This window comes from Passer domesticus, chromosome 11 (assembly GCF_036417665.1).
Source record: "Passer domesticus isolate bPasDom1 chromosome 11, bPasDom1.hap1, whole genome shotgun sequence".
NCBI classification, from domain to species: domain Eukaryota; kingdom Metazoa; phylum Chordata; class Aves; order Passeriformes; family Passeridae; genus Passer; species Passer domesticus.
The window spans coordinates 25,677,064-25,747,775 of record NC_087484.1 but is presented as its reverse complement, the minus strand read 5'-3'; the positions used below and the strand labels follow the sequence as shown (position 1 = coordinate 25,747,775).

At 45.0% G+C, this 70,712-nt stretch overlaps 3 protein-coding genes across 3 annotated transcripts; 2 read left to right on the top strand and 1 right to left on the bottom strand.

Moving 5' to 3' along the window:
* The first annotated feature begins 44,266 nt into the window (after nt 1-44,266).
* Nucleotides 44,267-50,790, top strand: LOC135278253 (serine/threonine-protein kinase PAK 2-like). Its single transcript, XM_064384810.1, has 4 exons — nt 44,267-44,799; nt 45,427-45,623; nt 46,297-46,434; nt 47,308-50,790. Exons 1-4 carry the CDS (start codon nt 44,754-44,756, stop codon nt 47,392-47,394), a joined length of 468 nt encoding a protein of 155 aa, XP_064240880.1. The 5' UTR covers nt 44,267-44,753; the 3' UTR covers nt 47,395-50,790.
* Nucleotides 50,791-54,689: 3,899 nt separating this feature from the next.
* LOC135278252 (aquaporin-12-like) lies at nt 54,690-58,245 on the top strand. Its single transcript, XM_064384809.1, has 3 exons — nt 54,690-55,500; nt 56,299-56,415; nt 57,274-58,245. The coding sequence occupies exons 1-3, from the start codon at nt 54,894-54,896 to the stop codon at nt 57,453-57,455; spliced, it is 906 nt and encodes a 301-aa protein (XP_064240879.1). The 5' UTR covers nt 54,690-54,893; the 3' UTR covers nt 57,456-58,245.
* A 1,939-nt stretch (nt 58,246-60,184) lies between these two features.
* On the bottom strand, nt 60,185-64,613 carry LOC135278280 (galactose-3-O-sulfotransferase 2-like). Its single transcript, XM_064384835.1, has 4 exons — nt 64,585-64,613; nt 63,263-63,373; nt 61,687-62,605; nt 60,185-61,033 (listed from the first exon to the last, which is right to left on the bottom strand). Exons 1-4 carry the CDS (start codon nt 64,611-64,613, stop codon nt 60,185-60,187), a joined length of 1,908 nt encoding a protein of 635 aa, XP_064240905.1.
* Between the last annotated feature and the right edge of the window lie 6,099 nt (nt 64,614-70,712).

Genomic DNA, 70,712 nt, shown 5'->3' with positions numbered 1-70,712 from the left:
ACCGGTTCGGGAGAAAATATCTCCTTAGAGAAAAAGTGGAAAGAAACTTGTTTATTAAACAAGAGAACTCAAACAATATTAAACAATAAAACTTCTCACTGCTCCAAAAAAAGCAAACTCAGAACAGTCCCCTCCCCGGGTTGCAGCTCGGCTCACTCAGTCTCTGATCAGTCTCTCTGGTGCTGGAAACGCCGCGGCCCAGGCCCGGCCAGGGGGCCACAGGTGGAGCTGCCGGTGCTCTTCTGGGTGTTCAGTCCAGAGCAGGCTTGAACAGGTCCAAGAAAAAGGAAAAATCACAGTCCAGGGAACTTCTTTGCCTCAGCCAGCTAAAGCTAACTAAAAGCAAAAAAAAAAAAAAAAAAAGGGAAAAAAGGAGCTCTGTCCTGCTGTCTGTCCATCTGCAGACGACACAGTGCAGGAGCAGGAATGTGGAGGAGTGAGAGCAGTCTGAAAAAAAACTGCGCTCTTCTTCCCTCCCCTCTTTACTGTCTGGGAGAGAGTCTTAAAGGTGTAAAACTTATTATTCGGTATAAACAGAACAAGACGATTGGGCATAAAAGCATCATATAGTCAACCCAGGACACCGTCCTTTACTGTATCAAGAAAGATAATAAGTTGTTTCAGATGTAAGTTGCAGATAACTCTTAGAAAGTGGATTTCCCTTTTTTTTCCCTATCAGGTAGGGCATTTAGATCAGAATGAAATAGGGTGACTACTACCTCTTTTAAACTGGATGTCTGTGTCTTACCTTCAGTACAGCACAAATCCATTTGGGGAAAATCATATAATATGAATACTGTCCATGAAATCATGGACCTCCTACTATCTTCCTTAAGGCAAACAATAACACTTAGGCATATTTATTAATAATATATGATTTTTCTATTGCAACTTTCCTATCTGAAGCTCTGCTTTAACTTTGCTGCAAGGTAGTGATATTCTACTCGCTTTGTGGATGGCAAACGTGGCAAAACAGTCCAAACCAAAGGGCAGCAAAGCTGAAATCTGAACTCTGAGAGTGCCAAGCTCTTTATCTTGTGCTAGTTAACAAGGTATTAGCGATGCTTCAGTTAATGTTCAGTTCATGCCAAGACGTCTGTGCAACCTTTCCTTGACAACATACTTTTGTTTCAACCAAGTCTCTAGATAGGAGTAAAGGTTTTAAAAGAAGCTTGAATTTTCAAACCTACTTGTTACAAGTAAAAATAAAAATGGACCCAATTGTAACAAAAATAAAAACAAAACAAAAAAAAATTATTTGCTACTGTATTACACTCCCGACAGCCACCAATAAAAAAAAAAAAATGACAGCGCAGACCCCGGGATACAGGCTGGGTGGACACAGGTCTGGCCTCTATCACATCGAACCCCCCTCCATCCACACTTGCTGCTTCACAGGATCAGTTTTTATACTCTTTTTCTTGCCCGTGGCAGAGTCCCTTTTTCTCCTTTCAAAGTTCATCATATTCATTTTGGTTTCTTTCTTCACTCAAAGCTGCACAAAACCTCGTCCGGGAAGATACAAATGTTCCTCCTCCGATTCCTGGAATCCTGTATTCAGGCGGAAGGTGTTGATGGCCCTGGTTATCTCAGATGTGTATCTTCATGGGCCATCATCACTGGGCATCCTCGGGTACATGCCACTGTGAACGACCATCTCCTGTACAGCTCAGTTTTCCTTCGTATGTTAATACCGTGTTCCACCCTTGTCAGCCAGCCGAGGTATCATCACTCTGGGATTAAACCCTCTCCCCCCTTTAATAGCGTGTTTGATACATATATTTATAATCTATTGGCACAAATTTCTATCATATCCCTAACACTACTAAACAACTACAGTGTTGTCTGATTTTGAGAAGCTTATTTTGAAATATTTAGAGGGACCTGATCATCACACCTGCATTCTAAAACTTTTGCTAGATTTTTACAGAAATCTAAATGTCAGCTCTTCATATAGTAAAGCCCAATTATTCCTCCAATACTCATAATTTTAAAAAACCCTTCCCCAGACAGCAACGTTTTCCACTTTTATCAAGGACTTGTGAGTTTTTGTTGGTGTAGCTCCCCAGATATTCACCCATCTGGTGTCCCTTTTAGTTTATTTCTCCGTAGATGGGTAAGACTGCAATTTGGATCAGGTGGATAAAACCCCTATGCAGCATCCATGGGAATGGCAGCCTTCTATACCCAGCAGTGCCCAAGGGATGCCATTTGTATGCACAGCTCTGTGCAACAGCCAAACTGAGCTCCCAATTCCCACTTCACTTCACAGTGACTAGGATCACTGAGACAATTTTATCAGTATCACTGAGAGATCAGAATCAGTCCAAAGTCATAAGCTTTAGGATTTTTGTTAATTATTGTAGGGCTGCTGGAAGCCCACATTTCTTTCTGAACAAATTGCATTTCAAACATCTCTATCTCAGCTCTTTGTTTGTCTTCTCCGGAGTTGCCTCTTTATTTTTGTGGAAGAAAAAAATCTCTTTTTTAACATCTCGTGTTAAGTTCTTGGCATGCACCAGGCAGGCACTTAACTTAGCACAGTTCAATCCCCCGGTGACTGGATGTCTACAGTTGAATTTACTGCATTCTTCCTTTCAATAAGCAGGTAAAGCATAGAATGGAACAATTTCCCTTTTCTACTGCTTGCTGCTCAGTTCTAGCAATGGGTGGGGAGGCATCACCATCTCTCATTCCAAGCAGACTTGTCTCAGCTCCATGCCCAGAAATTGAAATTTTGAGATGTTTATAAATAAGTGAAAACCTGCCTGTATTTAATACAATGTGATATTTGCATAATTACATTTCAAGGTAATGAGTAAAACAGAAGCCAAACCACAGAAGGTTGAATATTTTTAGAGCAGCCTGTAGCAGCAAATAAACACAGAACTCATATCAAATTGCAGAGAAGTTTAGAACCAACATAATTTATTTAGGGAACAATAAGTATCTATTTGTGCTGGGCAGGTGGCCCAGGTGAACAAATGAAAGATATATATGCAATTGAATATTAGATGAGCCACTGTTTCATTTCCCACCATTTGTCTCTTGGAATATCTGTAATGAACCCTGCTGAACAAAACATTACAGAATAAAGGTGGCTGTCAGACTACCTCCTCCAAAGCCAAGAAAACAGTTGGGCTGAAGCAAATAATAAAAATTTGAAAGAAAATATTCTGAGATGGTGGTTTCTGTCTTTATTAAGTGATGAAATCAAGACCAACTAGAAGCATTTTATTAAGTCACAGCATTTTAAGAAAATAAAGCAGAGCAATAAATACATAAAACCAGCCTGTTGAAACTGTTCTGTTTTGGAGTGTAATGTTATGGTCTAAAAACCATATTCTGGTTTTTAGAATATATTCTAAATATATTTAGAATATATTCTAAAAATTTATTCTAAAACCTAGGAGGTTCTGCAAACATAATTAGAAGAGAGAACAAAAATTAAAAAAGAACTAATAAAGTGTTTTGAAAAATGACAACTTTTAGCCCCCCAATGTGTCTTAAGTCAAAAGCATCTGGATAATGTAGTTTGAAAATACAAGCAGAACTCAAATAAATAGAAAAGGACTAGATATAATCAAATAAACATTTTTTGAAAATACATTAAATGTCCATAAATGTAAGGTTTTGGCTACTTGCTCCTGCCATAGAAAACAGAATCAGAAGGGGAACTGGAACAAAATTCAGAATGGTAAAGTCTAGATAGTAAAAGACAACAAAATTACTGGAGATCAGAGAGCATTAATTTACAAAGAAAAATTAAACATGAACTTCTCTGTTGGGTAATTTAAGACCTCCAGCTCTCACTAACATTTACAGGGAAGTTAATGTATATAAGTGAATGAAGTTCCCAATATCCATCCAAGTGACAGCACAGCAAGGATAAAGTAACAGCCTGCCTGAAAGGTATTAACATCTGAGAGTATGGAGGAAACTTCCCAGGTACCATGACAGAATACTGTTCAGGAATTACTGCTTTCACTTAAGCAGCTGGTGTTATAGACAATTTAAATCAACATTGAATATGTTACATATTGCAAATTCTTTTCATGGGAAAAACTGATTCCAATGTTGTCCAATATTAGCAAGTGCACAGGACAACAATCGCCCATCTCATCCTGTAAAGAACATTTCAGCTTCAGGAAGAGAAGGAGAACTTGATCTTTAAAATAACATTTACTCAGATGTGCATGTCACAGGAAGGTCACCTACCAGCTTGCGAGCTCCAGTGACTCAACAAGAGAAATGACCACAATAGTTTGACCAGCCCAGCTACCACACTGATATAGACCACCTGTAGCTCAAATATTCAGGAAGTCATTTTGCTTCTGTTTCCTGGCACAAGTTCTTGCTTCGTAAAATGGGAATGTTTTGCTTTCTTGGCAGCACAGAATTTGTATTTTAATAATTTCATTATTTTGCTAGATAAAAAGTGCTTCAAAAATTATAGGAAAATTTGGTTCCTTCCCCTGCATTTCTTTTGCCATACATAGGTTAAATAACACTTTAGAGAGAAATCTCAATTGTCAAGAGCTCTTACAGTCATGCATCAATATTTTTAATAGAGTTCATTGCATTTTTTTCCCTCTTCTTCACAATAATAACTAAGACAGACTCTATACATTCTAGAATTTTGTTCTGCAAATAAAAACCTCCTGGACATGCCCTTGCATTTATTAATGTGTTAGTTACTGTGAGATTTTTGCATTACTTCCTTTTAGCAGCTCATGGCAGGAAACAAATCATAGTAAATCTAAGATCAAGCAATTAATTCTACTGTAACTCAATGGCAATACAAACATCTCACAAGACTCATAAGCTGAAGGGGAAAAGGTTGGTTTTTTTTTAATTATTAAAAAAAGACCCTCAAAGCTTGCATTCTCAAAAACATTTAGACACGTCAGTGACTTCCCTAGGATTATCTTACCCCAGCAAATACTCTGAGCAGAAATGGCATTGTATTTTCTGACAATTTCACCTTTTGAAATGCTCAGCTTTTTGTTAGAAAGCATGCACAGAAAGTATTTCTTAATTTTTACATTACTAAATATATACCTGATGTTATAAATAAAAAATGCGAATTAGCCAATTTTAATAAAAATATGAAAAATAAAATTTATTTCGCGACCATAAAAACAGTCTCGACAGCCACCACCGAAACGGCCAGCGTATCACCCCCGGGAAGTGATACGGGTGAACCTGAGGGAAGGACCAACTGGTACCTAGACCTCCCCATCCACACCTACTGCTTGCAAGGTAGCAGTTTTTATACAGTTTATTTGGCCTGCGGCAGAAAGTCTTTGTTTCCTTCTGAGTTCTTCATATTCAAGGTGGTTTCTTTCTCTGGACAAAGCCTCGTCCGGGGGTGGAATGGTCCATTTCCCTGGTTCCCGGAATCTGGCATTCAGATTCGAGGTGTTGATGGTTCTGGTCCCCACAGATAGGCATCTTGTCTGGGCCACCAGCACTTGGTGTCTTTGGGTGTAGGTGCTGATGAATGCTCATCTCTGGTGCAGCTGGAGTTCCCTTTGGATGCAAATACTGAGATGTCCATCTGCTGCGGTTTCGAGGTCTTGTGATCTCGTCATCCTGTTGGATTTCTCAACCTAAAGGGAACGAAGGGATTTCCCCCCCCCTTTTTCTCTCCCCAGTTTACTCTGTTCACATATATATTTTTATACACTATTTATCTCCACGAATTACTACTTATATTCCTAACAATTCCCTCCCCTTCTTTATAAACTAATTAATTCGTGGAGCTTTCTAAGAATAAAACTACGTGCTTTATTATTAGTTAGACCCTCTTGACTCCCAGTACACTTTTAATTGATCTTTGTCTTACTTTAGTCATCCAGTGGTATTCTCTGGTATTCCTTGATATCTGACCTATTATTTTCAATCTGCTCTTCAAATTGTGTTAATACCTTTGCTGCCCTTTTACGTGAGGAGTCCTCCTCCAGTTTCATGATTTTTGAAACCGGGTTGCCTTTTACTGCCAATTCGGGATCCATGGGCATAGCCGCAATCTGCATCCCCTGTACAACTGAGTGTATTAGCCGGATGAAGCAGGGAATTAAACAGGGCAGGAAGATAACTCCAGGTACTGAATACAGAATGAAAAATATTAGTTTCTTCCACCAAGCCCCGTCAAACAGATTGTTCCACCAGGAAGTGTTCAATATTGAATTCCACTTCTGGACGGGAACATGTGCAACCCTCTTTATTTCAGCAGCGAGACCCCGGATTGTTTCCCCATAATCGTCAATTTCAATGCAGCATTCTGACTCATTGAACTTTCCACATACACCCCCTTCTTCGGCTAATAGGTAAGCCAGTGCTATCCTGTTTTGGTAGACAAATGCTCTCATTTGGGAGTACTGCCGAGATAGTAACTCCAGGGCATCCGAGGTGTGGTTAGACACAATCTCCACCACTGCTTGGAGTCTGATCAGTCTGTTTAAAAGGTAAATTGGGGTGCGGTAACCCCAGCTACCATCCTGGGCCCAGGTAGCGGGTCCGTAATACTCAATTATATGTTCGGCAGGCCATTCTTCCTCCCCCCACTTTTGACTACCTTCGAAGATAGGGAATTTCTTTCTTATTTGTCTCTTTTGACGACCCAGGGTTTCATATAGGGGAGCTCCCAGCGAGCTGCTTTCTGATCGTGGCAAGGTAAAGAAAGCAGGTCTGATTATTCCCAGGGTGCAAGATCCTTTCCATTTTTCAGACAACTCGCTATATGCCTTTTTTCTACAAATCCAGTAGATCCCGTTTGGGGCTTTCTAAGTTTTCACCTCACCTGGTTTGTCCCAAAATTCCTTTATAACCCCTAGGGATTGGAAAGGATTGGCCCCAGGCTTCTTGTTCCAACACAACTTCAACCTTTCACTCCACTCGCACTGGCTGTGTTTTTCTAGGCTCCAGTAACCTGAGGGAGGCTCGGGTTGCCACTTGAGACCTTTATTTTCGGTATCTATAGTTAAAGTGGCAAAACACGGTGTGTAGCCGACAGTCTCTGTGTATTTTTTTCCTTCCCTGCTTATGCAAATTGTTCCAATTACTCGTTTTTCCAGTACCCACCCCTCAGGCCGTTGCAATATTTTAGAAATTTTGGTATGATTCCATCTTAGTAACTGCTCTGGGGTCAATCCTTCTCCTTTCCAAGGCCATTTCTTGGCCAATTTTAATCCCCCACATATCCAACAGTTTGATAGACCCAATTCTGTGGCAATCTCTTGCATGAGATCAATGAATAGATTTTTATCTGATGCAGGCAGACCGAACTCACTATATTGTTTTTCCAGTTGGTCGTACTGCTCACTCAAAGTCCTCAGCCTCTCTTGCTCAATCCGATGTTTTCTCATCTCAGATTCCTGCCTCTTTAGTTCTTGGGTGACCTGTTGAATTTTACTTTCTGGGTCCACCCCCTCTTTATTCCGGGAAAAGCAAAAGGTTTTATCATATTGGAGGCAGGTTCGGTCATCATTCATCTCAAGCATGCCAATGACCACTGGATCCCTTCCCAAGGGGATCTTATTTTCATACTTTTGGTTCTTACCGACCCAATATGTTTTTCCCCCCATTTTACACATTCCTAGTTGTTTGTCCTCATAACACAACTGATTCACCTGGTAATATCCCACAAAGATCGATTCCATTTTCCCCCCAGTCCATACAGTACGATTGCATTTGTCACACACCGAGATTTTAACAGGTTCTATACCCCGCTTGTGCCTTAGATGGGCTAACTTACCCACCCTGGACGCTCCTCCTTGCGAGAATGCAGATTTCCTCCCCCCTTTTTATACAAGCCCCGTATTGAATGCCTTTGAGCCAGCAGTACCTGCTTACTGTGTCTCCTGCGCAGTTGTCAGAGGTGTGGCTAGGTGAAGCTTCCGCTTCGGCCCGACCATCCTCAGCGCAAGCCTCACAAGTCCGGTTAGGATTCCATTGAACCAAGTGGTTTTGTATGTCAGTGTAGGTACTAGTCCTGAGGCACATGACTAGACTCAGGCTTATCAGGATTGCTCCGGCTAACATTCCTCTGCCCCCACTCACGCCCACTGGGTTGCCACCAGCGGCGGGGAAGATCATCTTCTTGGCAGCAGGCGTTAGGCTCGCGGAGATCATTCTTAGCTCAAGCTGTGTACCTTCACTTATATGTTTCCCTCCGGCTGCGTCTTACTGGCCGAGCACTGCAGGGTACTTTACACTCTCTCCGGCATTCAACGACTAGAATTTGGGCTCGATATCGGAGCTTTCCCCCTTAGCTGGTTTTGGGAGATTTCAAATCACAATATGGAATCTGTCTCGATTACTCGTAGTTCTGTGAGGAGCGTCAAGAATAGGTTAGCTGCCCGCATTTCGTTATTATAGCAATCTTCACACAAACCCTTGGGCCTCCCCCCCTCGGTCACAGTGAGTCACCCACAGTATTTTACAATAGGAACACTTAAAAGTTACAAAAGGGCGAGAAGGGCAATTTAAGCTTTTAACACCCTCTCCTGTCGATGTTTGTCATTGGCGGGGTCTTCTTAAGGTCAGTTTCAGGTCTCCGGGAGGAGAGACGACCTCCCACTCCGGTGTGTCCTTTTGAGGTTTTACTCGTTTAACCCTGGATGCGTGGGTCCATCCCGTTTCTGCGGTCCGTACTGCTGTATCTGTGGTCAAAAGAACAAGAAAGGGTCCTTCCCAATGGGGGGATAATGGGGTGTCCTTCCAGGTCCTAATCAAGACCCGATCTCCAGGACGGACAGGATGAATAGAGAAACCTACAGGGGTCCCTTGCATTATGATCCCCTGCTTCCTTAGTTCTTGGAGGTTTTTGTTAATCACTATCAGATATGGTCTTATTTGTCCATCCTCAATCTTGGGGTGTCCTACTGGCATCCCATGTTCATAGGGCATCCCATAAAGCATTTCAAAGGGTGATATCCCCGTATCTGCATTCGGCCAAGTCCTGATGTTAAGCAGGGCTACGGGAAGACACTTAATCCAGGACATTTTGGTTTCCAATATTAATTTTGTCAACTGTGTTTTAAGGGTCTGATTCATTCGTTCAACCTGTCCTGAACTTTGTGGATGCCAAGGGGTATGATATTCCCAGCGGATCCCCAATGCTTCTGCTATTTGTTTTATCACCCTTGAGGTAAAATGGGTACCTTGATCTGAGTCAATGAATTTCACCAACCCATATCTTGGTATAATCTCTTCCAATAGTATTCTAGATACCACCTGGGCGGTCGCTCGGGAGCTTGGAAATGCCTCCACCCAATGAGTTAATTTGTCTACTATTACTAAGAGACACCGGTATCTTCCGACCTTTGGTAGGTCGGTGAAGTTGACCTGGACCCTTTCAAAGGGTCGGTATGCCACCGGACGGCTTCCCATTGCAATCTGTTTCATTTGTGCTTTATTTATTCGTTGACATATCAAGCACCCTTGTACCTCCTGCTTTGCTAATTCATATATGCCTTTGCACCCAAAGAATTTCAGGAACTGATCGGCTGAAGCCTGAGTTCCCCAATGGGTCTGTGCATGTAGTCTCCCTAAAATTTTCCGAGTGTAGTCCTTAGAAACTAATTCCCTGCTGTCTGGCAGTCTCCACTTACCTTCCTTGAACACCCCACCCAACCTCTTAAATTCATCAATTTCTTTTTCTGAAGGGCGGGGAGGGAATTCCTGAGTTTCCCTTTCACAAACTGCGGGAGCACTTACTTGTAACAATGCTGCGTGCTTTGCCTCTTGGTCTGCTAGATTGTTACCCCGAGTTTTAAATTGAGTCCCAGTTTGATGCCCTTTTACATGTACTACCGCAATTGCCTCTGGTTCCCTGATAGCTGCCAGAATTTGTTTTATTAGCTCTTCATGGATGAGCCCCTTTCCCTTGGTGCTAATTAACCCCCTTTCTTCCCAAATTTTTCCAAAAGTGTGCACCACGCCGTAGGCGTATTTAATCAGTGTAAATTGTTCCCTTCTTACCTTTTAAGTTCAGGAGTGCCCTTAATACCGCATATAGTTCACAAGCCTGGGCTGACCATCCCGTGTTTAAGGGTCCTGATTCCACAGTCTTTCCAGTTACTCCGTCTATTATAGCATATCCCGTCTTTCGTTTCCCTTCTATGACCCTTGCCGACCCATCTACAAACCATTTTTCCCCTGTATCCAATTCTTCCTCCTCTAAATCGGGTTGGATCTTAGTCTGAAGCTGAACTATCTCGACACAGTCATGGGCGGGGATGCTCGAGGCTTCTCCATATAGGAACTGGGCAGGGTTTTGGGCTGTTGTGGTCTTAAGTTCTAAATCATGAGAGTTAATTAGAATAGCTTTGTATTTCAGAAGCCATGCATCAGTGAGCCATTTCTCTGCTTTTTGCTGCAAAATGTTTCTCACACTATGTGGAGAATAAACCCCTAGAGGGGCCCCGAATGTTACCTTTTTGGCTTCCTCTACTAGTACGGCCGTGGCCACCACGGCTTGGAGGCAGGTGGGACATCCCCTGCTGACAGGGTCCAATAGTTTTGACACGTAACCCACTGGCTTCTTTGATCCCGCCCAGTTTTGGGTCATTACCCCATATGCAGTGTGGTTGCTTACATTTACGAATAGTTGAAAGGGTTTTCTTACATCTGGTAGGCTTAAAACTGGAGCCATTGTAAGTGCCTCCTTTAATTCCCTTAGGCTCCGTTCATCTTGCTCACCCCACTTGGGTTTTTCAATAGTTAACTTCTCATACAAAAACTTAACCTTCTCGCTGTATCCCTCTATCCATTGTCTGCAAAAGCCCAGAAGCCCCAATATTTGTCTAATTTCCCGCTTAGTTTGGGGTGAAGGCAGGGAGATAATCCCTGCGATTCTCTCTGGGTCGAGCTTTTTCTTCCCCTTTACCAACCAGTGACCCAGATATTTCACTTCGGGCTCCGTGAACTGGAGCTTGGTCCTTGATACCTTTAAACCTCTATCCCCCAAGAAATTCAGCAGGGCAATGGTGGTCGCCCTCACCCCCTCCTCCTCAGGTCCTGTTACCAAAAGATCATCCACATATTGCAACAACTTAGTCCCTTGTTCTGGGGCAAAATCGCTTAAAAGCTGTTCAAGAGCCTGGCCGAACAGGTTTGGCGAGTCTACAAATCCTTGGGGGAGGGAGGTCCATCGGAGTTGCTGTTTACGATTAGTCTCCGGATCCTCCCACTGGAAGGCAAAGTAGTTGCGGCTTTCCTCAGCTAGAAGGCAAGTCCAAAAAGCATCTTTCAAATCAATCACACTATACCAGACGTCCTCTGGTGAAACATTATTCAGCAGGGTGTATGGGTTGGGGACGGTGGGGAATAGGGTTTTAGTCCTTTGGTTTACAGCCCTGAGGTCCTGTACGAGGCGATAACTCCCATCCGGCTTCCGGACTGCCAGGATGGGGGTGTTGTGCCTCGACATACATGGCTCCAAAGTACCCTTTTTAATAAGATCCTCTATTATTGGTTTTAAACCCCACCGACCTTCGAGAGGAATTGGGTACTGCTTTACCCTGATGGGGTCCTCGGGTTTCTCCACCTCTATATGAATAGGTTCTATTTCTAATTTCCCCGCTTCTCCCCCCGTATGCCATACCTGAGGGTTAATTTTTCCCTCATCTTCTGCTGTAAGTTTGTACAAGCTTACCGTAAGCTGTGATTCTTGTGCAATTAAACTTATTCCTAAGAGTACCATCAGATCCCTCCCTAGCAGGTTGTAGTCTGCTTCTTCTACCAGTAACAAGTTCCCCAAGCATATTTTATTTTCTGATTCTATTTCAACATCCTCTATCACAGGCACCTTGAAGGGTTCCCCTTTTGCCCCAATTACCATCATAGAGTCTTTGCTCCTTGAGCATCCCGGTGGAAGGTGCTGTACCGTAGTCCTCTTGGCACCTGAGTCTACTAAAAATGTTACTTCTTGTTTCTGGGGTCTGATCTTAAGTTTTATCAAGGGCTCTCTTGGTGTTACAGACCACAAATGGAAGAGCCCCTGACACCTCTAATCCTCCTGAAACATTTTTTCGTCTCTCATCCTTTTCTTACAATCCTTCCGAAAGTGTCCCTTCTGTTTGCAGTAAAAACAATCCGGTGCCTCCCTCTGTCTAGGTGCTGGACTCTTTATCAGACGCGCCAAATTCTTTAAGGTTTTTCGAGTCCTTTCCCCCCCCCCCCCCCTTTGGCAGGTTCTTTTTCCTGTCTTTGTGCTTCCCTGACTGCAGCCACCAGGACCTTAGCTTGCACTTTTTGCTTCTTGTCCTCTCTCCGCATGTATACCTTCTGAGCCTCCCATAATAGCTCTCGCAGGGACCTTTCCTGCCAATCCTCCAATTTCTCCAATTTCTTTTGTATATCCTCCCATGATTTTGCCACGAATTGAGTTTTTAATAATAAGCTCCTACCGGGGAGTCAGGGTCAGTACCCGAATATATTTGGAGACTTCTTCTGAGTCTCTCTAGCCACTCGGTAGGAGTCTCATCTTTTCCCTGACATTCCCCCAGTGCTTTTCCCAGGTTCTGCCCCTTCGGTACCGCCCCCCGGATACCTTGGATTGCCATATTTCTTAGATCTATAATTTTCAGCCTGTCCTCCTCTACCTGGGCATTCCAGGGCGGCCTTTGGTTAGGCCATTTGGCTTCCCCGCTCCCCCCTTGTGGGTTTCTATGCTCCCAGTCTTTGATCGCAGCCGCCCGTATCATATCCCGCTCCTCAGCATTAAACAGCGACTTCATAATAGCACACATATCATCATACGAATAAATGCTATTTCCCAGAAATTTGTCTAGTCGCTCCGCCACCCCCAAGGGATCGTCCATCATCTTTCCCATTTCCTTCTTAAAGGCCCGCACATCCCCCGAGTTTATTGGTATGTTTACATAACCAATGACCCCCGGAGCGGTTGGGACTTCTCTGAGTGGGTAAAGCCCCTGCTGCCCCTGCTGCCCCTGCTGCCCCCCCTCATCCCCGCTATCGTCCGTGTGTGTTTTCCGGGTCTTTCATCTCGTGCGGCTTGCGGGCGGGGACTCCTCCCCTGCCGATGGCGGTGCGTGTACTGTGTGTCCCTTGAGTGGCGCAGGAGGGGGGACAGGGGGCGGGGTGGGCTCCAACAGGGAAGGAGCGGTGGGTTCGGACTCCCCTGGATCCTCTGGCAGAGGCGCCGGTGACGCCACCAGGTGGTGTCCGGGGTTTTCGGGTTCGGGGAGGGAACCGGATGCCCGATGATTGGGGTATGGGGGAGGTAAATTTTCCAGGGGCTCCCAAGTCTTGTCCATACCTTTGAGTTGTTTATATGTTCTGACAGGATATAACGAGACGCTCGCGCATCCCCATACCCCAGCATATTCTAATTCTTCCAGCGTTGCCCCTTCCTCAAACACAAACTCCCCCAAAGCCCGACAAAGTTCTTTATTGAAAGACCCGAATATGGGCCAAATCATATGTTTCTTAATTTCTACGTGTGCCCATTTTTCCATACAGAAAAAGATTACTCTTTCTTTGGATTTCTGCCTTCTCATAGGACACTCCTCCCAATGTTCCAACATCCACCCCAAAGGGCTATATCTTGGGATGTCGGGGAGATTAGGTTTTCCATCCCCCCCCAATTTTTCTTTATTCTCTTTTGAATTTTACTCTGTTTCCCTCCCATGGTTTGTTTTTATTCCTTGATGTAAAATTATAGTTGCAGAACTGCCTCTTTTTTTTTTCCTTCTTCTACTTAACCAGTATAAAAATAAAGCAAAACAAAAAAAAAAAAAACTTTTTGCCAACCTATTAATCACGCAGAGAACCGAACCATGGATTTTTCAGTTAGCAACTTTATGAGCTCTCGTACCTTTTCCCTGGATCCAGCGAGGTTCTTCGTTCCTCCTGATCCAGCCAGTGGTCCAAGAGACCCCCAACGTGGGGCTCTTGTATGTGTGTGTTTCCGAAGAAACCCCCCTCACCTCCCTTTTTCTCCCGGGGCTTCAAGTGTGTGTGTTGCTCGGATTTTCACTCGCTTCCCCTTCGACCGACCGTTTCCCTCGCGGGAGGACGGAACTGCGATCTCAGGGTCCACACTCGCCTCGTGAAAATTTCATGTCTCATACACACACACATACACACACACTGGACCACTCTCCCACCCAACCCCGCGATACTTACGGCTCCTTTTCTCGCGTGGAGTCTTCGTGCACGTAGATTTTACGGGTAAAAATAGCCAGCTTCCACGGAGAGCTGTCTCCGCTTTCGAGAGCTCTAGGCCCGTTCCACCGTTTGGTTGTGGCTAACTTTCTGGCTACAAAAAGTTTTTATCTGGTTGGTTCCGATGGGTTTTCCCAATCTTGTCCAGCTGCTGAAAATCAGCGGGGCGCCGCCCGGCTTTTGAAAGGGGAACCCTGGAATGCTTACCAGATCACGTTGGGGTCACCAAATTGTTATAAATAAAAAATGCGAATTAGCCAATTTTAATAAAAATATGAAAAATAAAATTTATTTCGCGACCATAAAAACAGTCTCGACAGCCACCACCGAAACGGCCAGCGTATCACCCCCGGGAAGTGATACGGGTGAACCTGAGGGAAGGACCAACTGGTACCTAGACCTCCCCATCCACACCTACTGCTTGCAAGGTAGCAGTTTTTATACAGTTTATTTGGCCTGCGGCAGAAAGTCTTTGTTTCCTTCTGAGTTCTTCATATTCAAGGTGGTTTCTTTCTCTGGACAAAGCCTCGTCCGGGGGTAGAATGGTCCATTTCCCTGGTTCCCGGAATCTGGCATTCAGATTCCATGTGTTGATGGTTCTGATCCCCACAGATAGGCATCTTGTCTGGGCCATCAGCACCTGGTGTCTTTGGGCGTAGGTGCTGATGAATGCTCATCTCTGGTGCAGCTGGAGTTCCCTTTGGATGCAAATACTGAGATGTCCATCTGCTGCGGTTTCGAGGTCTTGTGATCTCGTCATCCTGTTGGATTTCTCAACCTAAAGGGAACGAAGGGATTTCCCCCCCCCTTTTTCTCTCCCCAGTTTACTCTGTTCACATATATATTTTTATACACTATTTATCTCCACGAATTACTACTTATATTCCTAACACCTGATTTGCACAGACATCTCTGAGTGGGTTAACTCTTGTTCTCCCAAAAGTTTATCTGAAGGTGAGAAGACACAGTTAGAAAACCCAACCATACAGAAACCAACTTTTCAAAGCAGGTTTTGAATGTCATGAGACAATACAAACTAACGATGCAGAGCCCAGAGCTCCAAGAACTCCTCTTAGGCTAAAGAAGCAGTGGGATTTTGTCATGGATTCTCAGTATTTTGGATGAAGTGCAAAACAGGTGAGCTGGATAATCACATTTAGGCAGTGTTACAGCTCCCAGTGACCTGAATGACTCGAGAATGTAAAACAGTGAGGTGGGATGAAAGCTTTCCAACAGGGATGAAAAGTTTCCAACAGGGACCAGCAGCAGAGCGTCCAAATGGGGATATTTTCCAAGCTATCAGATGGTGTGGCTTAAGGGTTTTGTCAGCCACAGAGACCCTCTTGGTGTCCAACACATCACAAGTATTTTCTTTGAATTTTTGTGCTGCCCTTTTGAGATCCTAACAACTTTTTCCCTGTATTATAACCCCTGTGACAGGAGTTTCACCCTCAGCAGTAAAATCAAACTTGAGTTTAAAAGTTCATTATACCCATCTCATATTTAAAATTTCTTTCTACCAGACAAAGCCTCTCTTATTGCCTAACTTCTTTATGAATGTCTGCAATCATGGAAAAAAATTCCAATAAGTCACTCAAATGGAACTAAAATAAGACATCTGCAAAGGGACTTTCTATCAAAAGTGCCAAATAAATGTAAGTGAATCTTGTTAAAAACTAATCAGGGTGCTTTTTGGAAATTTGAAATGCAAAAGGTAATAATCAAAGGTTTTTTATTAATAAGATCTAAGTTTTTCCCTTATTCCCCACTGTTGGTATATATCTATATATGCTTGGGTGATCTTCTTTTAAAATAATAGCTTTTGCATAACTTTCTTTTGGGCAGTTATACCTTCCCAATTTTTCCAAAATTTATTCAGAAGTAGACAACTGGTCGGGAAAATGCTTTATATAATTCTTTTGAAAACTCTGCAGTACAAGTTGTCTCTACCTGCTATGTTTAAAAAAATTCATTTTAGGGAATGATATTTATAATTCTTGTTGTCACTGGTGGAAATCTATCTGGAGAATAAATCATGGAGCAACATTTCTGAGTCAAGCAGAATCAAGCTCTGCATTTCCTGCACATCCATGAACTGACCCTAATGGTGACTACGGTAGGAGTTTAGAAATGGATAAGGTCGTCACAGTGTGCAGAAATTTGGTAAAAATGCTGGTGATTTTATCTTGTGCGGATCTTTTCTCATCAAATAGTTAGCCAGTTAATTACTCACTGAAAAATAAATTTCAAGTCCCAGTCTTGCTACAAAACTAGAAATCAAATCATCACAAGCTTATCCAGCCAAAAATCCATGTGACTCAGTTAAACACATTAAAAGTAGATAAAACAATAAAAAAGCCCTCTCAGCTGAGTTTATTCTTAATTAAACGCAACACACCAACTATGCTATGCACCTCAGGAAACTTCAGGGGCTACAGAAAGCTCTGGATTAGATTACTGTGTATCATCCACAAACTCAACAGGAATTTTTTTCCACTACAAGCATGTTTTATGTTCCCCATGCATTTTCTTTAGAGGGTTAATCAGAAAATTCTGCTCACAGTTTTGTTATTTGTTTGTCCTCTCTAAATCTAAAAGCACTTCTTCTCCCTACAGAAATGTACTTGACAAGCAGAGGCACCTGTGGTATTTAACATGGCACCTGAAAAATCTCTTCAGAGGACAACATTACGGGGCTTTGGTGTACCAAGCACCACAGGATTCAGGGCCTTTGAGACACACAGCCCTTAGAGACACCCCATTAATATAGCACTGGAAGTGGGCTAATAAAACAGCCTAGTCCATCTGATATTCTAAACTCAGTGTGGTTTTAATGCAATAATTAACATTTTGTTAACCTCAGAAGTGACAGTTTGCTTGTGTCTGCTCAGGCCAGTACCCTCTGAAATCTCTTGGAACCTGTTGGAGGATAGAGACAACCAGCACATAAACACTGAAAAACCATGAGCTCATCTACTCAGCCAAGGTAAAGGTTACTCAATTCTTATTTCCCAGACACAGACAGGGAGGAGGGGGCAGAAAAGCAAGGAAAAACAGAATACTGCTACTACAGTTGGATTTCAGGGTGCTTTAACCTCCACAGTGCTGCGGTGTCCTTTTCACAGTGCGGAAGGAGGGCAGGGTCATGGCCTTTCTTTCTTTCACACATCCCAGAAAGTCTCACAATTCATTATCTCAGTGCTGCAGAAGGAAGAAATTTTGCTAAGCTTTATAGTGCAATTACAGACAAATAAGAAGGTTTCTGTGTCCTTCATTGTCTCTATCTGCACATGGACCAGTGCTACCTTGAACCTTTAAAATTTGGAAAAGATACGCTGCCTCTGGCAAGTCCATACAACTTGTAAATTCAACATGAGTGAAACGTTGGATTTACAAGTTGTATGGATGAAGGAGTGTAGGAGGATGCCCCCAATGAGAGAGGGGCAAACTAGCCTTTGTCCCCCCAAAAAAAGGAAGTAAGCCCAGAAGTTTCTCCCAACGATCAGGTGAAAAGACACCTTATAGGACCCCAGAAACATCACTAAAACTTTGGGGTCACCTAACTGGATAGAAGCCAAAAGGTCCCGCCTGGGCCATAAGGTAGAAAAAGGAGAGAACAAAGGCACCACGAGGCTTTTGTGAAGGTGTTTCTACCAGGAACAGACCTCTGTACCTGACTCGGATTTTCTGTTTATTGTTTTTCCTTTTATTAAACCTTTCTGTTTCTAACACTGCAGCAGAAGCCATCCTGCTCATTATTTGTCTCCAAAGGTAATAGCTAAGCTATCCTTGGGTGTATTAGGTTCCCTTTTAAGGGCTCATAAAACCCTGGCCTGACAAAACAGAACCTAATACGTGGCGCCTTGGACAGAATTTCTCATATTGAGGAAGATGGTCTAGGGACTTCTTGATTACCTCAATCAAAATAGGACAATTTTCCTTGGTATTTGCGTTTTTGGGGAAGCAGGCCTGCACCTGAGTTTTCTGTCACGTTAAAAAAGAAAACTCAGAAGAAGAGATTTGAGATTTAGAGAGAATCTCAAATCAAAGTCTCATACCAGTGAAGAAGAGGCTATAATTCAGACGGGACTGGAGCATGCAACACGCAACCTCAGAGAGCTCTGCAGACCAGCAAAGCTGAAACTTTGTTGCACCCAGGACCCGGGGGAAAGTCTATACCAAGAAGGACGGCCCGAAGACTCGGTGAGTTTCACCATGGGGAATCGGTTGCCAGTAGCTGAGCAGGAACTTTTTCGTATTTTAATTATAAATTAGAGATCCAAGACATTCAGTTTGACAAAAACCAGCTTAAAAAGCTTGTAAAATGGGTCTTAACGGAGTTCCCAAACTCAGATAAGTCTCAGAAACTCGATCCAGACTTCTGGGATTCAGTTGGACTGAAATTATATAACATGGAAAAGAATAAGAAGTCCAACTTAAAGCTGCGTCCAATATTCAGGACGGTGTTAAAATTTGTAACAATGGAAAATGAAAAGCAAGCAAAGAATGCACAAAAGCAAGCAAAGATCAGGGAGAGGGCAGAATGCAGGCAGCAGGACAGAGAAGACAGGAGAAAGCGAAGTTCTGAGGGAACCCCAAAACCTTCCTTTATGCCAGCCGAGAAACCCCGGTGGAGGGGCCGGGAGGCAGCCAGGCCAGCTGCCCCCCCGCCTGCCTTACTTCCCCCATCCCGAGACAGGGGGGAGCAGGCGAGCCCTGGCCAGGCTTGCCTGCAAAACCCGTCTTCCAGAAATCCTACCAGAGCAAAGTCCTCTATATCTCCTCTCAAAACCTTGCTTTGGCGTTCGAAATCGGTGAATTTTGACAGTAAAATCGAAAAAAGCCAAGCTGATAGTACCCAGTCTGAGAACAAAAGACCACATGGCAGACTCCATCATGGCCCCAAGCCCAGCACCACCCTTTGTGGGTGTGGCTCGCCATCCGCCTCCAGCTCCCAGGAGTCCCTGGGTGGCTCCTCCCTGAGCTCCTGCCCATCAGAGCAGGGACATGCCCCTTTTGTGGGCCAAGCCCGGTCGGTGTCCCTGCCCCTGCTCCCCGCCCACAGCCCGGGAGGGCACGCCCCCTCCCTGCTGAGCGTGGGAACCAGACGTGATACCCTGGAACTGACCCTGTCAACAATGACGGCGCCCAGCTCCGAGGGCTTGCCGGAACAAAAAACAAATTATTCCTATGCTCCACAATGTAATTTCAAACAATCTAAGGAAGAGTTTAACACACAAGGAGTCACAGAAACCTGGCAGAGGATAAGAAAGGATGCAGTTCAGGAAGGAGAGTGGGAAATTGCATCGAAATTGAAGGTTTTTCCTGTGAGGTACACAGCAGGTCCAGCCCCAAGAGGGACCTGGCAACAAATTAACTTTGCTGAGTTAAAAGAAATTTGCAAAGCCTCTCGTTTGTATGGTAGAGATTCTGCTATTTCAGAAGCCTATTACAGGCCACCTTCACAGCAAATATATTCACCCCACATGATCTAAACCAGCTTTGCACATCCCTGCTGTCCCCAACAGAATTTTCTCTGTGGGAACTAGCATGGAAACATTTGTTAAACGACCTTTTAAGAGGTTATGCAGGAACTCCAGCCACTGCAAATTTGACTATAGATCAGCTCTCAGGTGAAGGAGCTAATACAGATCCTCAAATACAAGCCCGAACTCTTAGTAAACAGGTATTACAGGATATCAAAGAAGCAGCAAAAACAGCTTTGTTACAGGTTCCTGATGGCAACAAACCAGAATTAGATTTCACAGAAATAAAACAGAAAATAGATGAGCCTTATATTAAGTTTTTGGACCGTTTGAAAATGGCATTAGAAAAGCAGATTCCAATAGACCGAGCCAGAAAAGAGTTATTAAAACGGCTTGCAATTTCTAATGCAAACCCAACCTGCAAAAAGGCATTACGTACATTACCACAGGATCCTGAGCCCACCCTGACACAGCTAGTGGATGCTTGCAACCGCCTGGGCACCCCTGAGCATGCAGCAGCCATGCAGGCAGAAGTACTGGCCAGTGCCATCACAACAGCTCAAGAAAACACCCTAAAGCAGCAGGAAAAAGCAGTAGAAATGCAAACACAAACCCTAGCAGAAGCTTTAATAGCATTCAAAGGTGCAATTGAAAACCAACAAATTCCAAGGGACACGTGCTATTCGTGTGGTCAGAGAGGTCATTTTAAAAGGGGATGTCCTAGGACCCGCAGAAGGCCATTGCCAAGAAACAGTGGATACAGAGGTTTCTGTCACAATACTAACAGCTTTTACCCAGCACAGGGTTGTTCGTGCCATCTGCCGGGAAACGTGCAGCCCAGCACGGGGCAGTGGCGTGCCATGACACAAGAACCACTGTACCAGAGGCCAGAGACCACCACAGGCCACCAAGTTCAGAACTGCAGCACATCTTTGCAGGACTTCCGACCACAATGTCCCCAGGTACCAGACTGGATCTGTCCACAGCCCAGCCAGTGGTGCTAACCAATGCCATTGCTCACACAGTGTCCACAGGACAGATGGGACCTGAACCACAACCACGTCAGTTCTTAATAGTGGGAGTGAACAGATCCCATACAGAAGGTTTTTATGTCATTCCAACTGTGCTATCAGTCACCTGTTCACAGGAAATTACAGTCTTAGCTTTGTGTCCAGACCCTCCATGCTTTTTACCCAAAGGATTAACCATAGCGCAAGCTTTCCTCCTACCAGAGTCACAGAACAACACAGCTGTCATCGTTTGGACCAGGCTCATCAGCCACGGGCGGCCTCAACTCACCTGTGTCCTGAAGCACCTTGGACAAGCCATCACCCTCACTGGTCTGATAGATACCGGAGCAGATGTCACTCTGATATCGAAATCGAAATGGCCACAGGACTGGACCATCGTGCCTATGCTGGATCAGCTGGCTGGTATTGGCGGTCACTGTGAGAGCTTTCGAAGCTCGCACACAGTCACATTTGAGGGGCCTGAAGGTCGTGTTGCCACCACAAAACCATTCATTGTAGGAGCTGATATTGTTCTTTGGGGACGGGACATTTTATCACAATGGCATCTCAGGTTAGAAACTGGATTTTAACAAAAGCTGTTGATGGACATAACACTTTAAAACTGACATGGACATCTAACACACCCATTTGGGTCAGCCAGTGGCCCTTACCTGAAGAGAAACTTGCCGCTTTAGAGCAGTTAGTACAGGAACAGTTAACCAAAGGTCACTTAACTCCAACTACTAGTCCCTGGAACACTCCAGTTTTTGTAATCAAAAAGCCAAACAGTGGGAAATGGAGGTTGTTGCAAGATCTCAGAAAAATTAACAAAGTAATTCAAGAAGTGGGTTCTTTACAACCAGGTTTACCTTCTCCTGTTATGATTCCAAAAGATTGGAAGTTAACTGTTATTGATTTAAAAGACTGTTTTTTCAATATTCCCTTGCATCCAGATGATGCACCAAGATTTGCATTTTCCATCCCATCCATAAATCAGCAAGCACCTTTGAAAAGATACCATTGGCTTTCTCTTCCACAGGGCATGCGGAACTCGCCGAGTATATGTCAGTGGTATGTTGCAAAAATACTTTTCTCAGTTCGTGCACAATATCCAAATTCTCTCATATTACATTACATGGATGATATTTTAGTAGCAGCAAAGGACCAAGCATCAATGCAGGAGACAACAGATCAGGTCATCTCAGCAGTGGAGAAAGCAGGACTCACTGTAGCAAAAGAAAAAATACAGACACTTCCTCCCTGGAAATATTTAGGATACAGGATCACAGAACAAACGGTAACTCCGCAGCCACTCCAGCTAAGGACAAATCCAAAGACCTTGAATGAAGTGCAGCAGCTTGTAGGGACTCTGAACTGGCTTCGTCCACTACTAGGCCTTTCAAATCAGGACTTGGCTCCTCTGGCAGATTTGTTAAGAGGAGACACAGCCTTAAACTCACCGCGAGAATTCAACAAATAAGCTCAAAATGCTTTAGATAAAGTGATGAGAGCCATCCAGTCACGTCAGGCTCATCAGTATAATCCTAACCTGTCTTTTTTGTTTGCAGTTTTAGGGGAGAGTCCACAACTTCATGGTTTGATATTCCAGTGGGATCTAGAGAAGAAGGCCATCTGATAATCTTAGAGTGGGTTTTCCTATCGCGTCAATTGGGTAAAACTATAACAACTTGCCCTGAAATTATTTCACAATTGATTATCAAGGCTAGATCTCGAATGCTTTCCCTTGCAGGAAGAGATTTTGCAGAAATCTTTCTGCCTGTCACAACCATCTACTTAGAATGGTTAATTCAAAATTCAGAAGTTATGCAATTTGCTTTGGAAAATTTTGCAGGAAAAATTTCAGTCAATTGTCCCAAACATGAGCTATTAAGTTCATCTTTAAAATTAATTCATAAGCCTTTAAGAAGTAATGTACCCCTTGAGGCAATCACATTTTTTACAGACAGTTCTGGGAAGTCTAAAAGATGTGTGACTGCTTGGCAAAATTCAGAGACAAAAAAATGGGAATCAGATATTGAGGAAGTAGATGGTTCTGCACAGATTACAGAGTTAGCAGCAGTTGTATGGGTTTTTTCAAAATTCACATTTCCTTTTAATTTAGTAACAGATTCAATTTACGTTGCAGGTGTGGTGGAAAGAGCAGAAGGATCTCTGCTGAAAGAAGTTGCTAATGATCAGTTATATGGTTTGCTCAAACAGTTAATCCTACTTCTTTCCATTCGACAAGAACCTTACTTTGTAATGCACATTCGCTCACATTCTTCTCTTCCAGGTTTCTTAGCAGAGGGCAATGCCATGGCTGATTTGTTAGCCATGCCAATCCAGCACACACTTCCTAATGTTATTGAACAAGCCAGAATGAGCCATGCTTTCTATCACCAAAATGCACCTGCTTTAGTAAGAATGTTTAACATCTCTCAGAATCAGGCAAAAGCAATTGTTCAATCATGTCCAGATTGCCAGAAATTAGCTATACCAGCAATAGCAACAGGAGTTAACCCTCTAGGCTTAAATAGCCTGCAGATATGGCAAACAGACATCACTCAATATCAGTCATTTGCAAGGTTCAAACATATACATGTATCAATAGATACCTTCTCAGGAGCAATTTTTGCTTCTGCACATCAAGGAGAAAAAAGTAGAGATGTGATTAAGCATTTCTTACAAGCATTTGCATCCCTAGGTATTCCTCAAGAAGTCAAAACTGACAACGGACCAGCCTACATTTCTAATAAATTGCAGGAGTTTTTCAAAACTTGGGGTATCAAACATACCACAGGTATTCCACATTCTTCCACAGGCCAATCTATTGTAGAAAGAGCACACAGGTCATTGAAAATGATACTGGAAAGACAGAAAGGGGAGACAGAAGTGCTTTCTACAATAGAGAGGCTGAATAAAGCTGTATATGTTTTTAACTTCTTAAATAATTCTTTTATGGAGCAGGTACCACCAATTTTCAGACATTTCAGCAATACCAGTCAGGCAAAGCTCAAGGAAAGACCACCAGTCTTCATCAAGGATCCAGAAACAGGACAGATTTCAGGACCCCATCCTCTTGTAACATGGGGCCGGGGGTTTGCATGCATTTCTACAAACACAGGTCTTCGATGGATCCCTGCAAAGAATGTCAAGCCACAGGTGCAGCCGATCCGAGAGCAGCAGACAGCACCAGAAGAAGAATGCACAAACAACTGAGCCACGGATAGAAGCAAAGACTGTTTTCTAAGTTAGCATTAGTTAAAATTGTTTACAAGAAAGTTTTGCACTGAAAAAGTTCTGTAGTTATTGTTGTGATAAAAAAGTTGTTAAACCTACCTCTATGTAAAAGTCATATATAGCCAGAAACTTGAAGCCTACCTGGAGAAACACTTCACCAAAGTTAAGATAGAGAATTGGCAACAAAATTTAAAAATTATTGGCATTCTAATCTATACTCCTTTCTCCTCTTTCTCTCTGTATAGTAAAGGGTGAGTTGAAGGAGTGTAAGAGGATGCCCCCAATGAGAGAGGGGCAAACTAGCCTTTATCCCCCCAAAAAAAGGAAGTAAGCCCAGAAGTTTCTCCCAACGATCAGGTGAAAAGACACCTTATAGGACCCCAGAAACATCACTAAAACTTTGGGGTCACCTAACTGGATAGAAGCCAAAAGGTCCCGCCTGGGCCATAAGGTAGAAAAAGGAGAGAACAAAGGCACCACAAGGCTTTTGTGAAGGTGTTTCTACCAGGAACAGACCTCTGTACCTGACTCGGATTTTCTGTTTATTGTTTTTCCTTTTATTAAACCTTTCTGTTTCTAACACTGCAGCAGAAGCCATCCTGCTCATTATTTGTCTCCAAAGGTAATAGCTAAGCTATCCTTGAGTGTATTAGGTTCCCTTTTAAGGGCTCATAAAACCCTGGCCTGACAAAACAGAACCTAATATATGGACACCTGTTTGTGAATTAATTTAATACATCAGGGAAACTACCCTACCACACATCTTTTATACTGTAATAGTATTGTTACAGAATCACATTTCCATTATTTTGGTTTCCTTCCCTGGATAGACGGAAATGGAAAGCTGAGGACACTTTCTCAGTGTCTCAGTGAAAAGCATTTTCAGGATAGACCTTGAGCAATCTTAACCATTACTTATCTGATCAAAACCCCACAAGTAAGCTTTGCACAAAGGGCAGGAGAGAAGTAAAGATAAAGCCTAAAACATTCACTTCATCACCAAAAAAAAGTAAATCCTTGCCAACTGTATCATTAGTCCAATTTCAAATGTAAACTTGGTACTGAACAAAGAACAATGATTCTTATTTCAAGGACTTTTTTCTCACTTCCTGCCAATGTGAGACTTTGGCAGCACGACATTGATTAGAGGAACAGAAAATGCCAGAGATATTGAAAGGGAATGGATGACAACTTCATGGTAATTGAAAACTAATTATATTTATCTAGCAAATAATCACTACATGTTCAATGTTTAATTTCACAAAAAAGGAAAGGAAAACCCACCCTTCATTTTTGTTATCATAAAGCCTGATTAAACCCTTATGAAAATATACATATTATTATAATTACAATTATACATATATAATTATACATATTAGACAATAGATATATTATATAAAATATTATATGATATACACATTATATTATATATAATTCTAGATAGAATATGTGTATTATTATATTGTATTATGTACATATATAATAATATGTATACAATTATAATATTCTCCTGACTGATTCAGTCCTCTCTTCCTTAAGTTCTTAATTTGGGTCCTCTCCCTCAGATTCCTCCTGCAGGTTACACAGCACAATATGAACTTACTGCTCTGGACTGGGGTTTTTTTTTCCACAAAAAGCAGATGTTCCAGCAATGTATTGTTCCATTTATTATAATTTCACTTATCACAGAGTCTGTATGTGTTATCCAGGGCAGATAGGAGTTTACAAACACTGTGTGTCCTGGAGTGTTAAGCAAATTGTATTCTATTTGCCATCTGTATGGCAGTTGTCTTCTGTTAAGTGAGCAGTTTTCCTTATCTCTTCCACAATCATTCCTCCGTCCCAGGAGACATCTGATGCTGTTGGCTATTGAATGTCACTGCATGGCTCATAAGAACTACAGCATCCCATTCTGATAAGAACTACCCCATCCTCCCCGAGGGAGGAGCCAAGCATTCCTACACAGATATAATCTTGAGTGTCTGGAACACCAGCACAGCTTTGTCCACTGGATTTTCCCAGAGGAACAGCGGCCTTTTCCACTGGATCTTCAGAGGAAGACCACACCTTTCTATGGAATCCCTGCTCCAACAGAATCACACCTGACACTCCAGGAGGACTGCAGCCACCATTCCAATTGGACTGCTACCAATGCCCTGAGCAACAGGGTGTCAGGTTGTGTTCTGACTCTGTCAGTGTTGTTTTAGTTTACTGCATTGTTTATTTTACATTTTTATTTTCTTCCCTAGTAAAGAACTGTTATTCTCGCTCCCATATTTTTGGCCTGAGAGCCCCTTAATTTAAAATTTATAGCAATTCAGAGGGAGGGGGTTTACATTTTTCATTTTAGGGGAGGCTTCTGCCTTCCTTAGCAGACACCTGTCTTTCCAAACCAAGACAATGTGTCTTTCTTTTCAAGAGGCAGGTATAACCTACTTTCTCTCATTACTTTGTACTTTTGAAGGTAAATAACTTCAGCTAGAAAATCTCCCTGAGAGCACATTGCTTGGCTCAGTTTTATTGGCTAGCCAGGCTTGATAAAGAATACATTTTAAGAGGGTACCATCTGCAACCTCTTTTCCCAGATGTGTGATATGTGACAACTTTGTTAAATGAATATAGGACTAATCTACCATGCAACATTATTTCAGTCTGTCACAAAATGGAATTCAAATTATGCTATTCCCCTTTCAAAAAAAAAAAATTACCATGACTTCAAGGAAAAAAGTACTTCTGAGAGTTAGGCTGTATTATGACATATTTGAATGCAAGTTTAAATCCTTACATTAAACCCAAATTAATTTTGTGGCATTGGGAACACCCAGAGGAATGAGGATAAAGGAATAGAAATTTCTATGCACTTGGAACTTCCCTGACAAATCTTTGTCACCATTACAAGTGACTAAGAGGAAAATGTTTTAATTCTCTTTGTTCTCCTACCGCTACTGAGAATGGGGATGTCCATCAATGTGTAGAATCACAGAATGGTTTGGATTGGAAGGACCTTAAAGCCCACCTCATTCTATGCCCCTGCCATGGGACCTTCCACTGTCCCATGCTGCTCAGAGCTCTATCCAGCTTGGCTTTGAGCACTCCCAGCAATGGGGCAGCCTCAGCTTCTCTGGGCATCTTGTGCCAGGCCCTCACCATCCTCACAGGAAACAATTTCTTCCTAAAATCTAATGAGAACCATCTGTCATGTTAAAGCCATTACCCTTTGTCCTGTACATCTAGGCTTCCCGTTAGATAACCCTGTCACAGGCAGTTATCTAGTACTTTCAAACTCCATTTCACAATGTTTCATTCCTTGAAATTACACTTGGGTTTCTGGTAGGCTTTTTCTTTCCAGCTTATAGAATACAGATTCTCCAAGAGATTTAAAAAAGATTTCTCTAATAGCTCTATTTCCTTCCTTCATAGATACTAATTTTGCACTGCCTTGCAAGCATGAAGATTTAATTCAGAAAAATCAACTGGTCAATAATCAAGCACAGAGAATCTGCTGGGAGTGGGTGCTGTGGATGAGCAAGATGTTAAAAACAGTTTTTCAGAAGGAAAAAAGGAAGAGTAAAGGTCAATACAGCTCTTTGCACTGACATTTAATTTCCTCATTCCATTTAACTATGCAGATCTCTAAGTGCAATAGGGAGATAAAAACGGGATTTATGTTGTGAGACTTGAAGTTAAAGCCAAGGACCATACTAAGCCAAAATTCTGAAGCAAATTTAAAGATCTGGTACTAAAAAACCCCAAAGAGTATATAAAAAAGTAAAAGTGACAGCGGGCCAGAATGGTACTCAAACCAAACAAATAAGCCACCCTGGGAAAACACATTTTTAAACATTATTTGGATGTTTTTATCTACAATGTACTAACACATAGTTGGGCAAGACTTTTTCCCTTAGAAGCTCCTCCCCAATGCATGCAGTAAAGTCCATTTACAGCACCACAGGCATGAGCTGTTTCCCCTGAGAAGACAACAGGTCACTGGCTAGGAAAATGTCTATCTTTATGGATCAATGAGTAATAGCAATTTGATCATCCTCACAAGCTGCAATGGAAATTATACTTAGAAACACGTGTAATTAATTTTCATTACCCTCTCCCATTATCATCATTTCTCAAAAACCATCTTTTATAAGGAACTTCAAAATAAATTTCCACTCAAACCAACATTACCACTCCTAGGGAAAAAAGTAATGGGTACATAGTATTTCATCATGCCCAAATTATCTTTACCCTCTAAATTAGAGCAGTTCCTTGAAAAGTTTTTTAGGCAAAAGCCGCAGTTGTGATTAGTCCAAAGATAGAACTTTCTGATACAATGCAAATATAGACAATGCTGCTCCAAAGATTAGAGCTAAGTGCATAGAAAATAAAAGGGAAACTAAATATATTTAATTATCTTCTATTTTCTTATATTTCATAACTATTTTGGCTTTCTTTCAATAGCTATTAAACTGTTAGTACACATAGGCCCTGATGACTGCAGCTTCAAATCCTGTATCCTGGAACTTGGCCTCTGTGAGCGAAAGATCCTAGTAACCCAAATATTCCTTTTGTTCCCATTTATATTAAAGCCTTTACCTTCCACCTTACAGATTTTCTTAAAACTTTAGTATAGGTTAAATTTTAAGTCTTTAAATAAATCAATTTCCTACCTGGAAAGGTAGTGTTTCAAGACTCATGGAATGAGTCTTTTCCTTTCCAGACAATGAACAAGACCCTGTAATCACTTTATCTGTCCTTAATTTCTGTATGACAAAAGTGATAATCTGATAAAATTTTTATTTTTTTCTGAAAAATAAGTCCAGGTTTCAGGTGAAGGAATTTTTGGATTATGAAAATACATTGTTATATAAAAAAAGATGAGGAGCCATGGCTGCAAAACCATAGAAAGCAGATTTTTTTATTTTGGTGTTAAACATCACTCTGATTAGATATGGTAACAGCAAGATATTTTGTGTGAGTAAGGGAAATCTTACTTTTAGTTCAAGAGTGTCATAATACTGAATTAAAAGTTCCTGTTCAAAATCAGTCAGAATAAGTATTTGAAAATTGATACAACTAATAGAATTGCATTTGTCTTCCTACTGTTTAATTTTAAAAAAAAGAAGTTTTGTCAGAGATGCAAATATGAAAATATTTTTTGTCCAGAAATTCTGAGTTAAGGTTCTGTCTTGACATCAGATAAAATTTTAGAAAGAGGAAAAAATTTAGAACCTGTTTTAGCACCAAGAAAAATATTCACAAACTCTAAACCTTGAAAGACTCATAGGAGCCAGTGATTACTATAGCTGTGTTATCTGACCTGCAAAATGTGTTTCCACTTTCTCAGGCATCAGGTTTTCCTTTATAAGATTTCAGTGGGATCCTTTAATTGCCAAACATTGCCATTTATTACATATATTACTGATTTAAAAGGTAATGTTTCAGTGCTCAGCTGCAATATCTAATTTTTAACCTAGGAAGATGAAAGTCATCTTTCTCACAACTGATGTGCTAACACACTTGTCAACAAATAATTGTCACAAAAGGCAGGCATGGCTTTGATGCTTAAATCATGTCATCCTTTACCTATCATGTCCTAGATTAAACTCAAAGCCTGATTACAGTTGTGGTCATTAAGTTCAACCTAGCTAGAAAAGTGGCACTGTCTCCCCAGGCAGCTGCTTTCTTTAGGCAGAATGACTCTGAAAGGATGAGGCAAAGCACCCCAGACATCACAGAGCCATCCAATCAGCTATTACAGACAAGCACATCACATAACTCTGAGCACAATAAAATCCATCCTAACACTGAATGGCCCCTCTGCCCCTGTGAATAGCTGCTCCAGTTCCTAATTCCATTCATAGTTCTTCGTAATTTCCCCACAATTTTTTTCAGGGGCATTGTAGACTCATTTTTTGTTATGCCAGCATTGTTCATCATCTGCAGTAGCTCTTCCAACCTCCATGGTGTTTATCCAAGTTTTTATAGAAAACAGGAAAATCTTCTCTCTACACTTGTTTTTTAGCTTGGCAAATATTAATTTTAAACACGAAGATACTGATTCCCTCCCTGCCCCTTTCTGCTGTTCTTGGAGAGGGCAAGAGAAAGCAGGCTTTTCAATGGCTGCCTGTGTTCATAGGAGACTCTCCTGAAATCATTCCCTCTGGGAGCAAATCTGATTCTTCTAAGGACTAAATAAAACATGTATTTCCTTGCCATATGCCATGAGAACATCCATACACACCCAAAACCTCCTCTGCAGCAGTTAAGAACAGGTTCTCTGCTGCCCTAGAATGAAAATGTCAATTATCACGTTTGTATTTCACTATGAGCAAGGCTATGCTTTCATAAGACATTATGCAAGCACGGGGAAAGTCATTAGGATGGATATTGCCACTAGTTGTTCATATCATTTAATCACACTTCTCTGCTTTAAGCTAGGAATTATTTATCATTATTTCCTTGACAAAATAAATGTAATACATATTTTTTTTCATTTTAAGAAGCAAGCTTTTCCTGCCAAGTATTTATCTTTGTTTGAAATGTTTCTGTTAATACTGAGTCTACAGATGAATCAGCTTGTATTGAGGGGGATAATACATGATTTGAAACTGAAGCTACTGTCATTTTGAGTCTTTAGAAAAATATTTTATTCTGAAATACTAATACTTTCAGGATTGTTCTCCTACAGGAGTCTTCAAATAAATTGGCATGTCATATTTTCATTTCACTGCTATCCAAATAGAAATGGTTTTGCATTTTGTAAATATAGTTTTTAACCATTTCTAATTGTTAAAGTCAGCATATAAAATTGATTAAACCTTGACTCCAATTGGGTCCTTTACATAGTATAGAAATAACTCTGATCTTTCTGAAGCATTATGTTGCTGGATAACTAATACAGACACCTGAGAGAATTTGAAATTAATTCTGTTTGTATGTCAAAATAAGCATTTGCAATTTATATATACAGCCCTTTTGGTTTTCTTTGCCCATTTTTCTTTCCAAATTGCCCCAGTCTATAAGATGTTATTAGTATCGTTATCTATTATTATACTTCTTTCTTATTCCTTTTGTTTTGTTTTTCTGTTTGTTTGTGGTTTTTTGTTTTCTCAGATTTTTCAGTGGGAAAAAATGTGTTAGAGCTGCTACAGGCCTAATAATATTTAGATAGAAAAATATTTAGATTATTTTAAAATGGTGCTAAACTTAAGACACACTAGCACACGAGACAATTTGGATTCAAGAGAAACAAGTCAAAATTTACTAGATCTGATTCAAAGTCAGCTGGGAATTCCACTGAAAGATTCCCATTGCCTTGTAAATAGGCTTTCAATTAGGTCCATGGAGAGCACGTTATGTACTAAGACTCTTCATGACAACTCCAGTCAGTGCTACTCATCAAGAAAACAGCTTTTCCTGGCTTGGCTCATTTTTTACTTCTGCTTTTACTCTTTTACATGAAAATTGTAAAATTTTCCTTTAGGTTTATATGCGTAACTGTTCAGCTATATATGCTCTGCTTTTAATTTGAAACTTCTTATCATTAAAAAAGTCTTTGCAGCTACTTCAAAGTGAAGAACCATCAGAAATGTTATCAGAAGATTTAAAAAGTAGATTAATTACTACAGTTAAGACATTATATAAAACCACACCATACCATACCAATATTAATTCTAGAAGCCATTCATAGACTTAGACTCATTTGCAGCAATTTCAAAGGCCACAAATCCCTATTAATTTAAAATATCTCCCTTTCCAGAGCGATTTATCTTTCTCCCACTCAGCATTCTGATGTTCTCTTAAAAATTTTCATAATATGTTTTGCAGTTGTAGATATTATCTTTTTATTAATTCACCAACAACTGGGTTTGCTTTTCACAGTAACAGACTGCTCTAGCACTCTTCGATAAACTTCATTTATTCAGATAAAGAGGTGAAGCTCTGGACAGGAAAAGTGAATTTGGGTATCAGGCAACTGCTTAGAAAGTTTTTATTAATTAGGACAAATGTTTGATTCAACCACTGCATAAAAAATGGCACAGTGCACCAACACTTATTTCTATTATGTTTGGCTTTGTTTGCACAACTCAGTAATAGCCTCATTTCAACCTCAGGACTGCTGCTTTGATAATAAAATACTTTCATGTATAATTTAGGCCTGATGGCGGTTTCAGTTTCAGACATATGAAGCACGTTTTATAAAAGAAAGGAGATCGGTTTTCAAAATAATCTTGCCCTGCAATATTGATGAAGTAATCTAACTTCCTAATTGATCCAGCAGCCCATTACATACTTTCTACTGCTCAAGACTGATTAAGTGATAATTGCAGTTGATGTAGGTCTTACACCATAAAACTAACAGTTCATCACACCAAAAATGATGAGGCTGCAGACTGGACAATCAATTGATCCATGCAGTTTATATCTCACATTATAATATCACTGATACTATATTGCATTCAAAACCACCACTTAGCTGTCATTTTTTTAACCCTTTCCTGCAAATTGTTGCAGGTAAGAGTATCTACAGGGTCAGTCATGCTGCATTACTTTCCTCTTTCCAAATATCATTGAAAACCAGCAGTTCATAAGACCACTGAATGTCCAGGTGGCTTCCTTAGTGTGTCTTTTGAGCACATGCTGAAACATCAGACATCTTTACATGGTTGTTCGTGAACCTTGGATAATGCTGTGGGGTAGTTTTTTTAAATATTGATTCAATATAAGTGGATAAAACAAGAAAACAAATTTCAGTTACTTCCCTTTTGTTTTCACTGGCACAAAGTGCTCCTTCAAAATCAGCATAAGGATGGTGTCAGGAACACCATTGTGCCTTGTCTCCTGACTACTGAAATTCTACCAACAGCCCCACAAAAGTCAGCTATAAAACTGTCTCCTCCTTCTTGCTTTAATATTCCCCTAAGAAATATTTTCTGCACTTGAAAACTCTTTCCCCTCCCTCAGAGATTGTTCTGAGCTGGTGCAGCATGCCAGTGCTGTGTGAACCTTCTGTAAAATGGGAATTACAAAAATTGAACCCTTAAATCACTTGTCAGCACTCTCCTCTCCATATTTTCCTGCGGTTTGACCATAACCACAGATCCAGGTAACTCTTCTGATTCCATGTTTGCAATTGTAAGTGACTACTTTTAGGATGTTAGGCAATTCAAGGAAAGGAGGACTGAATGTTAAATAAGTGATTGTATAAGACAAAATGGATTTTTCAAACAGAATAATTAACCACTGTGGTATTTCATCGACCTGCTTTACACAACTGTCTCATCTGGAATAGTCTGCATGTGTTGATTTGCATTGTCAATGTTTCAAAGCTTCCATTCCCTCTAAAATGTTAAGATCAATGGAATGGAGCTGAACCAGCTAAGAATTGGACCTAAGAGCTTTTCAAGTAGCTATTTTTCTCCAAAAAGCATAGGGTATATAGAAACTCATTGATTCTCAAAATGTTGGTAATACTGCTTGGCTGCAGATGAGGAACCATTTTTATGTAATTTAAAGCATGGACTGCATGTCTGAATCCAGGCTTTTACCCACAGAAACCAGCTTTTGGAAGGTAAACGTACGTGTCTGCTGAATATTGAGAGCAACTAGAGCTCGTACGTATCCTGCTCACAGGATAGTGAAAATCTCAGGAGAGATTGCTATAGAACAGACAAGAAAACCAAAAGCAATAACTGAGCTGGGGAGCTGAAATTATTTATTCTGCGTCTTGGGCCTATTCAATCAGTAATGAGTCTCATTGCTTTTTTTCTTCTTAAATAGATTTTTTTTCCCCTTTATTTAATTAGTTTTAACTTATCTCCATAGTTCTGAAGTGGACTGCAAAACACTTCCAGAAATACCCATGGCTTGTGTTAAACCAGTTCAGCTGGGATAATCCTTGCTTTAAAAAAATTCTATCACTATGTAAACAAATGATTCCAAGCATCTTGCACATTTCAAGCAAATAACAAACAGGACATGCTGCTGTGGATGTCTGGCTAGTGCCAGGACAGGGATTGGGAGTGCTGCTTGCCAGGCTGCAGTTTACAGTCTTTTCAAATGATCTCAAGAGTCCCTCACTTTCTTTGAGGTCAACTCACTCACAATTTACCCAGGAGTAAAGTTTGGATAAAGAAACCAAAGAGGCTTGTCCGAAAAACTCCTGGAAATGAGCATTGGCCTGTTTTCTCTTCTAGGAAGAAATTGTTCCTCTACAGCATTCAAGGGATGGACTGCTCTAGTAAAGCGCCACTTTACATAGTCTTGATTATTGGATTATTATTTCTGGGCTCAAGATTTAGGAGAATTTGATATTCTTCTATGTTGAAATAACAAATTTTAATGCATTTACTAGATTTCCCAAACCGTTTGATTAGGCTGGCCCTTGCTGGACACAAGCCTTGCTAAAAAGCAAATGACCCCAGTTTAAACAATTCTGTAGTTTCCTTTATTGCCTATTCTCTCACATCAATAATGGTTTAGATCATGTTATAACCCTCAAGTCTCTACACTAAAACCAATCCATTTTTGGATGCAATTTCACAGTAATGTCACTGCCTCAAAAGCCTGCTGCATCTCTATTGGAAGCCTGCCCTATTTATTTTGTTTTGAATGCAAAGAAGGATGAAAGTAAGATTTTTTCAATTGTAATCTGAATATATTTTTATTTTATATGCATTATATAAACACATCATAATGTGTATATATATTATGTATATGATGATATAGGATTAGATACACAATTCCTGTTAACACAGGACAACCATTAACAAAGAGACATTCATGTCCCCTATGACCTTTATTCCAAATAGAGAGCACATTCATCTCTGCTATGTATTTTTGTCCGTATCACTGACTTTTCCTGTGACCTTTGTCTGACTTAACCTTAGATACTTTTGCTTCTTCCTCATTACTTTCCCCTCTTGGAAGTCTTCCATAAATTTCAGATAGAAAACCACTAAGAGTTAAATATCAAATACTGCTGGAATGCTAAAGCTTCAGCTCTAAATTTGGAATTGAAGAGATGGAAGAACTTGCAGAATAAGGTATTTTTGATTATCACAGTCTTTGCCTGCACATACATAACAAATGTACTTGACAAACCAAGTATGAAATTGCTACAGGCAAGGGGCATTAACAAATTGGCAAATCTGGTGCCTTAGGGAAGTAACCAAGATGAAGTCGCCTATCCGAAACTGCTGTGCTGTCACTGTCTAAATATAAACTTTCTTCAAGTGCTAAACTGAAGAAGGGTGTAAACTGAAAGTGTAAACTGAAAGTGACTTGCTGAGAGGGTGCTGACTGAATACTCTGAAGGAGACTTTATTTGTGATGGCAGAGCAGTATGTTGGCACACGCCAATGATATATTCAGGGGAGTCTTCTTGGTGTTTAGGAAGAGTATTTGTCAAGTCTGTCTTGTGGTGATGGGTGGAGTATCTTGTCAAACTCACTGGTATCTAATATAATGAACTATTTATAAGGCCCAGGACACTGAACTATAAATAGTCTGTTTCTGCACAACCCACATGGCCTTCTCCTGCCTCATTCATGGAAGTACAAACTGTTCATGTGCTCATTTTCCTCATAAAGGACATACTGAGACTGATATAAGATTGATATGCAAAGTAACAAGGCAAAAGTACACTTTCAGATCAATATGCAAAACTTGTCTACCTGGTAAGAAATGGCTTACTGTGCAAGACTTTTAAGAAAGAAGATGATGGAGCAAAGTTCTAAGCATTCTAACTAGAATTTTGGTGAGCAGTTAATTGTACTTACAGCTATGTATGATGACCACCTTTAGCACTAACAAAACCTAAAAAATACTTTACCACAGCTCATGGTGGTATTGGCAAGGAACGTGGCTGCCGTCTCTGTGATGCAGCATCAAAACTGGCAGGAGATACACAGCTGCTCATTTATCAGAGATTCCTGGGAGATGAGAGTGACCTGCTTGGTTCTACAGCATTAGTGGAAATTTACAACTTCAGACAGATTGCAGCATTAGTGTTACAGACTTACAATGGCAGAAAATTCACACTGCTAAGGTAAGAGCACAGATACTTTCCAGATTTGGTGTGAATTAACAGTTAAAAAATTAGGAGATGCATTTCCTGAGAAAGGTGAGAATCGCTGCATTAAAAATTTCAGATAAGGTTAGGCACAGTCGAGGAAACAGGCAATAGTAAACAGTGTTCAAACGTTAAAAGAGAATCATATCAAAGAGGAATATAAAAATGCAATTTTTGTAAGTAATTAACAATTCAGAGGGAAGCAAGGCAGCAGCAATCTTTCAGTACTTATGTTCATTTGTGATTCTAGCTGTATAACCTCATTGTTTGCAGCATTTTGATCCTTTTGGAACTTAGACAAAATGTCCTCAGTAGGCCTTAGCAATGCAGTTTTCCATTTCCTAATTTGATTGCTACTCAGTAAGACAAAATCTCCTCCAAAAGACACTAAACCCAGCATATCTACAAAACAGACATTCAAGATTAAAGTTTCTCAAAGATCATGGCTATCATGTTTTAAAAGTTATATTGCAGATAACGAAATTCATTTTGAAACATAAGTTACCTTGTTAGTAACTAGCAAGGGACCTCAACCATTAATTGGAATTTGAGGCCACTGAACTCTGCTCTCACCCATTCTGCAGAAAACCTGAAAAAATTCCACTGCAGTGGGGTTCTCCGTCAGTGAAATCAGTGCCACCAAGAATACTGGCAGGTGACAGAGTCCCCTGCAAAGACTCTTATTCAGGTACCCTGTGCTCGGGGCCTTTCAGCTGCCATTTTAACCCAGGGACAATAGTCTGAACACTATTAAGTCTTTGAATAAAACCATTACGAACAAAAGTTGCAGTACACATTGCATTACTTCCTTCTTTCACCAGACAGAACTCTTATGGCAGAGAAATCCAAAGAGCCAAAATAACAAAACAGAAGAAAACTTTAACATTACATTATACTTGTTTACAGAAATATAATTTCTGGCACTTCTGGACTACTCCATATTGTAACATGTTGCCAGTGCCAATCCCAAAGCTTTTCTAATTTTAGATGCCTCAAAAAATCAGTTCATAGAATGATATTTCTTCCACATAGTTTTCACTTTGTCAGAAGCCAAGCCAGATTATTTTGCTTAGCCTTAATTCACCTCAGCATGATGCCAAATCTCAGCACCTGATCTCATTGGAGTGGTCAAGAACAGACCTGAGCAGTGCCAGCCCATTTCTAACACAATAGGGACTATTCTAATTCCTACTAGAAAAAGGATTCATCACTGAAGCATCAAATATACAGCACTGACATGTTCTAATGGAACTTGGGAAAAGGAAAATTTGTTACTGAATTTGCTGTGCACCATAAAATAACTGCTGCTGTCAATGATACAAAAGCACAAGCAGAGGTTAAAGTGTGCATATTCTGAGAGCAAGAGACCAAGAGAGTAAACATATGGAACTATGGTAAAAAACAAACATGTGAAAGAGATGTTGCTTTTTTTTTAAATTACTTCAGTACCTGATTAAGCAGTTCTCTATTAAAGTCACGGTCACAAGCCAACAGTTTCAGTAATCATCAAATGATCTTGTAGAGCTCTGAATTTTAGAGAGTGCTGACTATTCCACCCACTGAAAAATAATTAGACTTCAAGATGCCTCAGACTGCCCACAAATTAAGGCAATAAAAATCCTCAGTGTGTTTGTGGAAAAAAATATTTTTCAACATGTATCTGTGCAGAGTTTGATGAAAATCAAAAGCAGCAGCTGATAGTCTCTGTGTTTATTATATACAATTAATTAGCAACACCAGTGTCCTTACTGGATACTAACATATCAAAAAATAGCAGCATATTTTGTGAGTGGCAGTTATAGTAGTTGAGTAAATCCCTATAGATCTCTCTCCTCTGTCACAAAAACTTGAATCTTGTTCATAGGAAAGCACTTACTGAAGAATGTATTTATTCTGGCAAAATCAATTTCAAATGTTTAGAGCTCTGCAAACTCATATTTTCTCTTCACTGTGTTGTAATTGCAGAAATGAATCTGAGAATGGTGATTACATGTTTCTCTAACTCTCTGACCATTTTCCTCTGCCCTGATGCACAGCATGTTTAGGAGAAGCATCTATTAGGAATTTTGTTGTCCAGTTTATGTGAAACCTTCTAGGGATGTATATCTAGACAATTTGGGTGTTTGGGGTTTCTGGATGGAAAATCTAAAAACTAAAGAGCCACTTGTAAGATGAGATGCATGGAGGGCAGCAGTATCTTATATATTGTATTTCATAAGGAGATGTAGAGTTTGACCTCATCCAGGCAAAAAATGGAAAGGGTCGATTAGCGAGAATTTGTGGCAGCTGCAGCAACTGATTAATTCCCTCAGCAGATTCTGTTTAAACTCTTTTCTGAGTGTGTAAGAGTTCCACATTTCTTAAGAGAATGGCATCATAAACCTTTTTTCCTCAGAAATACTTACTACCTTTAGTGATATTAAAGCAACAGTTCAGTGCCTTACCCACACAAGCAAGGACATGTGGCTTTCTAAGAAAGCTGTCAGGGGTTTCCTATTTCACTCCCCTTGGAGAATTAACGAAGTCCATGTCACTACCATTGACAGTTTAACTCATGCTTGAAGCACTCCATTTTCTTAGTTCCATTTTCTTTACATAATCTTGCTTGGAGAAGCAAACAAAAATATAAAACAAACAAGCAAGTTTTAGGCTTCTCACAGGAAAAAGATATTCTTTTGATACTAAGCTAAACATAATCAGCTTGTTTACTGAGAGTCTTGCAGTTAATTCCTTTTGACAGCTAACACTGTTTGAGTGGACCAACAACAGCACCTTTCACCAAAGTGGTTAAAAATTAATAATAAGCCAAAATAGTCAATGCTAAATAAGTAACGAGTGTGAAACAAGGTATAAATAATAAACCATTTAAATTGACACAAATGAGATGGTGACAAGATGGACTGTGTTCAGCACTGCAACCCTGACCCATGACCCTATAAACAATGTAGATTATTCCCATTTAGGGAGCACTCAGAAATGAAGCTCTCTGAACACATAACATCAGAGCAGCAGCACCCCATAATTTTACCGTATGGCCAAAGACTGGCAACAGGATTAATATTTTTAACCTTGTATAAACAGAGCATAATGTTTTCTAGCAATCGTCAGTGGGAAGTCTCATAGGAACTGACACATAGCTGAAAAATAAAAGTTCTCCTTGGGCTGGTTAAGCAATCTATTAAGCTATGAGTTCAGTTCAGGTCATACATGCAAATATTGATCAACAGTTGAAATACTGGTTGGCAGATCTAAAAATTACATTAAAAATGCCAGAAGCCAGAACTTCCTTCAGAAAAGGCCCAAATAAGATCTTCATTACTTTAAGTACTTCAACACATGCAGCAGAATGAAGAAGGCAAAGGCCAGTGTGACTTATTTGAAATTACTCCAGGATTCAGTCACAAGAAATTCAAAGAAGCTTTATTGCTGGGGTTGATTCAGCAGAAGAAAGAAACCATGGCTTAAGGCTGTGGGAAAATCCTTTCTAGTTGATATGAGCAAAAAACTCATTCCCAAGATCCCACCCCTTACCTCCCCGCCCGCCTCCTCCGTTCAGATATGCAAATTGTTGCTAGGAAGTTCTGAGTTCTTCCTGTTACTGTTGGTTACTTTTTGCTGCAGCAATTGTAATATTCCTAATTGTTCTCTCCCATTGGATCCTTCCCTCAAACCCTGCCTTATAAATATCTCTGTTTTACCCTGGACGTCTTTTCTGGTTCGTTTCTAGTACAGTGCATGCTGTCCTGTTTGTTGTTTTTGCCTTATTCAAGTTCTGTTTCCAAACAGTCAGATCAGAGTAGTCTCTCTCCATAAAGTCGCCAGAGCTGATTCCCAAGGAAGCCACCAGTCAGACAGTCTGTCCAGGCAAGGGCCGGAAGGTTTCACTTTATGAAGCTGCATAAGACCTGCAGCTAATCCTTTGATTTATTTAAATTAGTGAAGCCCTTGACTGGTAAAGATGGAAATGCAATAGACTAAAATTCAACTCAACCCTCTCCAGCCCTTTAACAATCAGTAAACAGCAGTTAAAAATATGGGAAAATGCAGGCAATGAGCATTAATGTGTCCATTACTGACAAACCTTAGTCTGCTTTCTCTGTTGCATCTCTAGATGGCTCATTTGAAAAATTATTTTTTGTCAAACAATTTTTTGTCTTTATTAAAATATACCTTTTTACTGAACTTCAAGTATTTTAAGGAAGCATTACCAGTTTTGAAAGACTTATTTGGAATAGGAAGACATTCAACACTGTCAGAAAATGTAACAATTTAGGCACAATGGTAATCAGAGAACTCTGGCCAAGATTCTGTTCTGTAATTCAGTATTTTGGGAGAGAAGTGCTAATTTTATGTTTTAAAAGTAAAAACCTCTAATTTACCTGTGATTAAACTGGGAACATGTCTTTTACCAAAAGCAATAGTCTTTTTCCACCAAACTCCATTTCTATTGAAATGATCAATGGCATATAGCTGGATCAACATTAATTTGCTGCTAGCCTTCCAAATCAACATTCCCTGGTAAAGGTATCATACAAATATTAGTATTTTATTCTATATGTCTACATCCTTTAATTAACATCACTGATAATATTTCATAATCTCAGCCTCTTTTTTTTTATAACTAGAAAGTCAATTTTATGTATCTCCCATACTAATAAACTGATATGCTATGTCTTCAATTACCAAAAAAGTTAATATAATCTAATATTTTTCCTGATGATTTGGACCCCAAATTAAAGAAAATAAAAAAGTGGAAACCATAGTATTAAGTAGGTCCCAAAAGCAGATGAAAGACTGAATGATGGAAGAAAATAACACAATTTTGTAAGACAGTCATACAACTTACCAAGAGCTTGGCTTTGGGAGAAAGCAGCAGATGTTTTTATCTAAGAAACAGCCAAACTGATCAAATGAATACAGCTATTCAGAGATATATGTGCTGAAGAATGAAACGAGATCTATGAAGACACAATAATGGGTCAGAGATCAGAGCTCCCATCAGCCACCCTGCAGCAGCACCTTCACTGTACTGCTCTTCAGTGCTGCCCTTCTCAGTTTGGATTTATTTTGACTTACAAGAAACCAGATGATGCCAAAAGAAATTACACTTTTCTCACAATTTCTTTGTGGTTTTTTTTTCTTCCTAAGCAGTGATGCATTTTTAGCTGCGCAACAACCCCATTTTTTCTCTACAAAATACCTGTGGCTTAAAGCACCTTCAGCCACAATAAGAAGATAGAGTAGGGCAAGATGCATAAGACATCATAAAGATTAACCACAGCAGACCAGCAGCTTTTGAGTCAGCTCATGAAAAGCTCTCAGAATAAAGAACATTTTCTCCTTGACCTTTACCTGCTGTTGATTGTGTTTTGCCTTGTGGTGAACATTGGTTAAACCACAGCCTCATTTATCATGAATTCTCACACAGACCATTCACAGAGAAGAACTAAATGCCAAAAATGAATTGGTCTTTTTGACTAGACACCTGGGCACACATTACAACAATGACACCTAAGGTAGATCCCTGCTGTTATTTGGCTTTAGCCATGTTCCTCTTCCATCATTTTGTCATAAACAGAGTACCTGCTTGACAATTTTCTGAAGGTGGCACTTAAAAGAAATATTGGAAAAGTTGCTAAATACTGGAGATTAAAACTTAACATAAATTTCTTGAAGTTTGTTACTGTCACACAACACTGTGATAAGAATAAATCATATAAAAGTGTAGGGAAAAAAGAAGCCATTTATATACTTAATTAGTTCACAGACTGTAGTCTATGATTATCCTTTCCCAGCTGGCTGCCCAAAAGAGCAGACTTTTATCTTTCTTTCTAAGTGCTAAGTCATGGATGTGAGAGGCAAAGTTGCAGTGTTTTCCAAAGATCACCTTTCCAAATAGCATCACAAACAGGGACAGAAAATGAAATGTAGGCAGGGTCTGCTATCCAGGCTTAGAACTGAAGCAGAAATAGGGAATTCTGTTCTGTGAAATATCAAAGAGTGAACCACTCAAAAAGGAGGTTTCAATAACTTCTTCCCTCACCAGCAGGAGCATAGAAGGCCTCCATCATACTAGAGGACAGCGTTTTAAAAGCTCTAGACCTTCTCCAATATTTGTGCTTGATCCTGAGCGTAACCCACCAAAGCACAGCATCACTTCCTCTTGTCAGCCTGGTCTTACACCTGCTCCCACCAGCTGTGCTTGAGGTCACGACAGTGCTGAGGCAGAGCTGCACAAAAGCCCTGTGACAGGGCCACTGGACCCTCAGTGCCACCAGCTTCACTCCACAGATCCTGTTTTACAATCCCACATTCAAGCTGATGTAGCTACAGCCTCTATCATCCTCCTGAGCCCTGCTCAGTGCAGTAAACCCAAGCCTAACAACGTTCTAACCCACGGTTTTCTACCAGTTTCTTAAGACTGGGATAAATTAACTATAAAACAAATTGTCAAACATGCCGTAACCTGGACTAGAACAGGCTTTTGCAGGCTAGAAATGTGAAAGGCACCATAAGCAAGTCAGACTTGGAGCTTCTTTTGAAGTGAACAGAAAGCTGGGCTGAGCCACAGGAAGGGCCTGCCTTGGGCTACTGCAGGAAGGAGGGAGGATTACCCTCAGGAGACAGGTATTTCCTTCAGGGTCTGGAAAATAATAGACACCTAAAGTTGGTGAAATATGTCCACCATTTGCAGAATCTGAAATCTTTGGAGTTGAACCTTAACATGCCCTGTGCTTAATCTGGTGAGTTCAATTTTTATTTTATTTTAGTAATTTTTTAGTTTAAGTGTAGCTACAGAAGCAATGAGTTTAATTAGGAGAATTAAGAGCATATTGTTGGACAGTTTTTAAATGGAAATGAAAAGCAGAATTCATCAGCAGATTAGTAAAGTCAAGCTATCTACTTAGTTTTAAAAATAACATACATAATAAGGCTTCCCTACTTTTTCACACAGCTCCTACACCATGCATCCAGTTCCCTTTGAGTTCCCTTGTTTAGTGATTGCAATTGTGGTCATCATTAAAAATAGCCTTCCTCTTTTGTTTCTGTGGAGCTTTTGGGAGTTTTGTATGAAACAAGCCTTGTTTTAAGTTGAATGCCATTAGATGCAGCTTTCCACACTGTGACTTTAGAGCCTAAGTTTATAATTTATGAAAGTGATCAGCTGCATGATGTTCCATTATATTGCATACCTAAATTGGATCCTTTCCTATAATAACCCACAATTTCTAGTATCTAAACTGCCTTCATACTGACTTGCACTGATTTACTGGCATGTCATTTATACCACTTATGCCACCACTAAATTTGGCTCAAGCAAAGTTCCTGCAAGTGGCAGCCCCATTCATGAAAAGGCCACTAACAAGAAAATTATTGGTCATTTATTGCAGTCTAACCCTGTGCCTTATCTTGGACTGGAAGTGTACTTTCATTACACTTTCATTAATATAATAATGGCAAAATAAACAACTTGCTTTTCAGGTAATGGTTATGCATGCATGGGCTTGGACAGTAAATCTTTTTCTAGTTTGTGTAAATAAAAATTATGTGAAAGCACTGGTAGCTGTCAGGACTGTTGAGAAAGAGGTGCATTATCTGCATTTCTGTATGTACAAAGGAATGTACAAAGCATATAACAATCAAAGAGTTAAAGCAAAAAGGTGTGAAGCAAAAAGTGTTTTCAGTAGGAATCTGAAGTGCCATGAAAATGTGTCTTAGCAATATTCCTGTTTTTGATGGTGTGCAGTCTCATTTTATTTATGAGATGGAGTGTGAAGAAAGATTGCCAGCAACCTGATTTGCATACCAGCATTGTTGGATGTGAAATTTTATTTTAAGGATGTGATGTGTCTGTGCACAAGCTGTGGAGTCAGAGCCTGAAGAGAAGTGGACAGTTACAGGAGAGGATGTGGCTGAGAAGAGTTAGAGGGAGAAGGATCAGAATTGCAAAAGAGATGTCAAAGCAAAGTGGCCAAAGGACAGAGTAGCTGAGTCAAAATCATCATGCCAGCAAATCGGGGGAGGATGAGGAGGAAGGAGACAGGAGAAGACAGGAGTCAGCTGCAAAAATTCCCTGTGTGAAGGGGAGGTGGAGTAATCAGTGCTGGACAAGCTGTTCTGGGGCTGTGTGATTACAGTGCTTTAGCAAAAGTTTAGGGTGGGAGAAGCTGCACCTTCTTTTTGAGCTCTTCCCCTTCTCTGAGGGAGTCTGGTGACAGGACAGGTGTCACCACTGCAGCTACACATGCTGCTGGTGGGTGAAACTGTATTCCTGCTTGTCTTCTTCCTCTGTGCTGGTGGCTGGTGCTGGAGGCCTGGCTGAAAGGTCAGGAGAACCCACTGCAGCTGCTGCCCTGGGCTGGTCACGGAAATGGGCCCTGCTGGGAGGTGACTGTGACACCTTGATAAGGCCAAAAAGTGCAGGAGGAGCTTGGTGACTCCTATAGGTTTGGTTTTTGTTTGGTTTGGGGTTTTTTTAAGGCAGCATTTTGACTGTCAGGGTGGGTTAGTTCTGTGTTAATACAACTTGGCACTTCCATAACTTGGCTCTTTCCTTAGCACTGCTTGGCATAACACTTCCAAAATCGCCCTGGAATTTAAATTTCTCTCTCTCTTCTCTCCCTCTCCCTCTCTCTCTCTCTTTCTCTAACTTAGTGTCAATGATAAGGTAATATCTGTCTCCTGCCTTAACTGTGTTCTTATTGATGCTTTACATGCCTGGGAAGTGGGAGTGCTGCAGCTGGATAAAGTAACATGATGGGACATGCATTGCTGCTGCACCTGAAGGCTATAGGAATAGGTGACTTTTCTCCTTTTCTTGAGTGTGGTTGTTCTCTTTGGTAGTTACCTTGTGGAGAGGTTTGTTTGTCCAGGTTCCTGCTGCTGAGTGGGGTAGCACTGCACTTCCCTGGAGCCTTGTTTCCGTGTCTGTCGGCTGTAGTACCTGTATAGATGGCCAAAGTGCTGTGAAATGTTGACCTCAGTAGCTGCACAAGTACAATCTGTTTAGCAGGGCAGAAGCCATGGATTGTGGATGGATTTCTTCCAATTCAGGCTGTATAACACACCAGATGCAGAACACTCTGCCTGCGTTCTGCCTGATTGCTTATTTTGGTTTTTAGCATCCTAGAACTCTCAATGGAAGGACTGGGCAAAACACCATTCTTCTGCAGGGTAATTATTGTTTCCAGAGGACAAAAGCCTTGTCTTCACTCCATGGACTTCTGCCCTGCTTAAGCACCTTCAGGTTTTGTATTTTTCATTGCACGTTGGCTTTTTTAATACGGAGAATGTAGTGGGGGAGGAAAGAAGAAACTGCCCCAAACCCCTCTCAATGAAATGTATGTGTAGCAATAGAAAAGTCTTCTAGGAAAACCACTTCTTGGGGTGCAGCAGTTTAACCTCTTAACCTTCTGTTGTCCTGCAGCTGACTTTGGGTTCTGTGCCCAGATCACCCCTGAGCAGAGCAAGCGCAGCACCATGGTGGGGACTCTGTACTGGATGGCTCCCGAGGTGGTGACACGGAAAGCCTACGGCCCCAAAGTGGACATCTGGTCCCTGGGCATCATGGCTATTGAGATGGTGGAAGGAGAGCCCCCGTACCTCAACGAGAACCCCCTGAGGGTAAGAAGCCCTGGTGCTGCTGGAGCTGGGTGTTCACCACTGTCAGTACTTGTTGGTTAATTGCATCTGCATTAAAAAGAAAATGAAATGAAAAAGCCAACAAGTTTCAGCAGTACAAGAAAATTCCTCCAGAGGAAGACAGCTGTGTTGAATTTGCAGTCAGCCTTACCCTGACTCCCCATCCCTGGAAGTGTCCAAGGCCAGGTTGAACGGGGCTTGGAATAACCTGGGCTAGTGGAAGGTGTCCCTGCCCAAGGCAGGGGGTGGAACAAGCTGGACTTTAATGTCCATTTCAACCTAAACCCATCTGGGATTCTGTGATAATACTTAGAAGATTTGCCTGCCTGTAAATAAAACACAGGACTTTGACCTCAGGCCTCTGTGGTAATCTGGGGAAAGTAAACCCAAGACATTATGGAAAGTTCTGCTGTGTCACAAACTGATGTTTTCTTTGCTAAGGTCAGTATCTGTTGCCAAAAAGATCTTGAACATTATTTTGCTACTAGCAAGAATAGGTCATGAGTGCCCACACATGTGGCATTTTTACAGTTCTAATCTGAAGCTGAGGAGAAGTAGCTGCAGAGCCCTCTCATCTGAGGGCTTGCCACAAGGCAGGTCAGTTTGACATCTTTTAAAGCTTGGTTTTGGCTATACCTTATTCTTCATTTTACAGGCTTTATATTTGATAGCAACTAATGGCACACCAGAACTCCAGAACCCTGAGAAACTGTCCCCAGTATTCCGGGATTTCTTGAACCAATGTTTGGAGATGGATGTGGAGAAAAGAGGATCAGCCAAAGAATTGCTACAGGTGAGACTCCACTTCTTCTCACAGTGAGGTGCAGAAGGCAGAGTCAGGTCAGCCTGTAATGAACCACTCCATAGACTGGCACCCTTTCTTCTTTTTTTGTGTGTTTTCTCCTGGGAACTGTAGTGAGAGCAGTTGGTAGGAAAGATTTATAATATACTCCAAAGTCGTTCCATCATAATCTGTGAGTTCACTCTGCCACTGCCAAAGTGTCCAGTAGTTTAGAAGCTCCTTTCAGAGGATGGCCATTGATAGCATTTGCATTGCTTTTCATATTTCTGCTGGTCTGCATCAGTGTTCAAGCCTTGAAAAGAAAAGTTTCCTTTCTCCCCGATGGGTTTTGCCCTACGAGCTGAGCAGCTGGAGCAGTGACACCATTTCTCCTTTTAGTTTTGATTTTAAATACTTTCTGTGCACTGGAGAAAGGCTGGTTTGTTAAAGGAGATCTGCTTGTAGGCAGCATTGTGTGAAGGTGTGGGAGAATCACTGATGCCATTCCTGGAGAGGGCAAGGAGTAGCTCTGAGGCAGGTGGTGTAGAGGCTTTCCCAGTAAAGCCAGCTGCTGCTTCTTGCCTCTCTCTGATTATGTCTTATTTAGATCTTTGTTTTGCTCATTGCAAGTGCAGCTTCAATACTCACCTTTTCCAAAACCAGTGAGATATTCCAGGAGAAACTCCATTGGGCAAGGCAGTGTGATTCCAGCCAGCTTGGGATTGTTTTGTCCTTGTAACCATCAGGAGAAACACATGACACAAATCAGCAGTTAAAATGCAGATTCATTGCTGCCTAGCTCTGTGGAAACATGAATCCTGCTGCAAATCAAACCTTTAAAAGTGTGTCTTTCACGAATTCCTCGTGTTTCTGTCTTCCTGGCAGCATCCCTTCTTGAAACTGGCCAAACCTCTGTCCAGCTTGACGCCACTAATCCTGGCAGCCAAAGAAGCAATGAAGAGTAACCGCTAACATCCTGCCACAGCCTTCTTCCTTTTTTGTTTGTTTGTATTTTACAAATCTTTATAATATATGAAATTGTTACACTTCGGGGGGGGGAGGGAAGGGGTTTTGTGGGAGTGGGAAATGTCTGCAAAAGGGAAGAAACTCATCCAGAAGACACCCAAATACATTGTGGCGACTCTAGAGATCCCTGTCTGGGGTCCAGAAGGAATTGAGGGCTGAATTACTGGCCTTTGTGGGGTTTTTTAATTCTGATTTTTGTTTCCCAGACAGCCCAGAAATACCACTTGCTGTGCCCGGGGCTTTAAGGGGTTTTACTTCGCTGTAACAGCTCCCGTTGTACCCTCTGGGTACTTTCAATACTTGAATGACAGATTCAAGCTTTCAGAGAGCAGTACTAATTTTACCTGCTGATCTCTTTGACTCTCCTCTTCCTCCCCTCTGCCTGCAATCCCTGTGGGAAGCTCCCAGTGACTAGATTCACGGCAGGTGTGGCGAATGTGAAGGTACATCTTGCCCCTCATTTCTGTTTTGGATTAGCTGTCGCTGTACTGTAGAATCAACAACTCGGTTACTTAAGGAATCGTAATGTATGGAGATTCTTTTCACTTCTTGAGATGAAAAAGGAGAGAGAGAGGGGGAAGAGAAGTATTCAGCTGTTTCTCATACCTGTGCTCTGTGGACATTTTTTTAAATCAAAAATGTGGCCTCTTTGTAGAACCGTAATGATCGGTCAAGTCTTTGGATGTGGGTTATGGATGTGTAGGTTGGGGTCAGATACTTTATTTATGATCAAATGATCAGTTCTAGTCAGGGCAAGAAAAAATTCCAGCTGTCTTCCTGTCTGCTCTTTTTTTCCCCTGTTAGACTTGCTGGCCAGAAGCTTGAGGGATAATGTGCTTGGTGCAGTGGGTGGTTCACAAACTTGTATCTGTGCTCTGACTTGGGCTTTGGAAGTTATGCTGGTGCCTTTGACTTTTTTTATTTTACATTTCCCTTCTTTGTATCAAATACATTTTTGTATATGTTGTAATTTCCCCCCTCCTCCCCCCGCCAAGCAAATAATGCATCAACCTATGGAGTTGTCAGAGTTTAAAGTATTAGAGATATTTTTTCCAGTTTTGTATGTGCTCCATTTGTACTAATGAAACCAGAAGAACAAATAAGCAGATCTGAGGACACTGACGATACAGGATTTTGGAAACATGATCTGAACAGATGATGATGAACACCTGGAGGTGCCAAAGTTGTGAGATGAAGCAGAGGGGAAGCAGTGCTGTCAGACCATCATGGGGCCTGTTGGACTGGCTGGTGTCACTCTGATCCTTGTCACTGAGGATTCTGTGCTGGCCAGGATGGCTGCAGCCAACCCTTGCACACAACAAAAAGTGCCTCTTTCTGAAGGACAGCGACAGCCTGAGCGCTTGAGTTCCTGGGGTGTTGCCAGGGTTGAGTTTAGCAGAGCCTCTGCCCCTTCTAATGCTACAGTCTATGCATTTCAACCTCCACAAGTGTTTAAGGAAGAGCCAAGTAGTGCCAATGTGCCAAATGAGTCTGTGAAAGAATAACCATGACTTTAGTGGGATTGTATTGCATTCCCAGTGGGGCAGGGCCTGGGACAGACAGAGCTGTGGTTGGGTGTGGACAGAGGACCCTGAATAAAAATTTTTGCACACTTTTCCAAACATTGCTGGCAGGAGATAGAAGTGATTTTCAGAGAATTTCAGTATCTCTGTAGAGAGAATGACATTTTGGGGACTGGTAGCCAAGGTATGACAAAACAAACTTCCAGGTGAGAGTGGCCGGGCAGGATGGCAGAGGCAGTTTGGGGGGGATGGTGGAGGGAGCAGGGCTGGGGTCTCACAGCTCCTGGGGGTCCTGTGGGGCCAGCAGGGTGCCTTGTTGGGCAGGCTCAGCTTGTGTTCTGCTCCTGTGTGGTAGTTAAAATCCGTGTTGGGTTAATTATCTTAACTGTTCCTCACAGGGATCAATCTCTCTTGCTGTAAGTGTGACAACAGTTATGGCTTTAAATTTTAAATTCAAGGAAGTGTCTCATGCCAAGTAAGGTAGTCCAAGTGCATTTGCCTGGAAAAAAAAGCTATTATGAGCCATGGGCACTGTAATCACCCTGTTTTCAGTGTGTCCTGGCTCCCTGGTCAAACGGAGCAGTGAGGAGGCTTGGCTGAGGAAAAAACCTGTTGTACCAGTGGTTCCCTCTTTGTCCATTGCTGGCAATGGACTTGGTGAAACTCCTTGTGCCAGAGTTAAAATGGGAGCTTTTCTTTCTTTCATCTTTTTTTTTTTCCTTTAATGGCACAATCTAGATAAATTTAGCTTTTTTAAATAGAAAACAAGAAATCATAAGTAATTTTAACTTATTAGTTCACTTTTACTGGTGAATGAGAACGGTTTAAAACATATGTTGCAAAATTTGTCCAGTTTACCCTGCTTAGGAGACAATTTCTGAAGATTCAGGCATCCTAATGCACAAAACTTGGCCCAATCCCAAGTTCCCAAATTGTGTGTGTGACCTGGGACGGTGTTCAGCTCCCAGCATCTCCCTGGCCCCATGCAGCAACTGTTCTGTGCTGAGCTTTCCATGGGGATCAGAGGTGGGGCTGGCAGGAGAGGAGAGCCAGGAGAAGGTTTTTGTGCTGTGCTGTTGTGTCTGGAGGGCCAGGCATCACTTTTCTGAGGGTGTCTGCGAGGTGAGGAGCTCCAAGGCGTGGGTTTTCCCCAGTGGGAGCAGAGCAGAGCCCTTGGGTGGGTGCAGGGCTGGAGGAAATGATGGGAAGGGATGAGTTGCATCCAGATGTGGGGATTCCTGCGCATCCCTCTCGGGTGCCCACCTGATCCTGAGTGGGGATCAGACATGCACACAATCCCTGTGAAGTGTCAGCAGGGCAGCTTGTGGCTGAGGTGCGAGTGTGCAGGGAGTGTGAGATTCCTGGGATGTTGTTATCATACAACAAACCAGAGTTCTTATTGAAAATAACCATGGGAATGAGCACTTTGCCCTGCCTTAGGTGTTAATGAGACTAATTGGAGCCTTGCCCCCTGGCTCTGTGCAGGGAGGTGAAAAGGTTTGTCTACAGCAGATGGGTCCCGTTGTCAGAGGGGCTGGGGAGGGAGCAAAGATAATGTGATTAGGGGTCTCTCCAGCTGGAATTGAGTCAATAAATCTCTCTGGTCTGTTTTTCCCTCTGTTCCTTATGCTGTTGATGGGAATGGAAGTAGGTGCAAGCTTTCTTTTTATTTTTTTAACTGTCTTCAGATGTTAATGTTGCCTTTTGTGTAATTTAATCCCAATATGTTATTTAATTGTTACTGCAATATTAACTACTGTATTTGTTGACTTTGTTTAATAACTGTCTTTCAGGGCTAGAAATAAACTTTTAAAAAACCTTTGGGGCTTTTTCCCCCCTTTTCCCTGTCATGAGTTTATACCTTTGATAACAAGAGTATCTGAAAGGGTTCATGTGTCAGTGTTTTACTGAGATTAACAGAATGTATTTGTAATTAAGCTTCTTATGAATGCTTTAATGATGGTGGATATAATTTTATGCTAAACCAGCCTTATTCTTTAAAGTTTTATTACTCATCAGTGTCAGTACCAGCCTTGTGTTCCCCACAAGCTTTGCTGCGTGTGCCTCCCAGAAAAACTCTGGATCGCTGATGGGAGGAGAGCAGCTCCAAAACACCCTTGTCACCCACTGTGGAAGAGATCCCTCGCCCTCCATGTGAAGGGAGCAGAGCAAACACCAGCCTGGTCCATCCCAGCTGCACCTTCCCCCTCTGGTGGCCAGTGCTGGGGTGGGACCGATGGGCCCGTGACCTCTGGAGATGTGGTGATGATTCAGGAGCTGCTCCAAAGAGCTCTGCTTTGTTGCACCTTGGGCACCATCCACTGTCCTGCTCATAAACATTATGGCACAGGATCCATGGGAATGGAGCTGTCCTGCTGCCTGCTGGAAGATTTGGCTCCTGGATTTGCTCCATCACCAGTGTTGGACCATGGGAGTGAGGGCACCGGGTGCCGACAGCTCTTCGAGGACTTGGGATGAGATCCATGGTTCCTCTTGGCCTCCAAGGCTGCAGAGAGGCACTTCTGTTTTCCACTGGACCTACAAAAAGGCTGTGGGATGTTGCCTGCCAGTCCAGCCAAGGACAAGGAGGGATTTGCTTTGGGGTTGAGGCCGGGTCAGTTGGCTCTGGATGAAGTTCCTGCCTCAGCTGTGAATGGTGAGGACTTGGCATGGCCTGTGTTCTCCTGTGCTGCTGGGAAATGGGCTCTTCCCCTTTCTTGCATGTTGTACAAGCTTTGCTGGTACACTGACAAAAGGAAATGAAGAAACCACTCATCTCCAGCAGCTGCTTCACCCAGACATGAGAACGTTGGTTGGCTCAGAGCCTGTCTCTTCAGGGTTACCAATTTGTTGTAGTATCTTTGTCTTCCTATATGATCCACTCTTTGTGCATTTAAACTGGTCTTCTTTAACACTGCATTTAAGTGATTTGGCATTTAATTTCTGGGGGAAAAGTGGACAGGAGGAGAAGGTGCTTAGTGGGACTCAGGACTGTTGGGATTTTGGTCCTTGAAGGAGAGCAGGGCTTTGGCTGATTTTGGCTTGCATGGCTGAAAGTTTCAAGTCCTTGGTAAATCCTCCTAAGTCTTGTGTGAACTTGTTCATCCCTTGCACTGACCCTGAGACTTGGACCTGCCTGAGGCTATACCCAAGAGCAGCCCCCATTTTTTGAGATCAGCCTTTTCAAGATTGTGTATTTAAAACATTGTTCTTGCAGGCAGTAAATTTGGGGGCAGCAGTTCCTCCCTTTCAGGGCTGCTGTTCACCTGCAGTGAGTCACTGCAGAGCTGAGCACAACTGTTTGGACTGCACCAGGAGCACGCTGGTTAAAAGCAGGGTGGGTGAAAAGTGAGGATCCTCATTAGCAGCATTCTCATGGTGGTGCCTGAAGAGCATTGTTGGGTTTCAGTGCAGTTCCAGAGGTTCCTGTGCTGGAGCACTGTGCTATCCATAGATCTCTGCTCCCAGGGATTTGTACAGCTGCATTTTTTCCCCTTTTTAAATATAACTTGCATTTTACTCCCAAGATTATTTTTAATACAAACAGCTGTCCTCAGTCATGTGAGAAAGCAACATGAAAGTTTGCTGAGCTCAGCCAAGCTCTGGCTGGAGCTCTCCAGATGTGTGGAGGAAGCAGGTTCTCTAAGAGCTGCTTGCCCTGCTTTGAATCCAACCTAAGGACAGATTTCTTTTCCTTGAGGGAGGGAATACCACCAAGTGAGAGCAATGACTTTGTGACTTTTCTACTTGCAGCCTGTTAGGAGGGAGCAGGGCAGCACCAACACAGCTTGTCTTGCTTTTCCCAGCTGGTGTGTGCAGTGGGAATGTCCTCCAGCACATCATCACTTCAAATCACAGAATTAGAGAGTTTGGAAAAGACCTTTAGGATCATCAAGTCAAATCCATCAAGATTTCAAATCCCCGTCGACCTGAGTGTTAAAACAGCCCATAGGGACCAGTGGTTTGGGTTTTCTAATGGGATTTTCCCAGTGGGAAGTCAGGAGTTGCTCATTCTCTTTCAGGGCTCCCAGACTTCTGCTTTGGAGCTTTGTTGAGTCTGTGCAGAGGAGGGAAGAGCAGACAGGCTGTGTCAAGGCATGGATGAGTCTCAATGCATGGGGTCCAGGTCCTGGTGTTCCCTGGAGGGCTCGTGGGCGGTGAATCCAGCTGGGTACAGCTGTGAATCAACACTGAGGACACTGGCAGGACTCAGGGCAGCTCCTCAGAATGGTCTGGAGGGGAGATGTGTCCTCACCATGTGCAGGGCTGGCCTTCCTCAGGACAGGTTCTTCTGGGGTTCCTTGAGGTTTCTAGAGCCAAGGATGACCCATCTTTGTTATTTTTTCCTCTCAGTGAATGCTTATTCTAAGGATTTGGGTTCTTTCACAATGCACAATTAATTCTTGGATCCCCTGGAGCATTTTTCCTGCCTGACCATGAAGGGAAACCTGCCCCAGGTTCCTGCTGCCTTGTCACAGCAGCTGGGGACATGTGGCTGCTCCTGGAAAGCTCTAATCCACCCTCTGCCCAGTGAAACTTCCCTTAAATAACCTAATAACCTTATAACTCTTTTTTTTTTCTCTCTCTTTTTTTTTTTTTCCTCTGTAGCTGTTGCCTCTTTGAGGGCAAAAACAAGGGAGCCAGGGTGGGTCTGCTCAGCTCTTGTGACCCTTCAGTGTTTTTGGGGAATATTTATTTTGCTGAAATCTGGAAGTGCCAACTTGTTCCTGTCCAGTGGCTAAACTTAAATATCTGCTTTTTAAGCCCTGAAAGCATGTTTGGTTTAGAAGGACACTGATGTTCCAGCTACAGAAAAGGGGTTTTTGGAGGGAATATTGGAATTTTTATTTAGTTTTGTTCCTAGAAGAGCAGCCCTGCAAAGCTGCATGGAGTCTGCTGTCAGCACTAACACAAATGAGGGAATGAGCCCCTGCCCTTGTTTAATCCCATAGTTATCCTTGGAATCAGCAGCTCCCAGCTCCTCTCTCCACCCTGGGTTAAACATCCCACAACTGTGCCATGGGCAGAATTTTAAGCAATGGGTGGGAAATAGTTTTTAAGCCTTGGAATGTTTATTTCCTAAGGCCTAGCTCTTACAATGGTTGAGAAGAAGGGCAAAATCCATTTCTGGGGGAAGGAAAAGATGTTGGAATTTCTTTTCCAGTTTTACCAGTCTGTGTCCTGTGATCTGGTGGTTCTCTTCCAGGGACTGGATTCAGGCTGGGTCCTTGTGAGGTTTTGTTTCTAAAGAGGAAACTCTACTGGTTTCTCTTCTCCTGGGAAACACAGGAGGAGGGAGGGGAGGTGGAAAGAATTGAGTTGGATTGTGATGTGAGGTATTTTATGGTTGGTTCTGCAGTGTATGGTGGCACTTCTGCTGCAGATCAGGGAAATGACCCAGAAGACACATCATGTGTTGTTTACCATGGAATCCCAGAACGGTTTGGGTTGGAAGGGGCCTTAAACCTATTTCTTTCCATCCCTTCCATGGGCAGGGACACCTTCCACTAGCCCAGGTTGCTCCAAGCCCGGTCCAACCTGGCCTTGGACACTTCCAGGGTTGGGGCAGCCACAGGCGTTGGAGCCAAGCAGAAAGAAAATAAAGATTTTGTTCCTTCTGGAAGAGCTGTCTGCTCTGGGGAGCTGCTGTGGGCTCTCAGGTGTGAATGTCAGGGCTGGGGGCTTAGTGCCTGGTGGAGATAACACCAGGATTTGCTGGGACAAACAACTTGGTGGCAGCTCCAGCTGCTGTGAGTCCAGCAGCTCCCTGTGGCACTGGCATTGCCCTGCAGGGGCCACACGTGTGGCCTTTCCCAGGCCTGTCGGGCTGTGCCACGTTTGCTTTTGCTTGGCTTTATAAAGAGGAGGTGCAGGAGCTTCCTCTGCTCCTTCCCGGACTCTGGCCCCAGCACAGCCTTTGCTATGGATGGCTTGAATGTCTCCATTGCTTTTTTCTTCCTGGTTTTTGGGCTGTGCCAGGTGCTCAGGTGGCTTTCCAAGAGGCTTCTGTCCCCTGGGACGCATGGCTGCCTTGCCAGGGAATTTGCTGGCTCCTTCCAGCTGTGCACAAGCTGCCTGGAGCTGAGGATGCTGATGGACATCGGCCCCTGGGGTGGTGGCTTTGGCCTGGACGTGCTCCTGACCCTCCTCTTCCTCCTCTCCGCTGTCCATGGTGCCTCTTTGGACGGAGCATCCGCCAACCCGACCGTGTCCCTGCAGGAGTTCCTGCTCCTGGAGTCCAGCCTGGCAGCCACGGCGGCCAAGCTGCTGGCCCAGGGTGGGGGTGCAGGGACGGGCTGGGCTCTCACCCGGCTCTACTGGTCCTGGGAGCTGAGCCAGCTGCACTTCATCCAGAGCCTGATCGCGCCTGAGTGCAGCTCCTCCATCCGCGCCTCCCTGCCCCACGCTGCCTTCGTGGAGGGCTCCTGCTCCTTCCTGTTCCACCTTGTCCTCCTCAAGGTGCGACAGAGTCACCCCCTGTACCGGGTCCCTGCGCTGGCAGCCACTGTCACCTTTCTGACCTATGCAGGTGAGCAGTGCTGGTGTTTCTTCTCCCCAGTTATTTGGAAAAATACCTCGTTTGTGGGGGTGGAACAGCCCCCTGTTTTTCATCTTCCAGGACTGGAGAGGTAGGGGTTAACAAGGTAATGACTACTAAGGTGTTTGTTTTCTATTCCTTGGGGAGTGTTCATTTTGGGATGAAGATGGCTGTAGCTATGATATTTTATGAAAAATCCTTTGCTAGGATTTTTCCTTCCTGAGGAGCTGGGAGCCCCAGGACAGAAATGTAAACAATAACTATCTGCTGCTAAGGAATGCAACAGGTGCCTCTGTGACTGGTGCTGTTAGTTGTTTCTAATTAAGAGCCAATCACAGATGCAGCTGCATCAGACTCTGAGAGTCACAAGATTTTGTTATGCATTCTATTATTCTTGTTTTTTCAAGCCTTCCGATCTTTTTCTCTCTGTTCTTTTAGTATAGTTTTAATGTATTTTAATATAATATATATCATAAGATAATAAATCAGCCTTCTGAAATGGAGTCAAGCCTTGTGTCTCCACACATGGGGAGTCCTCAAGAGATGGCAGTTTGGGCTCCAGGTGAATTTTGTCTCACAGTCATAGCTCAAGACTGGGATCACCTCCCTGGAACCTCCCCTGCTGCAATCCCTCGGTCCTGCACTGAGCTTTCCTGCTTCCCACAAAGCTCGGGGTGACCAGGGTGGGATTTCCCCTGTCTGAGAAGGCAGGCAGGAGGGCTCTCAGCCCTCTGTCAGAGTTCCAGAGGATGCAGTGGGACTGTTGGCCACGTTTCTCTTCCCACACAGCCGGACCGTACACGGGGGCCTTCTTCAACCCTGCCCTGGCCACAGCCACCACCTTCCACTGCTCGGGGAGCAGCTTCTGGGACTACATCCAGGTGTACTGGCTGGGGCCCCTCGCAGGTGAGATCTTCCCAGGGGGCAGGAGCTGGCACAGGGCAAGGCAGAAGTGCTGAGTGTAACGTGGACTGTTCTGGCAAGGGCTGAACTTGGGGGTACCAGTGGCAAGTGTCACTTTTCATCCTGCCTCCTTGACTCTGGGGTCATCTCTTTGCTATCCAATTTTTAAAAATCCAACTTCTGCGTGGTACAAGGGCAGACACCTCCCTGAAGCCAGAGTCTGGGGGAGGTTTAGCAAAGGTGTTTCAGGGCAATGGCAGGCTGAGCTACGCTTTGAGGCTGTCCCCAGCTCCGGCGTGGTCATGGGGAGTTGGATGTGAGCTGAGAGTGGAGCCAGGTGGGGGTCAGGATCTGCCACCAGGTAACTCTGATGGGACAAGAGGAAACGGCCTCGAGTTGCCCCAGGGGAAGTTTAGGTTGGGTATTGAGAAAATTTCTTCCCTGAAGGGTGGTCAGGCACTGGCACCCTGCTGAAGGCAGTGGTGCAGACACCATCCCTGCAGGGATTTAAAAACCTGAATGTGGCCCTTGGGTCATGACCAAGGGTGACCTTGGCAACACTGAGGGAATGGCTGAGCTCGATGGGCTCAGAGGACTTTTCCAACATTAATTATTCTCTGCCAGAGAACTGGGGTGGTTTATGGGTCAAAACAAGCATTTCTTAATTTAAGGACAGAGTGGTAAATTCTCCTTAAAGCAGTACAGTGAGGATCCCTCAGCTCTCGGGGGGATTTCAGCGGTGGTGAGCTGCCTTTTGGTCACGGTGAGGGTTGTGACAAGGAGCCAAACCAGCTGCTGAGCTGTGGGGAGGGTGGAGATGCTCCACACAGCACTCGGAAGGGGTCTGTGCTCTCATTCCAGGGATGCTCGCTGCCCTCCTGCTGTTCCAGGGCAACATCCCACGCCTCTTCCAGAAAAACCTCCTCTACAGCCAGAAGAGCAAGTACAAGGTGCCCAAGGGAAAGGTGACAGCGCAGGTGGAGGGTGACAAACCACAGAAGAAGAAGAAAGGAGGGAAGAGCAAGTCGGAGCCCCGTGCCTGAGCCCAGGGGTCCTGGCAGCCCTTTTCCCGGGAAAGGGTTTCCCGGTGTGCAGGATTTTGCAGCTCGTTCAGTCCTTAAAGCATCACAAAGGAATCCTCGGGGATGCCCGAGCCCCTGAGCTCCTTTGGGAATTGCTTCAAAAGCCTCCCTGGAGAGTTCGAACTGTTTCAAGCCCACACTGCTGCCTCAGAGAGAAAACACGGAACACTTTTGCATAAATTGCTGGTTGTCTTGTACTGCCAGGAATTACAGAGAGCTGGGACCGTTCCACGGGCAGGCTTGAGCAACCCGGGGTTATTGCATCGTGCAATGCCTGCAATAACCTCACTGGGTCTCTTGCAGCCCTAAAAACCAAGGATAAGCCAGTAACTGCCTTGGGCACGGCATGGGGAGGAAGCAGGCTTTGATCTTTTCAGTTACTAATGGAAACTTGTTAAAAATTGGTGGGGTTTGAGTTAAACTTGGCCTGAAGTCCTTGAAATGCACAGGCTGAACCTGGCAAGTCTTGGAGAGGAATTAAAAGTGCTCCAAGGCAAGAGAATTCACTGGCCACGGGAGAAGCTGCTTCTCTGGGGATGTGCTTAGCCTGGGTTTGGGTGCTGTAAAGCATCAAGAGATGGTGTACAAGGGGTCTGTGGTTGGAAAAAAAGGAAAAAAGAAAAAGAGACCCAGGCAGCTGCTGGGCATCCCTGGGCTCTGCTCCATGACTACGTGAAATACTATAAAATTACAGTTTGTGGGGAAAATTAAAAAAAAAAAAAAAAAAAAGCCGTGGTTGGCATTTGGGTGAGTGATGTCATTCCTGCTGGGAGACATCCCTGAAAATGGGAGCCACTGTGATGCCCAAACCACCTCTGCCCTGCTCTGGAAAGGGGGGAAACAGCTCCTGGAAATGGGGATCCTGCCCCCCAGGCTGTGCTGGGGCCAGGGCACCCCATGGGAGCTGCACCCTGCGGGACAGCACAGGGAGATTGTGATGCTCTGGCTGTTCCAGCAGCGCTGCCCTGGATCAGATTCCTGACAGGAGTGACCTGCTCCTATTTCCTGAGGTGCAAACAGGGAATAAGCAAGTGGCACTCAATGGAAACCTGGAGTGGAGGTGTCAGGTGCAGGTTTGGTACCCAGTGTCCCGTCCTGCTCCTCCCTCCACTCTGCTGTGTCCATGGGGAGACAACCCCAGGGTGCTGCATGGCCTCTGGGCTGCCCATCCCATTGATTTCCTCTGGGATTGCCCTCTGGAGGCACCTGCAGGACCCCCAGACCTCTGACGCCATGAGCCCACCCCACATCCCAGCAGGAGAAATGAGGGAAGGGATGGACACAGCCATACATGGGTGTGCCCCAGAGATGAAACTGCATGGAACCCCAAAGCCATGGAGCAAAATCCCCAAGCGATGCCCTCTCCTTGTACCTGGCTGGATGCTTGGCACTGCCCCAGGAAGGGGACTGGGAGCAGTCTGGCTTTTTCCTGGTTAAACTGAGCAGGAGGCATTTGGGTGGGAGCTGAAACCTTTGAGACTCTTTGTACCTGCCCCAGATCCCCCTGGACAATTTTTTCAGAACCTTTTTTTGTTTGGAAATCGTGCTGAAAAGCCAGCGATGGGGTCTCTGTTTATCCCAGACGATTTTCTGGCTCTGCTTTTAATTCAAGGAGAAATGCAGGGTGAGAAAAGTCAGGCTGAGCTGCCCTCCAAAAACCATTCCTGTGGGATCTTTCCCAGGGCACAGGATATTCCTGTGGCAGCTCAGAGTGGTGGGCTGGGGTGCCTGGCTGCAGAGAGGCTCCTGAGATGTCTCCCTGTCACACAGGGGTGGAACTTGAGTCTGACACTGCAGAATAGGATGCTGATCCTATAAATTCAGCATCCAAAGGCAACCTGTAACCACAGAGTCAGCACAAAATAATGCTGGGGGCTCCCATTTTTCTGGTTTGTTTTTTGTTTTGTTTTTGTTTGTTTGGGGGGTTTTTTTTGTTTGTTTGTTTGGGTTGTTTTTGGGGGTTTTTGGGGGGTTTGGGGGGTTTTTTTGGTTGTTTGTTGTGGGGTTTTTTTGTTTTGTTTTTTGGGGTTGTTTTGTTTTGGGGGCTTTTTTTTTTTGTTTGTTTGTTTTTTGTTTTGTTTTGGTGCTTTCTTGGGTTTTTTCCCCCCACTTTTCAGGATGTATTAGGACATCTTCAAACATTTGGGGTGTGCTTCTGGGGCTTTTGGGGAGGTCGCCTACTGGGGCAGACTGATGTAATTAGGAGGAATTTAAGGAGTGACAGTGACCGTTGTTATTTTTAATTAAGAGGCTGCTTTTCCAGCATGGCAACATCAACTGAGCAGGGGCGAGTTGCAGCAGCACAGACAGACAGACAGACAGACTCGTTCCCACGCTGTAACTCAAACCCACAGCTCTTACAGCTTGGCCCTGTTCTCTCACAGGGTGCGGGGCTGATATTTGTGCTGCCCTCCTGGACCTGCTCCTCGCTGCTGGAGCCGGCGCTGCCCTGAGGCTCCAGCTGCTCTCTGGGGGGAATTCCTCCTGGAATTCCAAAGTCCTGTCCAGCCCCTGGGACCCGCTGTGCTGCCCGGAGCTTGTGCAGGGACAGGAGCGGAGGTTCCTGAGGGGCAGGGGCTCCTGAGGGGCAGAGGAGCAGAGCGGGGCAGGGACAGAGATGCTACTAGCACCTAGTAGGGCCGGGCCTCGCTGCCCTCAGCAGATGGAGGAGGATTCCGAGGCAGGAGGGCTCAGTTTCGGGCGGCCCGCAGCATGCGCGGCGGGACCCGGGAGGCAGCGGGCCGGGGGCTCTCGGGGGGCGGCGGCGGGAACTGCTTCTTGTACAGGAGGCTGCTGTACTGCAGCTCCGGCGTCACCAGCCGCCGGCAGGTCCGCTCCAGCTCCTGAGGCAAGCCCTGCTTGAGGTTGTAGCCCAGGATCCTGGCCCCGCCGTGCTGCAGCGGCCGCAGGGAAGAGTCCTTGATGTCCTTGGGGGCCACGCTGCCCGTGCCCTGCAGGCAGGCCCGGGCCAGCTCCGCCTGCCGCCGCCGCAGCGCCCGCACCTCCCGCCCCAGGCGCTCCCGGCCGATGTGGCGGTCGATCCTTTCCCAAAAAGTCCTGTTAAAGTGCGTGTAGATTTCCCAGTCCAGCCTGTTCCAGGCCTTCAGCTTCTCCACCACGGAGTCCGCGAGTGGGGACTTGGTGCTGCTGTCCCTGATGTTGAGCGGGAAGGAGACGACGCTGTCCAGGTCCCAGCACAGCATCTCCTTCAGCAGCACCATGGACTCGTCGAAGTACTCGGAGATGAGCAGGAAGTCGAAGGACGTCTCGATGGCCCTCAGCATGAGCTGCACCCGCTCGGGGGACACGTCTCCGTCGGGGTTGAAGCCGAAGTCGAAGGTCATGAGGTTCCTGGCGTAGTGGCGGTCGCCGCTGGCGGGGTCGTAGTAGCGCCAGGGCTGGCTGAGGAACTCCTGCAGGCTGCGGACGTGCGAGAAGGCCGACGTGCCCTTGTAGTACACGAAGGAGGACTCCATCAGCTGCACGGGGTTCCTCAGGATGGAGAAGTACACGGCAGAGCTGGGCACCACTTTCTGCACCTGCGGGGGAGAAAAAGGAGGGTTTGAAGGTGGGGCAGGGAGAAGGGGTCTGCTCGCCCGCAGTGCTGGTGAGCAGAGGCAGCTGCTGGGGCTGGAGGTGGGGTGCTGGGGAGGATTTCAGGGTGCAGCCCATCAAAGGAGCTGTGGGGAGCTCCAGGAGAGTCACACGGGGAGAGCAGTGAGACCAGCTCCCCACAGTGTCACAGCTGTGTGGCCAGGCTGGGATGGAGATACTGCCCATCTCTTTCCCTCTCCCCATGTTCATCTGCCCTCAGGTGGCACCCTGAGGGTGGATGCTGGGCATGGCTGACCTGAGCTGACACACTTTGGTTGTTCTCCTCTTGCAGCTGGTCCCCTCTGGGCCTGTCCAGGGAGCAGGACATGTCCCAGCGCCCACCAGACAAGAAAGAGATGAGAGTTGCTGGCTGCAACAAATGCTGTCTCCCACTTTGCCACGGCTCACAGCACATCAAACCTGCTCACGGAATCTCTCAGGAGGTGCCAGCAACATGCCAGATACCCGCGGGCAATCCCGACTCTCTTTAGTTCCTTTCTGCAGTTTATTTGCTCGGCAGCTTCCCCTCCCTGTGCCCCATGAGCCCCTCTCCCCATTCCCTGCCTGTGCCCCCGAAGGGTGGCAGCTTTGCCCGTACCTCCGGCTGCAGGAACCGCATGTGGTGGCAGAGGATGTTGAAGCGCCGGGGGCTCAGAGGGGAGAAGCCCTGCACGAACCTGGCCAGGAAGTGGTGGGGGTAGTAGAGCTGGAAGCCCCCGCCCTGGGGGAAGGCGAAGGTGAGGTTGTGTGTCTCCCCGAAGCGGAACAGGATGTTCATGACGGTGCTGCTGGCGCTCTTGTGGACTTTCAGGAAAACAATGTCAGTCTTGGGCTTGCATGTCTTCCCTTGAGAGGTGACTCCTCTGGCCTGCTGGCCTTCTCCAGCTATTACCTCCTTGACCTCAAAGGCTTCTGTCCAGCTTGGGAGAAATCCTATCTTCAGGTCTGTTTTGTAAGAATCCTCTGCCTGCAGAGGTTGAGCTGAGTTTGGGATGGGCTGTGTGAATGAGATGCCCCACTCAGGCTGGGGAGAACCCACAGGTCGAGGCTGAGTCTGGCTCTGTACCTCCACCTGCACCATTCCAGGGGGGGACGTTCCCTTCTGCTCCCCTGTGCTCAGCCTGTTTGCAAAGATGATGAACTTGCTGGTGACAGCTTCTGCCAAATCTGCGGCGACCCTCCCGGGAAGGCTTGGAGGAGGACTTTCTCTGGCTGCTTTTTCCAGGCCAGGAAGCTGGGGTTTCAGCTCCGTGGGTGACAGAGGGGCTCTCACCTTCTCGCTGCTCTCCCCAGGCTGCTGCATCCAGCGCTCCTCTTGGCTGCTTCCCGGGGGGGTCTCCTGCCTGAGGTACAGATGCATCCCAAAAACATCCTCAGTCGAAGCAGGGGCTGGCTCAGCTTCCCTGTGCCCCTGAGGGGAGTCATCCTCCCACAGCAGGTCGGGGCTGTGGAGGGCAGAGCTGAGCTCATGGCCTGTGGTCTGCTGCAGGCCACGCTCCAGCTCACACTGACAGCTCCTGTGATGGGGAGAACACAATGCTCAGCTGCAGGAGGACAATGCAGAGGCAGCTCCTCTGCAGCCCAATGAACCCCCTGACCCACAAAGTCACCCCAAAACACATTCCCTCCTTTTCCTGGGGTGGGTGCCAGTGCTGATGGGCTTCACTGCTGCCCTGAGGGGTGGGGGTGGGTGTAAGAACTTGGGCTTGATTATCTTGGAGGTGCTTTACAACCTTAGTGATTCTACGAAGAGGAGTAGGACAGGTCAGCAGCGATGTGGCAGTGTCTCTGTCTTGCTGGAGCATGACAGGACAGTGGAAGGGGCAGAGAAAGAGGAGGCAAGGAGAAAGAAGAGCTGGTGGTCTGGAGAAGCTGGAGGAATGATTGCAAATAACCCCAGACTGGGAGGACTGGGCTCAAGGGCTGTAGGGTTTGATGTGAGCCAGGACAAAGCCCCAAGCAGCCTTGTCTGACCCCAGGATGGGCTCAGCTCTGGCCAGGGCACAGGGGTGAGATGTGGGACCCCCAGAGGGCCCTCTCTCCCCTGGATTTTCCTCCCTGCCTAAGGAAGACCCTGCTGGGTGGTTTTCAGGAGGGCAGTTCTGAGCCCACCTCAGTGGCCAGCAGAAGGCTGGAGAATGAGGTGCAGGTGTATAATTCTGCTCAGGACCTACCCAGGAGGCTGCAGCTTCTCCACAACCTGAAGTGTGACCAGGAGGAGGACGAGGAGGCTGAAGGAGATCCAGAGCCGACCTGGCTGGCACCTGTAGATTGCACTCAGCTTCCTGCAAGGAAACAGATATTTGAGCCCATTTGTGGGGAGGAAAAACCAAGACCAGTGCTGTGTGTGTGTGAGGCAGGCGGGAAAGGCGCCTCGAGGCTTTTTTATTTTTATCTTTCTTTAAGGTAAGGTCACGTTTTCAGGGGCGGAAATGATGCAGAGGCAGCGATAACTGGGGAACCTCCGAGGCTGTGCCCCAGCACTGCAGCCTCATGGAAATTTCCAGATGGGCCACAGGCATTGTGCTGAAAAGCAAACAGTGATAACCACGGAGTCCCTTGTCTGCTCAGGGACGCCTTCCTGGAGCAGCCTGAGCTCCCCCCAGGCAGCAGGAATAGGGCACTACCTGTGTGTTCCCTGCCCTGCCATGCCAAGAAGGATCAGGATCTTGTCTTTATCAACATGGACAATAAAACTCTTTTTTCCCCTGCTCTCCCCACTCTCTGCTGTTGGACTGCCATCTGCACAGGCTCCAGCTGTGGCTGCAGATGTGATGCCACCATGAGGGTCCCAGCAGTGCCTGGATTTTAGTCTGATTTTAGCCGTGTCTACAACAGCAGTGTGATTTCTTCAGGCCATCAGAATTCTGCTGTCAGGCTTTGGGTTGTGTATGGTGATGTTAAGGCCATGGAAATGCTGCCACAGGGCTCCTTCTGTTTGTAGGGCTTGCTGCAAACCCTGATGGAGCTTGATTGTAGCTTTAATCTTCAGTGGAATGGTCGAGGGGCTGAATTTCCTGGAAAAAAGGATTTGTTTGTATTTTTCTTTTCACAGAAAGATTGTCCAGTCCCAGCAGATGTGACACTTGGAATGATGGGTTAGTGGTGGCCTTGGCAGTGTTGGGGGAAAGATTGGACTTGACGATCTTAGAGAGCTTTTGCAACCTGAATGGTTCCATTATTCTGCTGGGTTTTCCCCAGGGAGCTCACTGTTGCAAAACAGGAGATGATTTGTCCTGAGGATCTGGTTAAACCCTTTGGGATTGGGCTCTGCTGTGGGGGAAGTCCAGCCAGTCAGCCCCAAGTGGCTGCTCTCCCCTCTCAGGGAGAGTCACAGGCAGCAAGGATCTTAATGGGAGGAATTAATGACAGCAGAAATTTGGGCAGAGCCTGCTTGGAAGCTGCATTCCACCAGGCAACCTGGGTTCATTGGCATTTCTGCCTTCCTGCAGTGGTCAGCTTTGGACCAAGACAGTGGGACTGGGACTGCACAGACCTGCTGTCCCAGAGCTTCTTCACCTCCATGGTGCTTTGCCTGCTGCTCTGGGCAGTGCTGTGACACATGGGAGCAGAGCTCTCTTGGTGAGACAGCAGTGACACAAACGTGGGCTGTCTGAAAGGGTCACGTGCATCCCACGGGTACAGGTCAGGAATTTAGGTTTGCTACTGAGAAACTGGCTTTGTTCCAGGAAAATCATCAGCTGTCATGATTAAGTACTGTTTGATAATGACAGCACTGCTTGCAGTGGTTGGATACTCAGGGACACAGTTCTGCCCTGCTGCCAAAAATGTCCCTTCACTGAGCTGAAACTCCCAGCTCCTCCCAGGAGGATTTTAGTGCCTGCAGTACTCAAGACTGGAAAGGCTGGGAGGTCTTAGGCCATGGCAGTGCTACTGAGGGTTCAGAAGGTGTCATTACTGCACGTGATTACTGCCCATCACAGCATCCCCAGTCCCCATGGCAACCTGCAGGTATCCACCTGGAGGCTCTTTGCCACTTGAGGAGCAGGCTGCCAAGCTCAGATGAGACTGAAGGTGGCAAATGCACGTGTGGGTCACTGCCTGGCCATGCCAGTAGCACAAGGAGACCCTCGTGAGGTCAGAGATAAGCAGATGTGACAAATGACAGAGCAGAAAAATGCCAGATGCTTAAACAGAGCTTAAAATGCCATGAGGTGTTAAAGAGGGAGGGTTGAAGCAGAGAGCTGAGGCTGCCCCAGAGCTGGTGTGAATAGCTGGTGTTGAAATAATTTGTGGAAGATCAGAGAGACCACAGAGGGAGAAGGCAGTGAGGAAGGAGATGCTTCAGAATGAAGTGATTCCTCTGGATCTGGTTGGAGATTCAATTCAGCTCTCCCACCACTCCAGGCAAGGCTGGTCATCATTTTGTCTGGCTGACCATGGTGAGACAAGCAGCAATGAGGGAATGAAGAGCTGCACCACTGTGACATTTAGTGATACACACAAACTCTTGCAGGAGCACCCAGTAATGAAGGCAGAACAATGGAACACTTCCCCCCAGGCAGGGCTGGGGGCAGCACCCTCTGCCACTCCCTTATCTGTATCTGGCCTTGCTTCCACAGAGGTCCTAAACTTTCAACCTGTGAGAATCTGTGAAAGATCCAGGTCCTGTGGCTCTTTTGAGGTGGTTGGTGTGTTGGTGCAACACTCAGCTGAGAACACACAACACGTATTGGCCTGACATGTGTTGGGGCTGGCCAGGCTGGCACAAAGCCACAGCCTTTCCTTCCTCCTCTGGGCTGGCTCTGTGGGATACATGGACATCAAGGAGGGTGTGCTGAGAAAGTGGCAGTGCTCAAATTGCCAAGAAGTTGCACTGAAGGCAGCAAAATATTCATTAAATGGCACATGGTGCCTGAGCAGCCCTTGTCTTGGAGGCTGGAGCAGGTTGGCAAGAGGTGCCTGAACAACAAACCTTCAAAAGGCTCAGCTGCCCTCCGTGGGTAGCCCCTGCACAGCCTGCTCTCCATGTGCACACTGGGATGGGATCAGGGATGTGCATCTTGGGGCAGAGTTAAACACCTGAGACCAGAGCACCAGGAAGGTGTCCAGGCTGCACTTGGAGCCCTGCAGGGCGGATTGGGCTGAGAGAACCCAGCTCCTGCAGAGTCTTTGGAGATGCCTCCATCTGCAGGTAGGCTACATCTAAAGAGCCCCCTCAGACCAGAGCCTGGGTGCTGTCACCTCCAGAAGTGACAAGAAGGGTGCAGAGCTGGATGCAGCACCCCAGAGATGCCTTTGGCTGCAAGGGCTCAGTGGAAGAGTCAGAGCAGCTGGATCCCCCTATGCTGGCTCCAGCAATTGAATCCAAACCTGATTATGGTCAAATCTTTGCAAGGGATGGTGCTTCAGCTGTCTCAGTGCCAGCCCCAGAAGGGGAGAGGGTGTTCTTAACAGGGCTGCAGACTTCCCCTCTGTTATTCCCCCCTTCTCCAAGCAGATCTTCCCTCCAACCCATGCTCCTTCCCTGTCCAACCCAGAGACAAAAGCCCCAGCCAGGCTGGGTCTGTGGCTGGAAGTTTGGCCCTCAGGGTCCCAGCCAGCTGCAGGAGCTGCAGGAGGTGCTGAGGCTGAGCTCACCAGGTAGGTGAGTGGCAGAAAAAGATTTTACAGTTTTGCTGTGCCCAGGTGTTCTCCAGGCAGTGAGTGAAGTTGCACAAGGAATTAATCTACACAGTATGTACACCAGCCACAGCCTGCTCCCTCTGACCAGTCACTGGAGCCAGTTTTTTTGGCAGTAAATGAGAAATTGGGCAGGATGCTCAGGTAGCACAGCAAGGGCACAATGGCACTGCCTGCCTGTGTCAGTGCCCTACACTTGACAGCTGGGTTGGGAATAACCCTGAGCCCTCTCACCCTGCAGCTCTCCCCCAGCCAAAGGGCTCTGCTGCAGAGTCAAGCCTTGCCCTTCCCTCATCCCTCCTGTCCAAACCAGAGCCTGTGGAAGAGGGCACCTCACCCTAGGGGCTGCCATGTGAAAAACTTGCACAGAGACACATTTCTGCTCCACATCTACTCCTCTGGTGAGCCCTCACTTGGGATGCTGCAGGAGGGATCAGCATCCCAGTGCCCTGCCAAGGTCTGTGCCATTCTCCTTCCTTTGTGGCAACAGCCTCACAAAAGATGCTGTTTTCCAGCTGCCCTTGGAGCATCACCAGAAGGGAAAATCCCCATCACCCCAGACTGCCCTGCAGTGATGAGGAGCAGAAACATCTGCCTGCCCATTCCCATCACCACTTCAACTGTTTCCCAGCGTGGAGGGATCTGCAAGGACATCAGCACATCACCTCCAGGGAGGACAGAAAGACAGTTTTACTTAGGGAAATAGTATTTTACTTAAATAAGTAGGTAAAAATATTCCACTTATGTGATCAAATGCCTCTTGAATTTCAGCATGGTGAGCTGGAGCCTTGGCTGGGAGCGGGTGGTTATCACCCGCCTGGGAGACTGGAAAGCAAACACCCAGAGCCTGGCTTGTGTGCTGTGGCCAGAGGCCCCTCCCCGGGGGGGGCACTGGGACACAGATCCTGTCAGACCTTCCCACCAGTGCCCTGTGCCTGCCCCAGGGAGTGCCCAGCCTCTGGGAGGGTGAGTGGCACCTTCACCCCTGCCACGTCACACAGAGCGTTGGGCACACTGTCAACCCATGGCAGTGTCCCTGCCTCACTCCTTGGTTTCACCCATGGCTGTTTGTGTTCCACTCTGACCCTCTCTTTTCCTTTCTCATGTCCTGATTTTGCCTCTTGACAAAGCTGAGGGCAGAGCTGGTTGTGCCTGCTGAGCTCTTGGCAATCCTGATGTCTCCAGGTCGGTGCTGCCGAGGCTCTGGGGTGGCTGAGTCACCCCTGCATGGCAGGGACCTTGTCCTCTCCAGTGCACCATGGCTCCATCTGGCTGGGCTGAGGGTGTGGCTGCCCCCAGCTCCCTCCTTTGATGGCTTGGGGAGCACGGGGGGCCAGTGTGAGGATGGCACATAAAGACATTGATGTGTGAAGTGGTGTCTGGAGAGGTGAATGGGATGAGGGGAAGCAAAGCTGTCATCCCCTCATGCTGGGCCTGTGCTGTGCCAGGATGACCAGCCCTGCCAGGAAGTCAGCTGGCTTCCAGGACCAGTGGGAAAGTGGTCACTGGGTCTGCTTCTGGGCAATGTAGGACAGCTCAGAGGAGGACAGGGAGGCTGCCCTCCACGATGGAGGTCCTTTGGCCACATCCTTCCCCTTCAAGGCTCATCCCAGCATCCTGCACAGCATCAGCCATGCCTTTGTGTGATGGGGCAGTTTGGCAGGGACTGTGTGCTTCTTCTGTTTGGGCACAGACTCCTGGAGTGGTGGGGATGTGGAGAGGGTGGCTGGGACATGGGACACGAGGGCCAGTGGCTCCACCTGTGTCACACACAGTCTGCAGGAGCAGGTGCCCCATGTGCCAGCTGGCCCTGGAGGAGAGCACCTGGCCATGTGTGCTTTCCTTTGACCCGTGCCCACAGGGCTCAGGAAGTGCATAAAGGGTGGATAAGTCACTTCCAGCCTGGACCTTGGCTCTCTGGAGGGACAGGAGGGCCCAGCTCCCTCCTTCCTTTGCCAGCAGGGAGGCAGCGTTCCCCTCACTCACCCTGGCACAGGCAGGCGCTGCCTCTCCCCGTCCACCTCATCAAAACCACAAGTTTGCTGTGGGGCTCTCGTGTTCTCCACCCATCCTGGGCTCCAGCTCTGTGCCCAGGCTGCCAGCTTCCCTGGGAGTCTGGGCTGCCTGAGAGCCAAGCAAGAGCTTGCAGGGATCAAATCCTCTCTGGTGCAGGGGCTGAGGGTCAGGGCTTCTCCCCTCTGCTTCCCTCTGCACAGCCAGGCTCTGTGCATTCCAAGGCTGCTTGGGGTGGATGGTTGAGGGCTCTGTGAGCATCCCCCATGCAGGATCTCCAGGGAAAATCCTATTGCTGCAGGGCAGGGGACACCTTTGCTTGGGAGCATCCAGAGGCTCATCAACATGAGGGTGTCCAGACAGGCTTGGTCTTGCTCCTCTTTGGTTGTTTCCTCTTGCTTGATGGTCACTGGTGGGATTTGCCACTGCTCAGCTCACTTGTTTCCTTAAGGACAAACCCATTAGTCCATGGTGACCTCATGGAGGTCTGGTTTCCAAGATATCCTCTATTCCTGTCTCCAGCCTCTTCGAGGGCACAACTGGAGGCACCTGTGCAGAAAAAATTCAAGAGGCAAAGCTGTTTGTTCCTGCAGGAATGTGGTGATGGGAATCACGGCGTGTGCTCTCCACTGCCTGTGTGCTTCCTGTGCCAGAGGCTGCATCCGAGGCACCTCTGCAGCTCTCTTGGGATCCTTCTGCTACCCCAGACCTGCATCCTACAGAGGCTGTGCTGGACTGACCTGGGCAGGAGCAGTGTCCCAGGGCCTTTCCTCTGAGACTGCACCTGGTGGTCTTCTCCCTCGCACAGGTGCTGGAGTGGGGTCAGGACACAGCCAGGTAAATGCACCTTCTGCAGCTGTGTCTCAAGAAGCAAAGGTGCCCTTGTAGGAGGGACTGGGCACCTCCTCAGGTGGAGGTGAGCTCGTTCACTGCTGACCTCAGCAAAAGGCAGTTTTGGGGTCCCAAAGGCTCCAGTCCCTTCCTGTCCCCTGAGCAAGATGATGAGCAAGGACATGGCCTCAAGACCCTCAGGACCTTGCCACTCTCAGGCAATGGCTTTCCTGCTTGGCCTGCTCATGGCCCAGAGTAGCTGCTGGTGGGTTTTCCCCAGGATTGCTGAACAAGCTGCATCTGGAGAGCAGCCATCCCTGGTGCATTTGTACGTGGGGTGGAGGTGAAGAGGAGCATGTGGGAAGGTGCCTCTCTGGTGAAGAGGAAAGGAGACCTGGGAATGTGATTGCCCCTCCAGTGAGGAGAAGAGCAGACCTGTGACCTGGATTTCCAGCCCTGGGCTGGACCAATTGCCAGAGCAGTGGATGGTGCAAGGGAGAGCCCTGGGGTTTACAAGGGCTGTAACCTCTGCCAGCCATCTGCCTCCCTTCATCCTCCTCGCCTTATTCCTTTGTCTGCTGGATGTGGAGCAGTCCCACATGAGAACAACCCAGCAGAGAACTGTGTGTGGGTTTTTGTTTGGGTTTGCAGAAGGCAGATTCTGTTTGCCATCAACCACACTCCCTGCTGAGCCCCGAGGGGTGAACAGCCGCCTGCAGGTGGGCGGCACAACAGGGCTCCTGGCAAAGGTGGCAGCCAGCAAGGACCTTCCAGGCAGGAGGAGGGGAGCTCTGTTCTCCTCAGAGAGCTTCCTTGTTCTCCTGAGAGGGCTTGGATGGCAGGAAAGTGCTGCAGAAGTGAGGAGCAGGAGAAAAGCCACTGTTGGTCCCTGGGACAATTCCTTGGCTAAGGAGGAGTCCCACATCCTCGTGTGTGGTGGTGAAGGGAGGCAGCTGAGCCTGGAGGGTGCAGGCAGCCAGGGAGGAGTCTTTGTTGGGAGCAGAGTCTGGGATCCTGGGGAAGATGAAACTGGTGTAGGGATTTGCCAGCTGGAGCAAAATCTGGGAGTTTCCTGGGTCTGGAATGGCCTGCAGAGGTTTCCTTAGCAGGGGGTGGAGAGTGATGGAGCTCCTGCTG

Bases quoted from the DNA above. Each gene is read 5' to 3' on its own strand.
- LOC135278253 (XM_064384810.1), top strand. From the start codon at position 44,754: ATGATGGGACATGCATTGCTGCTGCACCTGAAGGCTATAGGAATAG. The intron at 45,624-46,296 runs GTAAGAAGCCCT...TTCATTTTACAG, and splicing joins TCAACGAGAACCCCCTGAGG to GCTTTATATTTGATAGCAAC. The intron at 46,435-47,307 runs GTGAGACTCCAC...TCTTCCTGGCAG, and splicing joins CAGCCAAAGAATTGCTACAG to CATCCCTTCTTGAAACTGGC.
- LOC135278252 (XM_064384809.1), top strand. From the start codon at position 54,894: ATGGATGGCTTGAATGTCTCCATTGCTTTTTTCTTCCTGGTTTTTGGG. The intron at 55,501-56,298 runs GTGAGCAGTGCT...CTTCCCACACAG, and splicing joins CACCTTTCTGACCTATGCAG to CCGGACCGTACACGGGGGCC. The intron at 56,416-57,273 runs GTGAGATCTTCC...CTCTCATTCCAG, and splicing joins CTGGCTGGGGCCCCTCGCAG to GGATGCTCGCTGCCCTCCTG.
- LOC135278280 (XM_064384835.1), bottom strand. From the start codon at position 64,613: ATGGAGGTGAAGAAGCTCTGGGACAGCAG. The intron at 63,374-64,584 runs GTCTGTGCAGTC...GTTTCCTTGCAG, and splicing joins AAGAAGCTCTGGGACAGCAG to GAAGCTGAGTGCAATCTACA. The intron at 62,606-63,262 runs GTAGGTCCTGAG...TCCCCATCACAG, and splicing joins GAGAAGCTGCAGCCTCCTGG to GAGCTGTCAGTGTGAGCTGG.